The 56972-nt window shown below is 43.1% G+C and overlaps 2 protein-coding genes across 3 annotated transcripts; one reads left to right on the forward strand and one right to left on the reverse strand.

The window, feature by feature from the left end:
• Positions 1-13634: 13634 nt before the first annotated feature.
• On the reverse strand, positions 13635-47741 carry LOC138736058 (derlin-2). 2 transcript variants are annotated; one of them, XM_069884914.1, is made up of 8 exons: positions 47621-47741; positions 42575-42640; positions 40507-40580; positions 40194-40287; positions 36556-36751; positions 29025-29120; positions 27072-27162; positions 13635-16594 (listed from the first exon to the last, which is right to left on the reverse strand). In XM_069884914.1, exons 1-8 carry the CDS (start codon positions 47711-47713, stop codon positions 16501-16503), a joined length of 804 nt encoding a protein of 267 aa, XP_069741015.1. In that variant the 5' UTR covers positions 47714-47741; the 3' UTR covers positions 13635-16500. The 2 variants fall into 2 exon arrangements, with proteins under 2 accessions (XP_069741015.1, XP_069741016.1); XM_069884915.1 differs by lacking the exon at positions 29025-29120.
• Positions 47670-54222, forward strand: mis12 (MIS12 kinetochore complex component). The gene is made up of 2 exons (XM_069884916.1): positions 47670-47866; positions 48957-54222. The coding sequence occupies exons 1-2, from the start codon at positions 47707-47709 to the stop codon at positions 49592-49594; spliced, it is 798 nt and encodes a 265-aa protein (XP_069741017.1). The 5' UTR covers positions 47670-47706; the 3' UTR covers positions 49595-54222.
• Positions 54223-56972: the final 2750 nt, after the last annotated feature.

A 56972-nucleotide genomic window follows, 5' to 3' on the forward strand; every position in this document is an offset into this window, starting at 1 on the left:
TGTGGATCCTTGATGATTGCTGCTGCTCTCCAACGGCAGCGTTCCCTGTAGATGTTCTCGATAGTGGGGAGGGTTTTGCCTGTGATGCCCTGGGCTGTGTCCACTATCTTTTGCAGGGCTTTACATTCAGAGGTATTGGTGGGGGCGTGGCAAGATGGCGTAAGGATCAGACGTGCCTTCCAGTCCTCTCCTGACTCTATCTTATTGTTTTGTCTAGAAATGCCCGTTAAAATTCTTTAAAAGTTTGGATAATTTCAGTGCTGTTAATTTAACTTATGATGGTACAATTGGTGGAAAAGAGCAAAAAAAAACGACAACAGATCATCAAAAAACTACATTTTCCAAAAGTTCAAGTTTTGGAGCCTACCTACAGGAAAGACATCGGGACTCAGCGTGAAATGGATCCCAGGAGAGAGGTACAGTGTTTGGATGTAGAGCTCCATGTTACATCGGTAGAGCCCTCTAAAGAGGGCGCCAAACAGCCTTTAGAACAAAGAGTTACTCTAAGGCATTTGTCAACTGTAGAGGTGGCACTGCAAACTGCATTTCTTGAGATACAAGAACCTATACAACTTGATGTACTGGGAGAATTTAATACATTATGGACTGGGGAAAACCCCGGCCAGCATCCTCCAGTCATTGCTGGAGAGGCTGTGGCTGGGGTTTCCACACGCAGTCATACTACAAGGAAGGCAACCAGAATGAAGGAAGGAATAGAAGATCCTTTGGAGAAGAAGCAGGAATCTGTTGAGCCAAAATCTCTTCCAATTGAAAAGATTCTTGTGAATCTTGAATCTAAATTATCTTATACAATGCAGGGATTATCCAAGATTATGACTGAACTTGGTACTAGGTTTAATACTTTGGTGAAAATACATTCTCAACAGATGGCTGAGTTTGGAGCTTTTAAGCTTGAAGTGAGAGATAAATTTAATTCGTGTGAAGAAGATATAGACGAAATACGGGATCAAGTTTTTGATGTGACCAAAATGGTTGAAGACTTACAAACTCAAAATAAAAAGATTGATTATTTGGAAAACCAATCCAGACAGAACAATATAAAGATTATTAGTTTGCCGGAAGGTATGGAGGGACCAGACCCAAGAAAATTTTTTACTGAATGGATTCCGCAGGTGCTGGGTCAAGAACATTTCCCGGAAGGTATAATACTGGAACGTGCTCACAGAGCCTTGCGTAGAAGACCTATTTCAGGTCAAAGTCCAAGACCTGTTTTGCTTCGTTGCTTGAATTATTACGACAGAGAAATAATTTTACGAATGGCTATTAGAAATGCACAACAGAGAAAATCACCCTTGATGATTCAAAATAATTGAGTTTTCTTCTATGCGGATTTGAGTCAAGAAGTTATGTTCCAACGACGGGAATTCAATCCTGCTAAAGAGTTGTTGTGGAAGAAAGGTTACAAGGCAACCTTTAGATATCCAGCTGTTTTGAAGGTTTTTCAAGATGGTTGCCAACCAAAGTTCTTTGATTCTCCAAAGGAAGCTATAGCATTTGCTCAAGAGCTGCCAATTACTCAGTTTCAACAGAGACATAGTCCGCCGCGATCTCTAAGGAGACAAGAGATGGAAGAAAAGAGCCGTGCTCGCTCCAAGAAGGAATGGTTGTAATGGTGACTCGGCAGTTGGAGCTGATTAAAAGAAGAGTTGTCTTTTTTTTTCTAATGCTTTTTTTTAATAAAAAGGGATATTAAATAATGATGATGTTAGTTTAAGATGAAGTGAGAGTTGGGGGAGAGAACTGGATAGGCACTATTTCCTGAAAGTCATCTGCTACGTGTGAGTTATCTCACACCAATTTTTTTTGGGAGTTACCGCATTGCGCGGTTTAGACGGAAGGGGGTATTTTTAACCTCCTACCCGTTTTTTTCCCCTTTTGTTTTGTATTATTAGATTAAAGAGTGAAGGGGTTTTTTTTAATAAAAAAAAAGCATAAGAAAGTATTTGATTGTTTAAAAAACTAAAAATTGATGTGGTTTTTTTTGTAAAGTTTATTCAGTAGATAAGGAATATCTGAAATTTAAATGTGAATGGGATGGATAAGTTTTTTTTATATTTTTTCTTTAACTTTAAGGTGAAAGGAGTGGTAATTCTGGTGTATATTATTTTGCTATTTTAGTTATAGAACGAAGGGAATAATGGTGAAAGTTATAAATTGAATTGTACAATTTTTTTTTTTTTTTTTTTTTTTTAATTTTTTATTTTTCACACCATAAATCACAATAGCCATGATATACACTTTTTCTTTTCCACACATTTACAGTGACTTTTTCTCCCTCCCCCCTCCCTCCTCCCAAGCCACCCCCCCATCCCTCCCCCCTCTCATCCATTTTAGTTATACAATCTAGGTTGCATTAATTCAGTTAGACAATGTTGTCATTCAACAAAAATACACCAGAAATTCTACTGAGTCCATTTTTTTCTTCTCTTCTCCTTCCATCAACTTAGGTAATGTTTGTTCCCGGTAGGTTTTCGCTATTGTATTTAATGTAAGGCTCCCATACTTGTTCGAATATTTCAATATTATTTCTTAAACTATATGTTATTTTTTCTAATGGAATACATTTATTCATTTCTATATACCATTGTTGTATTTTCAAATTATCTTCCAATTTCCAGGTTGACATAATACATTTTTTTGCTACAGCTAGGGCTATCTTAACAAATCTTTTTTGTGCATCCTCCAAGTCAATTCCAAATTCTTTATTTTTTATGTTACTTAGGAGAAAGATCTCTGGATTCTTTGGTATATTGTTTTCTGTTATTTTATTTAATATCTGATTGAGATCATCCCAAAATTTTTCTACTCTCTCACATGTCCAGATTGCATGAATTGTTGTTCCCCTTTCTTTTTTACATCGAAAACATCTATCAGATACTGTTGGGTCCCATTTATTTAACTTTTGCGGTGTAATGTATAGTCTGTGTAACCAATTATATTGTATCATACGCAGCCTCGTATTTATTGTATTTCTCATCGTTCCAGAGCATAACTTCTCCCATGTTTCCTTTTTTATCTTTATATTTAAATCTTGTTCCCATTTTTGTTTAGTTTTACCATTTGTTTCCTCATTTTCCTTTTCTTGCAGTTTAATATACATATTTTTTATAAATCTTTTGATTAACATTGTATCTGTAATCACATATTCAAGGTTACTTCCCTCTGGTAAACTCAAGTTGCTTCCTAATTTATCTTTCAAGTAGGATCTCAGTTGGTAATATGCCAGCGCTGTATCTCCCGTTATATTGTACTTATCTCTCATTTGTTCAAAGGATAAGAATCTACTTCCTGAAAAACAATTTTCTATTCTTTTAATCCCTTTTTTTTCCCATTTTCTAAAGGCAAGGTTGTCTATTGTAAAAGGGAGTAGCTTATTTTGCGTCAATATTAGTTTTGGTATTTGGTAATTTATTTTATTTCTTTCTACATGTATCTTCTTCCATATATTGAGGAGATGGTGTAATACTGGAGAAGTTCTATGTTGTACCAATTTTTCGTCCCATTTATATAATATGTGTTCAGGTATCTTTTCCCCTATTTTATCTAATTCTAGTCTCGTCCAGTCTGGTTTTTCCCTTGTTTGATAAAAATCTGATAGGTACCTTAATTGTGCGGCTCTATAATAATTTTTGAAGTTTGGCAATTGTAAGCCTCCTTGTTTATACCATTCTGTTAATTTGTCTAGTGCTATCCTCGGTTTCCCCCCTCTCCATAAAAATCTCCTTATTATTTTCTTTAACTCTTTGAAGAATTTTTCTGTCAGTTGTATTGGCAATGCCTGAAATAAGTATAGTATCCTTGGAAAAATGTTCATTTTAATACAGTTTATCCTTCCTATCAGTGTTAGTGGTAGCTCTTTCCAATGCTCTAAATCGTCCTGTAGTTTTTTCATTAGTGGATTGTAATTGAGTTTATATAATTGGCCTAGATTTTTGTTTATTTGCACACCTAGGTATCTTATTGCCTGCGTTTGCCATCTGAATGGGGATTCCTCCTTAAATTTTGAGAAATCCGCGTTATTCATAGGCATTGCTTCACTTTTATTTACGTTTATCTTGTATCCCGACACTTCTCCATATTCCTTCAATTTCTTATATAGTTCTTTTATTGATAGTTCTGGTTCTGTTAAGTACACTATCACATCATCCGCAAACAGACTGATTTTATATTCCCTGTCTTTTATTTTTATTCCTTTTATATTATTATCTCTTCTTATCGATTCTGCTAGTGGTTCTATAGCTAGCGCAAACAATAATGGTGATAGTGGGCATCCCTGCCGCGTTGACCTGCTTAAGTTAAATTGCTTTGATACATGTCCATTTACTGTCACTTTCGCTAACGGTCCCTTATATAATGCTTTAATCCAATTAATATACTTCTCCGGTAAACTGAATTTTTGCAATACTTTGAACAAGTAATTCCATTCTACTCTGTCGAAGGCCTTCTCTGCGTCTAAAGCAACTGCTACTGCCGGTGCTTTATTTCCTTCTACTGCATGAATTAAGTTAATAAATTTACAAATATTGTCTGTTGTGCGTCTTTTTTTGATAAATCCAGTTTGGTCTAAATTTACCATTTTCGGTACCTGTTCTGCTAATCTGTTCGCTAATAGTTTAGCTATTATCTTATAATCTGTGTTTAGCAAAGATATTGGTCTATATGACGCTGGTGAGAGTGGATCTTTCCCTTGTTTTAGTATCACTGTAATTATTGCTGTTTTACATGAATCTGGTAAGTTTTGTGTCTCATCAATCTGGTTGATTACATCCAGGAGGGGCGGTATTATTAGGTCTTTAAATGTTTTGTAGAATTCTATTGGGAGTCCATCCTCTCCTGGTGTCTTATTATTTGGTAAATTTTTTATTATCTCTTGTATTTCTACTGTTCCAAATGGTTCTGTTAATTTATTTTGTTCCTCTATTTGTAGTTTTGGTAGTTCAATTTTAGTCAAAAATTCATCTATTTTCCCTTCTTTCCCTTCGTTTTCGGTTCGGTATAATTGTTCATAGAATTCTCTGAAGTTTTCCTTAATTTCTTTTGGATTATATGTAATTTGTTTGTCTTTTTTCCTTGTTGCCAATACCGTTTTCTTAGTTTGCTCTGTCTTAAGCTGCCATGCTAGGATTTTGTGTGTTTTTTCCCCTAGTTCATAATATTTCTGTTTTGTCTTCATTATATTCTTCTCCACCTTATATGTTTGTAATGTTTCATATTTTATTTTTTTATCCGCCAATTCTCTTCTTTTGGTTGTATCTTCCTTTATTGCTAATTTTTTTTCTATGTTTATTATTTCCCTTTCCAACTGCTCTGTTTCCTGATTATAGTCCTTCTTCATCTTGGTTGCATAACTTATTATTTGCCCTCTAATGAATGCTTTCATTGCGTCCCATAGTATAAACTTATCTTCCACTGATTCCGTATTTACTTCAAAGTACATTTTTAATTGTTTTTCAATAAATTCTCTAAAATCCTGTCTTTTAAGTAGCATGGGGTTTAATCTCCATCTATACATTCTTGGAGGGATGTCTTCTAGCTCTATTGCCAATAACAGGGGTGAGTGGTCCGATAATAGTCTAGCTTTATATTCCGTTTTCCTAACTCTCCCTTGTATGTGGGCTGATAACAGGAATAGGTCTATCCTTGAGTATGTTTTATGTCTAGTCGAGTAGTATGAGTATTCCTTTTCTTTTGGGTTTTGTTTCCTCCATATGTCCACAAGTTTCATTTCTTGCATTGATTTAATTATAAATTTGGTTACTTTGTTCTTCCTGTTAATTTTTTTCCCTGTTTTATCCATATTTGGATCCAAATTCAGATTGAAATCCCCTCCTATTAGTATGTTCCCTTGCGTATTAGCTACCTTCAAAAAGATATCTTGCATAAACTTTTGATCTTCTTCGTTAGGTGAATATATATTAAGTAGATTCCAAAGCTCTGAATATATCTGACATTTTATCATAACATATCTCCCTGCTGGATCTATTATTTCCTCTTCTATTTTAAATGGCACATTTTTGCTAATTAATATAGCCACTCCTCTTGCTTTTGAATTATACGATGCTGCTGTTACATGTCCTACCCAATCTCTCTTTAATTTCTTGTGCTCCAATTCAGTTAAATGTGTTTCTTGGACAAATGCTATATCTATTTTTTCCTTTTTCAGTAAATTTAGTAGTTTCTTCCTTTTAATTTGGTTATGTATTCCATTAATATTTAGAGTCATATAGTTCAGCGTAGCCATTTTATATTTTGTTTATCTTCTCTTTCCGTTTTTCCATCATTACCTTTCCTCCTTTTCCATTTCTGTTTTCTTATTTTCAACTCTTTACCAGACAACATTCCTACAACATCCAACATTTTCCTTATTCTCCTATTTCTATCTTCTTTATCCCCAATCTCCCCTTCCCCTCCTGAGTTGCCCTTTATCCCTTGTCGGACAACCACATCTCCCCTCTCCATTTGGATTTGCGAATCCACTCGCAAGCGTCAACTGATTTTGCAGTGACCGCTCTTTTCCCCCCACCCAGCCCCCCCCAGAAAAGATTTCGTTTTTTATATGTCACAAAGGTCACTCTTTTAGTTCCCTCCTTATTCTCTCTATTCCATTACCTTCCCTTATTAATTCTTGTCTATACTTTCTATGTTTTCCTCTAATTACAGATACTTTCACATATGCCCGTTGTCTCTATTCACTCTTATACCTCTTTACCCGCATACATATCAATCGTGGTCATTTTTACCCTCCTTACCCGTCTTCATCCCTCAGTCTATTTTTGTCTTTACCCACATACATATCAATCGTGATAATTTTTGCTCTCATTACCCGTCTTCATCCCTCAGTCTATTTTTGTAATTGTTCTGCAAATTTTCGTGCTTCTTCTGGATCCGAGAATAGTCTGTTTTGTTGTCCTGGAATAAATATTTTCAATACCGCAGGATGCTTCAGTGTAAATTTATATCCTTTCTTCCATAAAATCGCTTTTGCTGCATTGAACTCTTTTCTCTTCTTTAGGAGTTCAAAGCTTATATCTGGATAAATGAAGATTTTTTGCCCTTTATACTCCAGTGGTTTGTTGCCCTCTCTTACTTTTTCCATTGTCTTCTCCAGCACCTTTTCTCTTGTAGTATATCTTAGGAATTTTACTACAATAGATCTTGGTTTTTGTTGTGGTTGTGGTTTAGGGGCCAATGCTCTATGTGCCCTTTCTATTTCCATTTCTTGCTGTAGTTCTGGACATCCTAGGGCCTTAGGGATCCATTCTTTTATAAACTCCCTCATATTCTTGCCTTCTACATCTTCCTTAAGGCCCACTATCTTTATGTTATTTCTTCTGTTATAATTTTCCATTATATCTATTTTTTGGGCTAGTAATTCTTGTGTCTCTTTAGTTTTTTTATTAGATTCCTCCAATTTCTTTTTTAAGTCTTCTACCTCCATTTCTGCTGCTATTGCCCGTTCTTCCATCTTGTCCATTTTTTTCCCCATTTCTGTTAAGGTCATATCCATTTTATTTATTTTCTTTTCTGTGTTGTTTATTCTTCTTCTTAAATCATTGAATTCCTGTGTTTGCCATTCTTTAAATGACTCCATGTATCCTCTAACAAGAGCAAGTACCTCCTTTACCTTGCCTATCTTTTCTTCTTCTATTTCCCTGTACTCTTCCTCTTCCTCTTCTTCTTCCTCTAGGTTGACCATCTGTTGTTTCTTTGCTGCCCTTTCCTCCTCTTCTTTCTTGTTTCCATTGTCTTCTGTGGTGTCTTCTTGCTGCAGGTGTTCTGCAGCTGTCGTTGCCGGCTGTGGAGATCGACTCCCCAGCTGGTCCCCCCTCCCGTCGGTGTGTTTTTTTGTATGCGCATCGCGCATGCGCGAGGAGTCGCGCATGCGCGGTTGCGCACTTTTACTCGGCTCTGTGAGCCATTGTTGTAGTTCTCTTTCTACCGACCTGAGGTAGTGGGGTCTTCTCTCCACAGCGGGCCTCTTCGGACAGGTAAGGCCTTCACCTTTTTCCTCCGTTGTCTTCTCTTCCTCTCTTCTTTCCGTTGATTTTGATTTTTCTCCTTTTGTCTCCATCTTCTTTCCACCTTTATATTCACTTTTCTTTAACTTGTATTTCTGTGCCTTTGTATTTTCTCTCGTTTTTCCCGACTTTTCTGGAGAGGGCTGGAGTTCACCGTCCGGCCACTACTCCATCACGTGACTCCTCCCCGAATTGTACAATTCTTAATGAGGCTTGAATTTTGTTTGTGGTTTATGCTCCATTTGTTGAAGATATAGATTTCGTTGTAGATGTGTTTTTATTATTTGGATATCTGAATTTTAACGTAATGATTGGGGATATTTAAATGTGGTATTGGAGCTTTTATTGGATAACTATTCAAGAGTAAAAGGGAAAAATGGTGGAAGAGTACTAAAATTGAATTGTACAATGCTTAATGAGGTTTGAATTTTGTTTTATGGTGGTTTATGTGACTAATATGATGATAGATGTGAAGTTAGTTGATATTTGGTGAAGGTTTATCTCTATAGAGAAATTTTTTTTTCATGCTACAATTTTTTTTAAAGAATTGATTATTGTTTAAGAATTTTTGATAGATAATGTTACTAACTTTACTAATTTTTTATATTAAGTTTGAGTTAAATATATGTTTCATCTTAACTCCATTTGTTAAATATATGCATTTAAGTTTGATTTAAATATGTTTTTTAAGTCTGATATCTTAGTATTAATTACTTTTCTTTTTGTTAGTATTTTAATCGGTTATGTTTTTGTTTTTTTTTGTAAGTGGGTTTTTTTTCACATATATTATTAACTTTATTAATTCTTCACTCTTTATTTTGGGGGAAAGGGGGGTTGGACTAATTTGAGTTGGGTTATTAATGTGTAATAATTATTGGGGAGGGTATAGTTTATTTAGATTACTGATATTGTATTGTAATTTTATTATTTTATTCTTAATTTTTTTTAATGTAATCCTATATGTTATTCATGTTATAAAATCTTAAATAAAGTTTAAAAAAAAAGAGGTATTGGTGATGCAGCCAGTCAGCACACTTTTCACTACAAATCTGTCAAATTTTGTCAGCGTTTCCAATGTTATGCCTAACCTCTGCAAACTCCTGCGGAAGTAGAGGTGCTGTCGTGCTTGCTTCACGATGCCATTAGATTAGATATAGAGTAACTGGGAGACTGGAATGAGTCTGTTCAGGAGGCATATTGGAACTCTGCAGCTTATAGTTAGGAATGACAACCAGTTCATGCCTGAAGATGAAAATAAAGGTTAATGAAGGAAAGACTCAGAGATAGGCTGAAGGGAATGATAGAAGTTGCCAGAAAAAAAATTCAGTAAGAAAATTGTATTTCAGGGCAAGAGCAGGAAAATTATCAATATGTTCGACAAGGAGGCATGGAAAAGGACCCTGGTGGAACTGGAACTAATGACTTCCTGTAATCAGAAGAAGTGAGTGTTGAATTTGGCCAGGGGAAGGAGAGTGGTGATGGACAAAGATGGGGGACTTTATAGTCTGGTTCAGTAAACCCACGGCCAATTTTGTACCCCATACATCAACCAGTCTGCATAAAAGTACAGTAGAGCCTCACAGCCCCAGCAACACAGGCTCATCCCAAAAATGTGTGTTTGTATGTTAAATGGCCTCTCCAAATAATCCGAGGAGTGGTGGAACAGTGGGGAGTTGATGGGGAATTTGGGTGAAAATGTGTGCTTGATAGTTACCAGGAACTTGTTGATCCGAGGGGTATAGTTCTAGCCCGAATCTTTTGGTGACTTTTCTTTCTTGCTGTCCAAAGGTTCATGATTCAGTGATATACACAGTGATTGAAGGTGATTACGAAAGGGAATGGTGTCTGCATTTGGCAAGGTTTCATTCCATAGGCTGATCCGCTGGATTAAGGAACAAGGGATTTATCCGACATGTCCTCCTTCTGAAAAAAAAGTGGCATCCACTCTACTGAACTCACCTGTGTATACTCCATTACCCGCACATCTGCCCTGGCCCCCTCTGCCACCAAGTGCAACAAGGACAGGATTCTCCTTGTCTTCATCCACTGCAACACCAGCCCTCGCATCCAACATACCATCCTCTGCCAATTCTGCCATATGATCCCGCCAACAGACACTTCTTCTCTTCTCCGTCTTCTTCAAGGATCGCACCCTCCGTGACTCCCTCATCCATTCCTCCCTTCTCACCCAACTCCCCAATTGGTACCTATTCTTGTAACTGCAGGAGATGCTACACTAGCACCCACACCTCCTCCCTCACCAGCACTCAGGCCCCAAACAACCCTTCCAATTGAAGCACTTATGCATCTGCCAGGGTTCATTTACACCTTATGATGCTCCTGTTGTGGCCTTCTCTACATCAGAGAGACTGGACTAAGACTGGGAGATCGCTTTGTTGAGCACCTTTGTTGTCCTTTGCAATATTGGGGATCTTCCAGCAACCAACAATTTCAATTCCCCACCCTATTCCCAAGACGACATGTCTGTCTGTGGACTCATGCTGAGACCATCTGTCTGGGCACCTCCAACCAGATGGCATTAACATTGACATCTCCAATGTCCTTCAGCATCCCCCCATCTCTCCCTTATCCCTGTTTCCTTTCCTCCCATTGTTGTCCTCTTTCTCTTCCCTCCAGCACTGCATTCACAGAGCGACTCCTCTTCCTTGATCAATTCTCACCTTTCCTCTCCTGTCCTATCCACGACAAATTATGGTTGGCCTGTGCTTCTCCCCCAGCCACTTATTCAGGCACTTGAAGAAGGGTTCGGGTCCGAAACATTGGTATATAGCTTTACCTCCTGTGGACACTGCATGACCTGCTGAGTTCCTCCAGCAGTTTTGTATTTTTACTACAGTGACTGCAGACTTTTGTGTTTCACTTCATGGGGATATAGAGTTTGGCCACCGAATATGAGGGGAGAGATGGGGAGATGCTGCTCTGACTGGAGGTCTGAGATCAGCAGTGTTCCACAGGGTCCTCTGTTGTTTGTGATATTTGTGTGTGTTTGTGCATATACATATAAATATACACATCTATCTAATCTATAAGTATATACTCTCTCACAAACACAAACACACATATATATATATATATGTATATATATAAAACACACACAAGATGCAACCATGGTACCATGGTGGTGTGCTTTGGATCTTAGGCAGTCCCTTTACTTTGCTCTTGCCAGCACTCTGATACAGGTTAATCTTGTTCTCATCTGTCCACAAGACATTTTTCCATAATTCTGCAGGCTCTTTTAAATAGTTCTTGGCAAACTGTAATCTGGCCATCCTTTCTGAGGCTGACTAGTGGTTTGCATCTTGCAGCGTTGCCTCTATTTCTGTGCATGAAGTTTCCTGCGGACAGTTGCATCTGCCCCTGAAGAGCATTTCTGATCTGTCAGACAGGAGTTTGGGGATTTTTCTTCATCATGATGAGAATTTTTCTGTGATCGGCAGTGGACGTCTTCCTTGGAATACCAGTACCTTTGCAATTACTGATCTCACCAGTACGCTCTTTCTTCTTAATGATGTTGATTCTGGTTTGGGCAATGTTTCTTACTGTTTTATTCTTGTTTTTCAGCTTCATAACAGCTTCTGACTTTCATTGGCACAAACTCTGGTCCTCATGTTGAAAAATGGAATCTACAGACTTCAAAGGTGATAAAAAGCTTAGACGCAAGCTTAGCTCTTATACCTGCATCAATGAAGCAATGAAACATACCCGAGTTATCACAAACACCTGTGAAGCCAAATGTCCAAAATATTATGGTGCCCTGAAATGGGGGGGGGGGGAACAATGTAGATAAAATGCTGCAATTTCTACATGGTCCAACCAAAATGTATATAAATAACTTGGAATGTGCACTTTAATCACATGTGAATTATTTGATGACAAATTTAAAACTGTGGAGCACAATGGCAAATAAAGGAAAAAAGTGTCTTTGTCCCAAACATTATGAAGGGCCCTGTATGTATGTGTACAGTAGCTGTGTGTATAGGTACTGTATGTGTGTATCTATATGTGTGTATGTATCGAGTCCACGCTGCTGAAGATCCAGCTGCGCTGGGTGGGTCACGTCTCCAGAATGGAGGACCATCGCCTTCCCAAGATCATGTTATATGGCGAGCTCTCCACTGGCCACCGTGACAGAGGTGCACCAAAGAAAAGGTACAAGGACTGCCTAAAGAAATCTCTTGGTGCCTGCCACATTGACCACCGCCAGTGGGCTGATATCGCCTCAAACCGTGCATCTTGGCGCCTCACAGTTTGGCGGGCAGCAACCTCCTTTGAAGAAGACCGCAGAGCCCACCTCACTGACAAAAGGCAAAGGAGGAAAAACCCAACACCCAACCCCAACCAACCAATTTTCCCCTGCAACCGCTGCAACCGTGTCTGCCTGTCTCGCATCGGACTTGTCAGCCACAAACGAGCCTGCAGCTGACGTGGACATTTACCCCCTCCATAAATCTTCGTCCGCGAAGCCAAGCCAAAGATAAAAAAAATGTATAATATATGCACACACACATATACTTAACATACTCACGTGATCTGGATGGAAATGTAGACAGGCTGATCAGAAAATTTGCAGAGAACACAGAAATTAGTGGAGCTGTGGATAATGAGGAAAGTTGGCAAAGGATTCAGTAGAACATGGACCAGTTTTAACAAGCAGTGTTGGTGTTAAGGAAGGCAAATGCAATGCCAGCATTCAATCCGATTGGGATAGAATCAAAAAGCAGGGATGTGATGTTGAAATTTTATAAAGCATTGGTCAGACCACACTTGGAGTATTGTGAGCAGTTTTAAACTCATCTAAGGATGTGTTGGCATTGGCGAGGTTCCAGAGGAGGTTTACGAGAATGATCCCTGGAAATGAAAGGGATGTTTGATGGCTCTGGGACTGCACTCGCTAGAGTTGAGAAGGAAGAGGAGACCTCAATGAAACTTATCAGATATTGAAAGGCCTGGATAGAGTGGACACGGAGAGGATGTTTCCTTTGGTGGGGGATGTCTAGGACCAGAGAGCACAACCACTTTAGAGACAGGAGGAATTTGTTTGCCCTGAGGGAGGCGAATCTGTGGAATTTGTTTCCACGGACAGCTATGGAGGTCAAGTCATTGTATATCTATAGGTATATTTAAGACAGAGGCAGATAGGTTGTTGATTTGGAAGATCAGGGAGAAAGCAGGAGAATGAAAAGGATAGTAAATCAGCCATAAAGGCAGACCTGATGGGGCAAACAGATTAGTTCCTCTCCTATGCCCATGGTCTTATTTTAACCTGTCAGTTACCATCATCCATTCTCTCTCTCGCTTCTCCCACCTCTCTGCAACCTACTACACATTTGTTTTGCAAATTTTCCCAGTTCTGATCTGCTGAGAATTTCCAGCATTGTCTGGGTTTGTTTAAGACTTACAGTATCTGAAGATTTTGCTTCCCTTTGCCGGGAAGGTTAAGTGTAACCGTACTGATATTTTTCTGTCTTCTTCCTCACCCTATCCGTCATCTTTATTCTCCCCACTACTCAGAGAATCTACTGCCTTGCCAGCCCGAGCTGAGGGAGTAACTGTGTACGCAAGAAATGGAGAAGATTATGAATGAAAATAATTTAATTTCTATCACAAGGTTTTCCATAAATTGATGAATACCAGAATAGAAAGGTGAAATTCTTGTTAAACATCACTAAAAATTTGAACAAGAAAGTAGCTCTCTGTAAGTACTACCAGTCAAAATGTTGTCAAGGGAACCAGAGACATTCCCATCAGTTTTACAATACCCTGCATCTGGGAATCACATTTTATATACCTGCTTGATATAAAGGGTTGAATCTTTTGTGCTGGTCTGTGAGTCACACCCCTTTGGTGCCTAGCTACAGGTATGAAGGATGGCCCCTGATCCATGGGAAGACGGGAGCAGAGCGATGGGAGGGGATGCAGGGAACTGTGCAATATTGCAGGGGACATTAGTTGTGTAGTGACCACCTGTGGTCTCGTTCCATCTGATACACAGTCTAATACCTGGGGTGGGGAGGATCCTAGCTGTGCCAACCTGCCTTGCTGACACCCTGCTCACCAAGACCTAGTGACCATTCCACGATACCAGATAATGGGCAGGGAGGAAGTCTGAAGCCATCAGCCACAACTGAGTTCTGTTTGTGGCCCGCCAGCTGAATCTGCTTAGGAATGCCCAACTCTCCAGGTATCGGACTGAATACTGCCTAAAGCTTGTCAAGGTGGACTAAGAAAGAGTGAGACAATTTTTCATTGGGAATTTAGGAAATTAACCAACACCCAGGACAAAAGAGCACTGGTGACGTGAGAATATCATCTGGTTCAGCCTTCAGAGCTGACTAGACCACTAGTCTGAGTAGCAGCGTCGGACAGATATAGGACTTGTATTGTAAAGTGCCCTTTCAGACCCTGGCAACCTGCTGGCAGCAATGGAGTGGTGGGGTGGGGGGGGTTGGGGGGGAGGGAGAGAGGGGGAAGAGTGGCGGCTAGTACAGACGTGACAGTCTCGAGTGAAATTAATACAAGCTGCTTTCCACCTTTACAATATTGTTCAGGACACTGGGGGAAATTCCACTCATTTCTAAAGCACCAACACAGTACATTTTACATGCAGCTGAGGGCAAACTGTGCCAGGACAAGATGGCTCCCCCAACTGTGCTGCTCCCCGATCTGTAATTGGGCCTTGATTTCAAAGCTCTGCAGCAGGACCTCAGACCTCGGGGGATGAGTGAGCTGTTGGGTCTCTATCTCCTCTTGCAGGCCCCAGCTCGATTCCACCCGATTCCCAGCGCCAGGTACATCCTTCTGGTGGCCACCACCACCAGGTTGCGCCTGCTGGTCACTCTCTTATTAAACATCACTAAAAATTTGAACAAGAAACTAGCTCTCTGTAAGTACTACCAGTCAAAATGTTGACAAGGGAACCAGAGACATTCCCATCAGTTTTACAATACCCTGCATCTGGGAATCACATTTTATATACCTGCTTGATATAAAGGGTTGAATCTTTTGTGCTGGTCTGTGAGTCACACCCCTTTGGTGCCTAGCTACAGGTAGGCACTCTCCCTGCACTTCTGCCAACTGTTACATTCCTCTGCCATCAGCATCCTGCTGCGCTTTCCAGGATTTGGAAACTGATTAACTGGGATCTGTGTGGGAGATTGCAAACACAGTGCTGTGACTACAATAATGTTAACTGAAGCAAGAATCCATATTATCCAGTCTGAGTGAAGTATAGATGTCAGCAGTTTGGGGATGTTCCTTTACACCTGGATACTGCTAAATAACATGGAAGGAATTGATGGAAGTTGCTTAAAGTGACATCACCTTTGCCGTCCTGGTGACACACAGTCCACACTCACCATGGCCATGTGCGGCACTGGTCACATGCAGGGTGGAACTATCCCTTCAAAGTCAACGCAAAACACTGGGGCCCCAACTACAGGGAGTTAACGGAAGTAGTGAACAGGCTACTGTTAGATGGAAAATGGAGCACAACGATCTCCCTCCAGTAGAGAACGATTAGTGACCTGGAAACCCATCGAGAGAAGGCAACTGGGGATAGCATCTTCCAAGGAAAGTAAGTGCCCATGCTTCTGTGAAAGATTGCCCTGCAACCGTACACACCTATTTGAAAGAATAGTTTCACGTCTCATTTCAGCGACAGCACTTTCCACAGTGTTAACCCCCTAGTATTGCTTTGAAACACGAGAGTAGATTTTTTAAAATCCTCAGATCTCTGGAGTGGGGTTTGAACCCAAATAATTCTCTCTCAGACACAAGTGGTGAAATCCAACCTAAAGCTGCTCAAATGGCTGGATAGATATCGTCAGACCAGCAGAGGGCAATGATACAAAATCACGTTGAAGTCATCGGATGCCAACAACAGATCAGCCTGTTTAACAATACTGACCATCTAAGGCCATCCACATACATACAAGCAACGCTATGGTGCAAGGAAGTTGTAGAACGGTGAGGTGGATCTGTACATGGGCTACGCAAAGGCTGATCAAAGGCCTCCATCAGTTGGCTCCTTGTTCAGGAATTTAATGTCAAAAATCAGAGAGTTGATGGTTGACTTCTGATTTCATTGTCAAACAATACTTTGCGTAGCCAGTCAGCTGCAATTCATATAAAAGTTATAAAAATTATGGCCATACACATGACCGTAACCCCAGATATTTGATCTTCTGCAAAACAATTGACATGAACCTCAGATGTCCCGTTGCATGGAGTAGTCCTATTGAAACTCTTCCAGTATGACAGGCACCATTGGCCAATCACAATTTGCCCAGACGCCCGTCACACAGTAGGTTGGTTTGTCCTTGGTAATCCGCAAGGCAGTGTTGTTCCAAATGAACCCAGGTGACGGCAAACTGTGGGGAAGCAAAAGAGAACGAAGGTGTTCTCCGAGGTTCTGGAGAGAGCAGTCATTCAAGCTTCCCAGTCACTGCCCCTCGCCCCAGTTGAATCCCCCAGGTCGGTCCTCAGGCAGTGGGTTATAGTTGGGGTCCTCCTCAGGAATGTCAAAAATAGCCTTCCTACCAACGAGAAACAGAGCCGGGGGTAAGTGATGAACACGGACAACATCAGAAAGATTAAAAACAGGAGAAACTTATCAGGTCACAATTAGCATCATGGTTAGTGTAACACTGTTACCGCACCAGTGACCCAGGTTCAAATCTGGCATTGTCTGTGACCTCCCACCCTTCAAATCATTCGGGGGTTGTAGGTTCATTGGGGTATTTTGGCGGCTTGGGCCTGTTACTGCGCTGCATGTCCAAATTTTAAACAATTAAAATTAAATTAACAGTCACACAGCACCCACAGGAAGTAAAGGGTAACCAATGTTTTGGACCCGGTTCCTTGGTCAGGAATCTGGAAAAACAAGTAGATGATTGAAATACAAAAGGTGGGGGGGGGTGGGGGGAGGAAACAGGTGGGAGGGTAGAAGAGATAAAAGCTGAGAAATGATGGGGAAAGAGGGTAGATCTCTGATGGGAGAGTGAAGGGAAGGGGCTAGAGATGGGAGTAAGGAAAGCGAGAGACCAGGACAGGAGGTCAATAGAAACTGGAGAAGTTGATATTGATGCCGTCTGGTTGGAGACTGTCAAGATGGAATACAAGTTGTTCCTCCATTTTCTGAGAATCCTTGATTTGGCAGCACATGAAGGCATGGACAGACATGTCGACGTGGGAATAATGGGTGAAATTAAAGAGGTTGGCCACCGGGAGGTCAGCAGGCAGAGTGAAGGTGCCCAACAAAACGATCTGGATTCAGTCTCCCCGATGTCGGAAAGACGGCATTGGGAGCACCAAATGCAATAAATGACCCCTGCAGATTCACGAGTGAAGTGTTGGGTCTAATTATTTTTCTCCTGATGAAGGGCTCAGGCCCGAAATGTTGGTTACCTTATACTTGTTGTAGATGCTGCGTGGCCTGCTGGGTTTCTCCAGTCTATTGTGTATTGCACCAGACCCCAACATCTGTAGGATGTTCTTGTTCGCACACGCAGCCAGAGGTTGCAGTCTACATTGGCACCAATGGCAAGGCCCAGCAAAGGGGAGTTGGCGAGTGAGCTGAGAGGCTCAGCTTGTAATCTCAAGATGGCTTGGCAAGAAATAGCAAGATAGCAAGGATAAATGTGTGGCCAAAGAGCTGGTGCAGGAGGGCAGGCTTCAGGTACATGAATCATTGGGGTCTCTTCCAGGGCAGGTGGGACCTGTACTACAGGGAGGAGGACTAATATTCTGGCACTACTTAGATTGGGGTTAAACTGTCTGGCACCGGTGGGGCACACAGCAATAGAGAGGCAGATGGGAAAATGGAGTCTTATATAGATGTTAAAGTGAGTTCAGTGGAGGAGAGACAGAGGCAAATCAGAGGGTGTGGAGGTCTGAAACACTCAATATTACATTTAAAATTTAGACATACAGCCCAATAACAGGGCCTCTGGCCTAAAGGCCCACATTCATCCAAATACATCCAATTAACCTATAGCTCCAGACGCTTTGAAGGATGGGAGGAAACAGAGCACACAGAGGAAACCCACGCAGACATGGGGAGAATGTACAAACACCTTACAGACAGCGCTGGATTCGAAACTGGGTCACTAGCTCTGTAATAATGTTGAGCTAACCACTACATCAATGGTTTATGGAAAGGAGGAGGTTGGAGGGATACAGACCAAGACCAGACAAATATAATTAGCCCAGAATACCATAATGGTTGGTATTGACAAGATGGGCTGAAGGGCATTATGTGCTGTAAAAACACAATGCAGGAAAAACTCAGCAGGTTAAATTGTGTACTTTATGTACAAAGATACATGACCAATGTTTCAGGCTTGAGCCCTTCATCAAGGTATGAGCAAAATGTTTTGCACCAGACCCCAACATGCTGGGGGGAGGGGAGGAGCACAGTCCCACAGGCAGGAGACCATAGGTGGATAAGGGAGGGAGGGCACATTAGCAAAAAGGGGAGGTGAAGGGAGATGGGTCTGTGAATGGAGAGGGAAGGGGGTGAAGAGCAGGAGGAAAGGCAGAGGGATGGGGAAGAGAGGGAGAAAGGAGTGGGCTAGCAGAAACTGGAGAAATTGACATTAATGCCATCTGGTTAGAGTGCCCAGATGGAAAATCAGGTGCTGCTCCTCCAATTTATGGGTGGTCTTGGTTTGACAGTACGAGGCCAAGGACCGGAGTAGGGTGCAGAATTTAAATGGCTACAGCAAGATCCCTGTCGTTGATCCAGACAGAATGAAGTTGTTCAATAAGGCAATCTCTCAGTCTGTGTCCAGTTTCTCTGATGCAGCGAAGGCCACAAAGGGAGCACCAGATGCAGTAGATGACTCCCGCACATCACAAGTGTTGCTTCACTTGGAAGGACTGTTTGGGGCCTCGAATGGCAGTGAGGGAGGAGGCGTGGGCACCCGTGTGGCACTTCCTGCGGTCACGGAGGAAGGTGCCGGGGGGGTGGTAATTGGTGGGGAGGGGTGAATGGACAAGGGAGTCAGATGGACCCTTTGCTCATACCCTGATAAAGGGCTCAAGCCCAAAAAGTTGGTGACATACCTTTATCTTTGCTACATAAAGTACACTGTTTGACCTGATGAGTTTCTACAGCATTGTGTCTTTACTTCAATAATGGTGCCTGCAGACGTTCGTGTTTTTTATGTGCTGTATGATTCCAGCCATGAAAGGAGATGTATTTCATGGACAGAAAGCTGGGATCAAGCAAATATCCTGAGCAATTAAAAAAAATGAAGGAGGACTTCAGAGGGAAATCAGGAGGGCAAAAGGAGGATGTCAGGATGCTCTGGCAAACACAGTAAAGGAAATCCCAGCAGACTGTCGAAGTGCAAAAGGGCAACTCGGGAGAAAGTTGGTCCCTTAATGATCAGCGTGGTCATCTGTGAGTGGAGTCTGCAGGGATGGGTGCAGGCTTGAAAGAATACTTTTTTGCATTTACTTTGGGAAGGTCAAGTAAGGCAGATGTGCAATGATGTCTCAGACAACAAAATAGAAGTTGCTAACTGTCCTAAATCATATTAAGGTAGATTAATCCCAGGGGCTGTCCAGGTGTATCCTCATACATTGTTGGAAACTGGAGAAGAAATTGCTGGGGCCAAGCTATTGGTGTTATTGTTAGGCATCGGTGGGGCACTGGAAGACTGGAGGGGGTGGAGGAGGGTTAATTTTGCACCTTTCTTTAAGAATGGTTGGATTCTGAACTACCGGCCGTGAGCCTGACCACTGTGTTGGGAAACTGACTGAAGGATGATCCTGAGTGACTAATTCGGGGAAAGTTGGCAGGGCTTGGCATGTGGGAAATCACAAATCTGCCGTTATTGTTGAAGTGGTCACTGAGGAGATTGGCAAGGGCAGGGTAGTGGATGTAGTCTAAATGGAGACATACAGGAGACTGCAGATGGTGGAATCTGAAGCTAAACAGCCTGCTGGAGGAACCTGGGTGTTGAGCAGCATTTCTGGGAGAAAAAGAATGGTCAATGTTTCGAGACGAGACCCTTTATCAAGATCGGGGATGTGGAGAAGAGCAACGTTCAGAGGGCAGAGATTGGGAAATGGGGGTGAGGCAAAGAATTGTACAGCACAGACCAGGCCCTTTGGCCCAACTCATCCATGCCAAACCATTTGGCATCCAGGCTAATCCCATTTGCTGCATTTGGTCCATACCCCCCCTCCCCCAAGCCCTTTCTATCATGGTAAAACAAGATGGACAGGGGCAGAGGAGGAGCAGGTGCCAGGCAAAGGGAGAGAGAGGAGTCACATGGTGGAAGATGAGCCACTCAGCAGGGGAGTGGGGGGGATTGGAGACAAAGGCTGCCGATGCTGGGATCTGACCAATAAAGAAGGTGGGGTAAAGAGAGACCAGGTGGGACCAAGGGGGGGAGGGGAAAGAACCAAAGGGAAGAGTGGATGAGTTCAGCACACAAAATGCTGGAGAAACTCAGCAGGTCACGCAGTGTCCATAGGAAGTAATGGGCAGCTGATGTTTCAGGCCTGAGCCCTTCATAAGGAGTGTTGAAAATCAGGCTGTTTGGGACCTTGGTGAGTAATGAGGGAGGAGGTGTAACAGGAAGGGTTACACGTCTGTATTTGGAGGGGAAGTACTAGGGGTCACAGAAAGTACCAGGGATCACTGGGAGGGATGAGTGGACAAGGGAGTCACGGAGGAACTGATCCCATTAGAGGGTGGAAAGGGTAGATGTGCCTGGTGGTGGGGTCGAATTCCAGTTGCGGAAGTGACGGAGGATGATGTGTTGGACGTGGAGGCTGGTGGGGTGAAAGATAAGGACAAGAAGAACCCGGTCTCTGTTCTCGGCAGGTCAAACAGTATCCTTAAAAAGCAAATGTAAAAATATATAACCAACGTTTCGGGCCTGAGCCCTTCATCAAGGTTTGGGAAAATGTCGGCAGGCGTCCAAACAAAAGAGTAGGGGTGGGGAGAAGATGTGGTCGCAAAGTCAGGAGGTGATAGGTGGAGAAGGGAAGGAGGGGACAGCAGAGATCAAAGGGAGGAGGGATGGCTGAGTGAAGGGAGGGAGGAGAACTGGAAAGGGGATGGGAAGGAGTAAGGGGAAAGAGCAGGTTAGCAGAAATTGGAAAAGTTCTTGTAATGCCATCTGGCTGGAGAGTGCCCAGATTGAAAATCAGGTGTTGATTCTCCAATCTGCAGGTGGTCTTGGTGGGACAGTTTATGAGGCCATGGGCAGACATGTGAATGTGGGAGTGTGACACAAAACTGAAATGGGTGGCTACTGGGAGGTCTCTGTTACTGTAACGGATGGAGTGAAGATGCCATCTACCAATTTTTGCCAAGTTTCCCTGATGTAGTGAAGGCCACAAAGGCAGCACTGGATGCAGTAAGTCAATCCTGTGGATACACAGGTGAAGTGATGCTTCACTTGAAAGGCCTGTTTGGAGCCTTGGACCGAGGCGAGGGAGGAGGTGGGGGGCATATGTTCCTCCTCCTGTGGCCACAGGGAAAGGAATAGGGGAGGCGATCGGTGGGGAGGGATGAATGCATGAGGGAGTCATGGAGGGAGCAGTCCCTAAGGAAGGCAGAGAGGAGAGGGGAAGATGTGTCTGGTAGTGGGATCCTGTTGTAAGGGCCGGAAATTCCGGAGGATGAATTGAATGCAGAGGCTGATGGGGTGGTAGGTGAGGATTGGGGGGTGGGGGGGGGGGGAGGGTTCTATGTTTGTTATGTCTGGGGACAGAGGGGGCCAGGGTAGATGAGCAAAAAATGGAGGAGATGCGGGTGAGGGCCGAGTTGATGGTGGTGGAGGGGAAGCCACGTTTGTGGAAGAAAGCGAACATTTTTGAAGATCTGGAGTGTAATCATTCCTCCCCACCAATCCCCCTCCAGCACCTTTCCCTGTGGCCACAGGAGGTGCAATACTTGCACGATATGAAGATTTTGTCCAAAATATTGGCCCATAGATAGGAGAATATTTTACCATTAATTATTTCTGAAGATCCAACTGGTTTTATTCAGTATCATTATTCTTAATTCAATATACATTGTTAGTGAATATTTTATATTTTCCTTCAACTCCTGCCCCTGAATGTGTTCTTGCATTAGATGCGAGAAGGCTTTTGATTGGGTGGAATGGGGTTACTTATTCACCACTTTGGAAAAATTTAATTTTGGGCAATGTTAAATTATTATATTTATGAACTACTGCCTCAATTCTTACTAATTCACAGCAATCAAAACCTTTTAATTTTCACCAGGGTTCTTGTTAAGGTTTAAGTCCTTTGCCTTTTGACCTGGTACTAGAACCTCTAGCAATTGTTCTTTGTGAAAGTGGAAATTTCATAGGGATTCATAGGAATGGCATTGAGAACAAAGTTTCCTTATATGCAGATTATATTTTGCTTTTTATATCCAATCCACACATTTATTTATCAAGCATATTAACTTTATTTTCTCATATTAGTCAGTTCTCTGGGTATAAATGGAATCTGCATAAAAGTGAACTATTACTTTTATATGGTTCTATATCAAGATATTCTAATTTACATTTTAAGATAGTGAAGGATCAATTTACCTATCTTCATATTACAATTACTAGGAGTTATAAACACGTTTTTAAGGAAATTTTTCAGTATTATTTAATCAAGTTAAATTATTGCTATCGAGATGGTCACCTTTATCCATTTCCATGATTGGAAGTATTAATTCTATTAAAATGAACTTTTAACCTAAATTTTTGTATCTCTTCAATCAATACCAATTTTCATTCCCAAATCATTTTCTGATTTACGTGATTCGTTTATATCTTCCTACATATGGCAAGGAAAACACCCTCGCTTAAATAAAGCTCATCTTCAAAAAAATAAAAGGAATGGTGGACTGGCATTTCCTAATTTTAGATTTTATTATTGGGTGGTCAATATATGGAATTTGCTTCTTTTGTTACATTTCGATAAATTAGTTGACTGCCCTTCATGGGTGGTAATGAAATGAATTTTACCAAAAACACCCCTATGTTGGCAATTCTAGGGTCTTTTTTAACCTCTTTCTTTATATAAACTGACTGATAACCCGATAATGAAACATAGTTGGAGAATATGGGCACAATTTAGAAAGTTGTTTTGGATTTCAGAGTTTTTCTCTTGCCAGCTCTATTACATCTAACCATTTTTTTCAACCTTCTTTCTTCAATACTGATTTTAAGGACTGGCATAGATTAGGTATTAAATGCTTTCTTTGAACAACTGGCGGAATTTACAAGTTAGACATTTTATTCATCTCAGATCCCTGGCTTTAAAGATTCAAATATTAACTTCTAAAGACCTGGGGCCCATTTATAGACTATTATCATTACCTATAGAATTTGGGTGTTTAGATGCTCTGATGCTATGCTCTCTAGTTCTGGTTTCATGTCACCTGATTCCCTTGTAAAACCTTGCTTAGTGGTCAGGGTTTCGATATATAAGGTTTTTTATGTTTGGGATTTTCTTTCTTTCTTTTGATTTTGATAATATAAATAACTTTTGTTCAACTGTGAATAATGTAAACACAAAATTATTAGAGATGGAGAAGGAAAGAGAATTGTAAACCTTTTTTATAAAAATAAATGTTATAATTTTCTTGAAAAGAATTTATAATTTCATTTTTTTTCCTTTTTTTCTCCTTTGGGTTGGGATTTTTTTGATGTTACGCTTTTATACCAAAGTGCTCTGGGTTTTTGAATTGTGCTCATATTTGGACATTTTTTCCTTTTTATTTTAATTATGTTGTACATTGAATAATTGTGTTGTTCAATTATTTAATATTTTTTTAAAAACACCTCGGTGCCTGCAGATTTTCGTGCTTTACCCCTCCCTGTCTCTGTTCTGTCTGGAGTGGGGGCGGTGGGGAAGGGAGGAACACTGGAGACAGAGGAAATGTGGCATATGTCCACAGCAGAGGGGAAGCTATGTTGTGTGTAAAAGGAGGTAATTTCAGACATGCTGGAATGAAGGCCTCATCCTGAGAGCAGATGCTATGAAGGTGGAGAAACTGAGTGAAAAATACAGGATACCAGGTGGGAGAAGTATAATCAAGGTACCTGTGGGAGTTGGGAGTTTATACTGTGTATATACAGTACATAATGTCAACTCATCATGGGAAGGATGTGGAGACTATGGAGAAGGTGCAGAGAAGATTTACCAGGATGTTGCCTGGATTGGAAAATAAGTCTTATGGGACTTTTCTCTTTGAAGAGAAGAAGGATAAGAGGAGACTTAATAGAGGTCTACAAGATTGAGTAGACAGGGTGGACAGTCACCACCTGTTTCCCAGGGCAGGATTAGCAAACACCAGAGGGCATGTGTACAAAGTGAAGGGAGGAAAGTTTAGGGGAGACATCAGGAGTAAGTTTTTTAATATACACAGAGGGTTGTGGGTGCCTGAAATGCTTTGCCGGGGTGGTGGTGGAGGCTGAAACATTGGGAGCATTTAAAAGACTCTTAGGCACAGGGACGGAAGAAAATTAAAATTAGAGGGTTACAGGCTAGGGAAGGTTTACTATTTTATTTTTAGGTTTTTTTAAGGAATATATGGGTCGGCACAACTGTGCTGCAGTGTTCTATGTCCTCTAGCTTATCTCCTAGAAAGGAAAGAAGTGCGAGAAATGGTCCCAGAGGATTTCAGAACAGGGTGGAGCTTACCAGCAAAGTTGATAAAAGTTGCCGAGTTCTGCATTGTGCAAGGAGCCACCCCATCCTCTACACCAGATTCTTCTCCCTACATCCCATCCCGATGATGAGCTCGGATGAAACCTTCACTGGTCCTCTCTCACTGCTGCGACTCAACCCACCAACTTCCTCCAGCAGACTGTGTTCATGGACTTTAGCAAAACCTTCGACAAGGTCCCTCCTGGTAGGCTGATCTGATTGAACATTGGCTTAGTGGGAGGAGTCAGAGGCTTGGTTTTTTAACTGGAGGCGTGTGAACAGGGGTGTGCTGCAGGGGAGAGTATTGGGTCCATAGTTTGCCATATATATTAATGATTCAGATAACTATGTAGTTCGTACATTTTCAAATGACACCAAAATAGATAGTATAGTGGATGGTGAAGAACTAATATCCAAGGTCCAGATCAACTGGGAAGTGGGCCAAGGAATGGGAGATAGAATTTAACATAAGTATGAGACAATACATGTTGACAAGTCAAACAAAAAGTTGTCAAATTTTGGACCCTGGAGAATGTTATGCACCAGAGAGATCCCGGGGTATAAGTACATAGTTGTCTGAACAAGGAAGAACAAAGTGGTGAAGGAGGTGTTTTGCTCACTTGCCTTTGGCAGTCACTGCACGGAGTCCAGGAGCTGAGACGCCATGTTACATGTGTACAAGATATCAGTGAGACCACATTTGGAGCATTGTGTGAAGTTCTGGTTGCACAATTACAGGAAGGGTGCCACTTAACTGGAAAGGGTACAGAAAAGATTCACAAGGGTGCGCCTTGGACTGGAGGGCTTGGGTATAAAAGAAAGCTGGATCAGCTGGGACCTTTGTCCCTGGAGTGAGTAGACTCAGGGGTGTATACAATGAGGGATGAAGATACGTGAAGTCTGTTTCGCAGGGTCGGGGAGTCTAAAACTACAGGGAAAGATTTAAGAGGGCCATATTTTCATGCAGGTTGGGTGTGTGGAATGAGCTGTCAGAGGAAGTGGTAGATGAGGGGACAATACAATGTGCAGAGACATTCAGACTGGTGTTTGGATAGGAAAGATTTAGAGGGAGATGATGAAACAAACACAAGCATTCGAACCATTTCAGCAGAAATCTTGCTTGGCTTGGACCAATTAGGCTGATTGGCTGGTTACCATACTGTGAACCCCCCCCCCACCCCCGACAATTCCAGGAATTGGAAGTGGGAGCAGGTAACCTGTCATCGAGTCTGTTCCATGGTTTAACACAATCAGGAATGATTTGTTACATCACCTCTATACTTTTATTAATGTGCCTTCAACTGTCACCCTCTTGCTGACTGAGATCTACCTTAGCGTCAGACTCCTTCTGCAGTCCAGGGGTGGATTTGGAAGGAGCAGGAAGAAGAACTGCAGAGAATACCAACGAGTAGAACAAGAAAACACATGGCAACTATAGAGCAGGAGGATGGAAGGAGTTCCCACAAGACTGGGACAGAGTGACTGACAAGGCACAAAGCTCAGTTTCTCACTGGGACAGTGACCGATTGGACAAGTGGATCAGTCTCTGGGACACAGTGATCCACTGGACACATGGATCAGTCTCTCTCTGGAACACAGAGATCAGCCTCTGGGGCAGAGTGACCAACTGGACACGTGGATCAATCTCTCTCTGGGACACAATGACCAACTGGACACATGGATCAATCCCCGGGACAGAGTGACCAACTGGACATGAGGATCAGTCTCTGTGATGAGTGACCAACTAGACACGTGGATCAGTCTCTGGGATGGAGTGTCCGATGAGACACAGCTCAGTCGCTCACTGGGACAGTGACTGACTGGATGTTTGGATCACTCTGGGACACAATGATGGGTCAGCCTCTCTGAGACAGAGTAATCTACTGTATGTGTCCCACAGCCCTACATTTCAGAAATGTTTATAATCCCCTGTTGATATTCCCACTCTCTCACTGCCCATCAAGTGGGCAACTTATCCCCATAACAACCCTGGCCTCACATCATCAAAAATCTTCCCTTTGTCCTATGCACATTCGCTGTGACTTAAAACTAACTTTTTCTCTCTTTTCCTTTTATGACGGGTCTCCTCATCAAATCGATTTGTGTCTCTCTTCCCACAGACGGTAACCCACTTTGACTGGGTGCATAAACGCAATGTCTTCAGTGAATTTTATCATCACATATATCAAGAGAGAAAGGCAGATTGGATTGAATGGTTCAGTAGCAATTGCCACCAAATGCCACAGCTGGGATGTGACTGTGCACTCAGAGGGATTCTGTGCAATTGCCCTGATACCTGTTTTGAAACTTTCAATAATTGATAAAACTTACAAAATACTTGGAGTCCTGAGCAGCCGTCTCCCTCCAGGTTGGTTTGGAAATACATCTTCCAGAAAATAATATATGTGGCCCACAGCAATTCCTGAAGTGAAACATAACCAGGCAAATTCAGCAGAGCAGAAGGCAGCAGTACCATGTTTCCAAACAACACTTTCTTAGCATTATCTTCATCTCTCAGGCCTCCTAGAACCACACACCACAGGAGCCATTGAGCCCATTACTGCTTACTAGCTCGTTGAAAGCACAATTGGTCTCAGTCATTGAGATACTCTTTTCCTAATAACCCTGCAGGTTTTGCCTGTTCAACTTTTATCCAATAACAAACACGTTTGAATGTTACTGATGAATGTGTTTTTAATCATTCTGACTGTACAATCCAAACTAGGATACCTTCACGGAAAAGGAGATCTTACTTTTGTTTTGGAAATACACATTGACCAAATCTGCTTCTTTTGCTATCCGATTCCCCTGAGATTGAAAGCAGTATTTTTACTGATCTGCACCATCAAGATCCTCACAGTAATTGGCTTCGTTCCAGCTTGTTTTGCCATCAGATCCGGGAGGCAATGCTGTCAGAGAGCTGGAAAGGAAATCTGAGATTCAGCAGTATGGGTGGGCGTGCTTGCAGTATGGGAGCCTTGAGGGATAGGGAATTGGCAGCTCACTACAAGGCTGTTCAATGATCCAAGACCATTAGATGTTGGATTATTACAAGGTCCTGGGAAGCAGCTTAGATCAGGAAAACAGTCCAAATGGTTAATAAAATCCAGGAGGTGCAGCTGCTTCCAGGATCAGGAGCTGTTGCAGTTTCCAGGGACAAGTGATTAGACGGACTATTGAGCTGGGAAGGCTGGGTGGAAATGTGGGGCATGGAGAGAGGTGCAGGGGCCAGAAGACAGGGAGAGTGGCCTAACCCATCCCACCAGGTTTTCATCATTTTTAATGCACAATGGTAGTGACTACAAACTAAGACTGATTTACAATAAGCAATAATCTATTGAAGACAGTGCTACACACAGAGCAATGCAAAACTAAGTTACATTAATGCAGGTGATTGTTGTGTCCTTGGGATGCACGAAAATACTTCACAACTAAAGAATGACTCTGGTTAAGTTGCTGTTGCAACGCAGGAAAATGCAGCAGTGAAACAGTTAATTTACAAAAACAAGGGTAAATATTGTACTTTTAAAGAGCTGGCTCCACTGCATGGACGCAGGCCCTTCAGCTGACCAAGTTGCCCATTTCAGCTGGTCCCAAGTCCCTCTAACCATTCCTATCCACATACCAGTCTTATTGGCTTTCAAATCGATGCAATAGAGCACTATGGTAAACATGGCAATTGTGCCTGTCTCACCACCCTCTGTACGAAGATGATGCTCCTCAGCATTGTTCTAGCAAGTTGACAGAATTGCATCACATTTCTGAATACCAACCCACACAAGTTGCAGGCAGTTCGAGACTTATGGTCACTTACAGGGTGCAGGCTGCTGGAGACTGGAACAGGTATCGGAACCGGGATTTGAGAGGGTGCTGAGGGCAAGAAGGGATCCCAAAGGACCTCGGGCGCTGAAGTCTCCCTGATCAGATCGAAGATTTGGATTGGGAGTCTGGGTTGCCAATGGTTTGAGTGGATGTCTGTGCATTTGCAGAGGCTGCCAGAGTGCTGAAGGCAAATCCACAGACACCCAGCGGCTCTGTAGGGACTCTTTTGCTTCTTTTTCTCATGGTGACTCTTTGATGGCCTTGCGGCAGACAAAGGGTGAAGCACATCATGTGCAGTGTATCACATTTTTAGTATATTATTACGTGACAATAAAAGGAACTTTTGAACATCCAAGTATTTTGGGGTTTGTGGTTACTATGGCTAGTTCAGTAAAGCTTTTATCAAAGGTGATGAGATGTTCATGTTAGACCTGGTCATTGTCTGGCACAACTGTGACTTACCATGTGTTGACCCTGCCACCATCTTGTCAAAGTTCTGCTTCACCAGCCAGAGCTGTGACTGAAAACAAACACTGCGGTGCTCTCCCCCAGTCTGACCTTGTGGACAAAGGAACATTCCTCACTTCAATTCAAAACACACTCAAGTCAAACGTCACTTCGAGGGCATGGATGGTCACTCTGGAATTCATTGTCATTTTTGGGCAAAGCCTGTCATGAGTTTTGGGAGTGAGTGCTCCTGGTGGGACTAAACTGACCAGTGTTAGGGTGGAGACGGGGTGCTGGTGAACACCAACTGACCAGTGGTAGTCACTGGGGTGCTGGTGAACCCCAACTGACCAGTGGTAGTGTGGTCATTGGGGTGCTGGTGAACCCCAACTGACCAGTGGTAGGGTAGTCACTGGGGTGCTGGTGAACCCCAACTGACCAGTGGTAGGGTAATCATTGGGGTGCTGGTGAATCCAAACTGACCAGTGGTAGGGTAATCATTGGGGTGCTGGTGAATCCAAACTGAGCACTGGTAGAAGACTCGATAAAGGACTTTAAATGAAATGCAGACCAGTCTTTCTCTTCCACCAATTGCCCCTTTTGTATATAACCTGTGACCGCAGGAAGTGCTGCAGTTGTCCCCACACCTCCTCACTCACCACCATTCAGGGCCCCAAACAGTCCTTCCAAATGAAGCAACACTTCATTTGTGAATCTTCAAGGGGTCATCTATTGCATCCATTGTGGCCTTCTCTACATCAGAGAGACTGGATGCGGACTGGGGTTTCATTGCTTTCACCTTTGTTCTGTCTGCAGCATTGGCGGGGTCTACATTGGCCAACCATTTCAATTTCGCACCCCACTCCTGCACCAACATGACTGTCCATGTCCTCATGCACTGCCAAGCTGAGGCCACCTGTAAATTGGAGGAGCAACACCTAATATTTCGATTGGGTAATCTCCAAACGAATGGCATTAATATCGACCTCTCTGGTGTCTGCGAGGGTCTCCCTCTCTTCCTCATCCCTCAGACTCCTTTCCTTCAGCTCTCCATCCCCTTCCTTCTCCATTTAGAGAGCTATTCCCTCCATCTAATCCTTCCCAGCTTTTTTCTCTTCTGCCCTCCCACCCATATTCACCTATGACCTCTTGCCTATGGGCCTGTGCCCCTTCCCCCCACCCCCCATTTAATTCAGGAACTTGCCCATTTTTTGCTCATACCTTGATAAAGGGCTCAAGCCCAAAACATTGGTTTTGCATCTTTATCTTTGCTACATAAAGAATTCTGCATGACTTGCTGAGTTTTAGCAAGGCACTTGACAAGGATTCACATGAGAGACTCAATTTAGGAAGTCATGAAGCATGGGATCCCTGGCTGTGTGGATACAGCATTGGCTTGCCTGTAGAAAGCAGAGCAGTAGTAGATGGAATGTACTCTGCCTGGAGGTCAGTGACTAGTGGAGTTCCACAGGGATCTGTTTTGGGACCCTTGCTCTTTGAGATTTTTTAAATAAACGACCTTGTCAAAGAAGTAGAGGGATGGGTCAATAGGTTTGTGGGTGATACTAAGGTTGAGGTGTTGCGAATAGTGTTGAAGGCTGATGTAGGTTACAACAGGATATAGACAGGTTGCAGAGTTGAATAGAAAGGTAGCAGATGGAGTTCAACGAGGTAAGTGGGAGGTGATGCATTTGGGAAGATTAAACCCGAAGGGTGAGTACAGGGTTGATGGTCAGATACTTAACAGTGTGGATTTCTCAAGGTTGCTGTGCAGATTGATAGAACAGTTAGGAAAGCCTATAGGATGCTGGGCTTCATTAGTTGAGGTCATGTGGCAACTCTACAAATCTCTGGCGAGACCACACTTGGAATATGGTGTTCAGTTCTGGTCACCTCATTATAGGAAGCTATGGAGAGGGTGCAGAGGAGATTTACCAGGATGTTGTCTGGATTGGGAAATAAGTCTTATGAGGCAAGGTTAGCAGAGCTGGGGCTTTTTCTTTGGAGGAAAGAAGGATGAGAGGTGACTATAGAGGTCCACAAGATTATGAGAAGCATAGGTAAGATAGACAGCCACAGGGAGTAGGAAACACCAGAGGACGGCTATACAAAGTGAAGTTTACGGGAGACAAGGTTTTTTTTAATACAGAGTAGTGTGTGCCTGGAATGTCTTGCCAGGTGTGGTGGTAGAGGCTGGAACAATAAGGGCATTTAAGAGAATCCTGGATAGGCACATGGATGAAAGAAAAATAGAATGTTATGAGGCAGGGAGGGTTTAGTTTTTTTGGTAGATATATATGGATCAGCACAATATCATGGGCTGAAGGGCCTGTACTGTGCTGTAATGTTCTATGAATAGATCAGAGTCTTTAGCCCAGAGCATGGGATTCAGTAACCAAAGGACATAGGTTTAAGGTGACGTGGCAGAGACTTACAAGAACCTGAGGTGTAACTTTTTTTTTCCCCCAGAGGATGCTGGGTGCATTTAATGTGCTGCTGGAGGTGGCCGAGGCAGATATTATTGCAATGTTTTTAAAAAAATGGACGAATACATGGATCGGATGGGTTTAGAGGAATATGGGCATGTGGGACTCGTGTGCATGGGACATTCTGGTTGGCGTGGGCAGATTAGGCCAAAGAGCCTGTTTTCATTCTCTGTGAGTTAGTGACTATGTCTGGAAGGGGCAACTGATGGAAATGTAAACAGCCCCATCATTAGGTGCAAAATGAAACCATAAAGGAGGGGTATCAGCCAAAACTGAAAAGTTAAAAGGAACAAATCGTAATTCCAATGAAGGAAAAATGGGGACAAATAAGTAGGAGACACTTGTTTAAGGACTGAGCTTAAGGTTAGGCTAGACATATCTAGCGAAGCAAACAAACAGAAATGGGAGAGGCATTTGTGATGGATTCGGTTATACTTTATATTGTATATAGATATGTTTTAAAGGAGATAAATTTTAGTTTTTTTGTGTAGGTCACAAACAAACACCAAAATAGATCTCATTTAAAATGCTGGAACTCTGCTCAAGCCAGACAGTCCAGGCTCCGAGTGTCTTTGCAAAAACTTGGAAAAATGCCTATAGAGACTTCATAAGTAGGTGTTAATTGGTCATGCTGTGGAGTAATAGATTATTGTTTTGGAAAGCAACAGATGAACAGACTCGGAAGATTGGGTCTGTCTGAAAGTAGTTTGCTGTTCTAAGAGGGTCATGTGGTTTACTCAGAGAGAGACAGAGAGAGAGACAGTTCAGCAGCAGCACCTGGTACTGGAACATGACAAGCTTGTTTGAAATCCCATTTTGAAGACTTGAAGACAGATTGTGAGTTCTTAGCTCAGCCAGTTCAAAGCCCTTGTGGTCCATACAAGAGGAGATGGCTGGCTGTATAATGTTTCACCTGAGATAAGGGAAATAGAAAATGAACTCTGTGGTGACCTGAAAGAAAGGTTATCATCTGGAAAACCCTGATGGGGCAAGTTTCTTCGGCAAGACACTGAAGTGGCTGATCAGAAGGAATCAGTTTGTGTCCAACAAGCAACAAATCTCTCTCTGAAAAATGACAAGAACTTTTTTTAACTTATACACACATTACATACAAATGCACTTAGAATTAAAAGGGAGTTAAGTTAGGTTAAGTTAAGTTAATAGTGTTATGAGCCCAGAGGACCCCAAAACCCTGCAGCAATAGATATTCACCAAGACAAATGGTTATTTAAACAAAAGTTGCTTTTAATCATCTTTAAACATGAAAACAGAATCAAACTTTATCTTAACTAACCTAATTTAACCCCCTTATAATTCTAAGCACATATGTATGTAATATGTGTGTAAGTTCAGAAAAGTTCTTTGATTCACAGTCCAATCTCACTTCTCATTCCTCCAAGTTCACTGGTTGCAGGCAATTCTTATACTGTGCACAGAATTTTACATTTATAAAATTCACCAGGGTTTGGTGGTAAATAATTACCACTCAGGAAGGATCTTGTTGGTTTTCAGAGAGATTTGTTCTACAAAGGACGCCCAGCCACTTCAGTGTCTTGCTGACGAAACTTTCCCCCTTCAGGGTTCTCCAGATGATAACCTCTTTCTTTCAGGTCACCACAGAGGTCCTTTTTGTTTCCCTTATTCCAAGTGAAACATTAGACAGCCAGTCCTCTCCTCTTGCATGAACCACAAGGGCTTTGACCAGGCTGAATCAAGCATTTACAACCCGTCTTCCACATGGGGTTTTTCACAAGCTTGCCAGCTTGTCCTGTTCCAGTCCCAGTTGCTGTTGCTGGCTGTAACAATGTAGAAGTGATCTCTGTCTTGTTCTCGCTCTCTCTCTCTCTGCTTGCAAAACCACACGACCCTCTTAAATCAGCTCCAGATAATCTTCAGCTCCAACAAGATCTTTCACCTGTTGCCTTTTTGTGAACAACAATCCATTAGTGAAGTCTCTTGGGCACTCTCCAAAGCTTTTGCAAAGACTGTTGGCCCCAACATGTCTAGCATGGGGGAGAGCTCTAGTATTTTAAATAAGATCTGTTTTAAAGTGCTTGTATGTGACCTACTCTAACAAACCTTTCCCAATTTATCTCCCAAAAACATATCTATCTACTCTGTCACAATAGTAATGTTTCACCTGAGATAAGTGTGAGATGATCCTGTTCACCTGAGATGATCCTGTTTTTATGTTAAAAGAAAATTAAAAGTAACTTTTGTTTAAGTAACTATTTGTCTTGAGGAATTTCTATTGCTGCTGGGTTTTGGGGTCCTCTGGACCCATTACACATTTTACATGCAGGCTCTATCAGATTCTGAAATTTTTCATGTTGCTCAACTAAAGTATATTCCAGTTAAAAGCAAGGACAGTAAGAGGAGTAGGGACAGCCAGCCATGGATAACTAAGGAAATAAAGGAAGGCATCAAACTAAAAGCTCATGCGTACAAAGTAGCCAAGAGCAGTGGGAAAGTAGAAGATTGGGAAAACTTTAAAAAGCAACAAAGAACCACAAAGCAAACAATAAAGAGAGGGAAGGTGGACTATGAGAAAAGGAAAGAACAAAATATAAAAACGGACAATGCAAATTTTTATAATTCTATAAAGCAGAAAAGGGTGGCTAAAATGAAGGTTGGTCCCTCAGAAGATGAGAAGGGGGAATTGATATTGGGTATTAAGAAAATGACTGAGGCCTCGAATGGCTATTTTGTGTCAGTATTCACATTGGAGACACGTCGAACATGCCAAAGATAGATGTTATGGATGCAATGGGAGGTGAGGACCTGGATGTAATAGCTATCACTAAAGAGGTCGTACTCAGAAAATTTGAGGATCTAAAGATAGATAAGTTCCCTGCTCCTTTTTTTTTTGATAACGAAGAACATTTATTATACAACAATGCAAAGTTGGGTGCTTCCCCTTACCCTGGGAATACACCTAAGTTCCCTGCTCCTGATGGAATGCATCCCAAGGTACTGAATGAAATGGCAGAGGTTATAGTAGAGGCTTTGGTGATAATTTACCAAAATTCTCTGGATAGGTCCAGGTGGACTGGAAAATGACTAATGTTACGCCGCTATTCAAAAAAAGATGGAGGCAAAAGGCAGGGAACTATAATCTGTAGTTGGGAAAATGCTTCAAGCTATCATTAAAGAAGAAATAGCGAGACATCTGGAGTGAAATGGATCCATCAGACAGACGCAGCATGGATTCAGCAAAGGCAGGTCTTGATTGACAAATTCACTGGAGCTCTTTAAGGATATAACGAGTGCAGTAGATAGAGGGGAGCAGGTAGACATTTACTTGGATTTCCAAAAGACGTTCTATAAGGTGCCAAGTAAAAGACTTATACAGAAAGTAAGGATGCTTAGAGTTGGGGGTGATGTATTAGCTTGGCTAGAGGATTGGTTAACCAATAGAAAGCAAAGAATTGGGATACAAGGGGGTTTTTATGGTTGGCAATCAGTGGTGAGTGGGGTGTTGCAGGGGTCGGTGCTAGGCTTGCAGCTGTTCATGATATACATTAATGATCTGAAAGAGCGGACAGAATGCAGTGTATCTAAGTTTCCTGTTAACACTAAATCGAGTGGAAAAGCAAATTGTGCAAAGGATATGGAGAGTCTGCAGAGAGATATAGATAGGTTAAGTGAGTGGGCAAGGGTCTGGCAGATGGGAGTACAAAGTTGGCAAATGGGAGATTATCCACTTTGGAAGGAAACATGGAAGATCAGAATATTATTTAAATGGCAAGTGACTGCAGCGTGCTGCTGTGCTGAAGGACTTGGGAGTACTTGTGCATGAATCACAAATGAATGGTTTTTAGGCAGATGGAATGTTGGTCTTCATTGCTAGAGGCACTGAATTTAAGAATTGGGAGGTTATGCTGCAACTGTACAAGGTACTGGTGAGGCTGCATCTGAAGAACTTTATGTAGTTCTGGTCTCCTTATTTGTGGAAGGATTGGAGGAGGTTCACCAGGTTGATTCCAGAGATGAGGAGGTTAGCTTATGATGAGAGATCATCGTCTAGGACTGTACTCGCTGGAATTTAGAATGAAAGGGGATCTTATAGAAGCATATAAAATTATGAGAGGCACAGATAGTGGTAGGCAAGTTGTTTCCATTGGTAGGGGAGTCTAGAACTAGGGGACAGCAGATTCAGGGTAGTAGATTTAGGATGGAGATGAGGAGGGGCTGCTTTTCCCAGAGGGTGGTGAATCTGTGGAATTTGCTGCCCATTGAAACAGTGGAGGCAACCTCAGTACATATATTTAAGACAGAGTTAAATAGATTTTTACATAGTAGGGGAATTAAAGGATAGGGGAAAAGGCAGGTAAGGTGGAGATAAGCCTGCAATCAGATCAGCCATGATCTCACTGAATGGAGGAGCAAGCTTGACAGGTTAGATGGCCTACTCCTGGTCCTATTTCGTATGTTATGTTCTAGCACATTTAGTGGATGGTGAACAAGCTCTCTCCCTGTTTGCGCAACTCCCCACTTAACTGAATCTGCAGGGAAACACCAGCCCCAAGCTACAGCTCATGAGAGTCTGGGAAACCTGGATGGGTCACCATATGCACAAGGGCCCCCCTCACCTTCAACCCATGTCCTCTGGTTACCAATTCATCCGTTCCAGGCAAAAGGCTGATCTATTCCTCTCATGATTTTGTATTCCTTTATGAGTTCACCCCTCATTCTCCTGCACTGCAAGGAATAAAGCCCAATCCTGTACGGGTCAGGCTCCTGACACCTGGAAACATCCTTGTACCCTCTCCAGCTTGAGGACATCTTTCCTTTTGCATGGCGACCAAAACAGCAGCTGCACTGAGTTCAAGTACCTAGTAACATCTTCCAAAACATGATGTCAGGCCCAGATAACTCATCAGCTAGTAAAATTACACAGAACCCACATACCACATATTTAGATCGATAAAAGCACCTGGTCTAAATATTCCTTTCAATATTATTCCAATGGATAAATTTAAACTATTAGATAGACATGGGCAGACACAGAAATTCAAAGCTAAAATGTTAGCACGAGTGGTGTTGAACTGTTTCCTTACCTAGTAAATCCACTATGATTGAATTGCCAAGTAGCAATGAGAATCCCATGAGCACCCATGGCAGGAAAGGCGCCTGGAAATTAAGGAGTCCAAAAAAGTTCATCCTAACGTAAGGATTTCTTCTGCTCCAAATGTACACCAACATAATAGTGAAGGCCTGGCCCAGGAACACCAGACTGACAAACAAGGCAAAGACCTGGCACAAAATTAAGGAGAAGTAATTTTTCTCAGAGCATCAGAATCAAGCAGCAGGAAACAGTGGAACCAGATGGGGATGTGGGAAGAGAAGAAAGGGATAACAATTGGCATCACATTTGACCATGTCAAATCTTTGCTTTTTAAATCAGAATGCTGATGCAACTCTTGTATTATTAAGAGGCACGAGACTGGAGATGCTGGAATCTGGAGCAAAAACAAACTGATGGAGAAACCCACTCCTACACCCCATTTCTCATACATCTGCCCTCACCCAACCTCTCCTTCCCCCCCCCTCCCCCCACCCAGGTAGAACAAGGACAGAGAAAGACCCTCTGGTTCTCACTTTCCACCACTCCAGCTTTCACATTCGACATCTCCACCAACTTCAGCACAACCCCACTTGCCACACCCTCACCTCTCCACCCCCTATCCACTTTTCACAGAGATGTCACTCTCTGACTCCCTGGTCCGTTCTTCCCTTCTCATCCATCCCTCCACCCCTAAGGTCCTTCCCGCTGTAACTGCAGAAAGTGAAATATTGTCCCTACACTTCCTTCCTCACCTCCATCCAGGGCCACCAATACACCTTCCAGTTGAGGCAGAGCTTTATCTGCACATTACCTGCATCCAGGGTACCCGGTGTGGCCTCCTCCACGTCAGTGAGAATAGACATGGATTGGGTGACCACTTGGCCAATCACCCACACTCTGTTTGTGGGTCTCAACCTGAGCTTCCTGTCGCCAACCATTTCAATTCTCCCACCCATTCCTACGGTGGCACATCTGTTCTCAGTCTCATCAACTGCTAATGTAAACTTGGAAGAACAATGTTCCTCATGGACAGACTTAAACCCAAGGGCATGAACAGTTTTCTAATTTTTAGGTAACCTCCAACCCATCTGGTTCCACTGCTTCCATCTCTTTCCTGCACTCTAACATACAAAAGAACTGAAGAAGCTCAGCAGCTCACATTGTGTCCATAGAAAGCAGTAGATGACCCTTGCAGCTTCACAAGTGCTGCACTCGAAAGGACTGTTTGGGATCCAAATGATGGTGAGGGGGGAGGTGAGGGCACAAGTGTAGCATTTCCTGCAGTAACAGGGTGAGGCACTAATGGATTAATGGAATGGATGAGCGGACAAGAAGGAGTGGTCCCTGCAGAAAGAGGAGCGGGGACGACGTGTCTGATGCCAGGATCACCTCCTCCCTCCCCACCATTCTGGGTTCTGAATCTTCAGGCGTCATCTCCTGCATCCGATGGTCCGATAGAGACTGGACACAGACTGGGAGATTATTTTGTTGAGCACCTTTGCTCTGTCCACTGCAATAATGGGGAGGCCTCCCAAAGGCCAACTATTTTAATTCCACATCGACATGTCGGTCCATGGCCCTTAGGCACAGCCAGGCCATGGCCACCTGCTAATTGGAGCAACAGCACCCAATATTCTGTTTGGAAACTCTCCAACTGGATGACATTAACATCGACTTTTCCAGCGTTCGTTCGGCCCTTCCCCTGTCTCTCTTTTCCAATGCCTCTGACTCTTTTCCTCTCACTCCCCAACCCCTTCCCTCTTCTCCATCACCTCAGCTTTTTTTCTCTCCGGCTCCCCCCACCCACTGGTCTATTGGCCTGTGCTCTTCCCCTTGCCCCTTCTTCACTCCGCCTCCCACCTTTTTATTCAGGCTTTTTTTTGCTCATACCTTGATGAAGGGCTCAGTGCCAAACCGTTGGTTATATATCTTTCCTTCCTATGGACGTTGCGCAACCTACTGAGTTTCTCCAGCACTCTTCTGTATTAAACTAGTCACAGTGACTGCAGACTTTCCCGTTTAACTACTTCCCTCCTTTCTAACTTTTCTTCACCTCTCTCTTCCTAGTAGTCTCTCCCACAGTCTCTGCACCTCATACCTTCTGTTCAGTACCCTAATCATCTCTCCCCCCACCTCCAGCTTCTTTCCCCTTTATCATATGGAACGCTGTCCCTTCCCCCTAGTCCTGATGTAGTATCTCAACCAGAAACTGACCGACAGATGCTTGCCCACCCACTGAGTGGCTCCACGGTTCTTTTGCCGAAGATTCCAACATCTGCAACCCTGTGCTCTTCTGGTGGATGGGTCAGGCAGCACAAGGAGATGGCCATCATTGTGAGTCAGCAGCTGCACTGAGTGCAAGTGGAGATGACCAATGTAAAGAGGTGTGGGAGAGGGGGCTGGTAGGGCACAGGTGGAAAGGAGAGGGAGAGGGAAGACAGGCAAGGGGCTAGTTTAGAAACTGCAATCTCTAAACTCCTTAAGCCCATCATTCCAACCCCCTTCCCCCACTTAACCCATTGCTTCCCAGCCCTTCTCATCCTTCCCTCTCATCTCTTTACACTGGCGGACTTTCCCCTACACCTTTGGAGCTGATACAGAGTACTGGCATGGTGTGTTGTATTGTTAATAAATAATACAACAGTAAATTCAGAGCAAGATGTAATATTACAGATACTCTCCGACATGCATCTGAGTTCCATTCTGAATGAAGGGTTGTATCTCAAAATGTACGTGATCCCTTTGACCCCCGCTCTCCCAACAGCTGGCTATGTCCCCACACTGATCCAACTGCCCCGTGCTCTCCCAACAGCTGGTTGTCTCCCCCAATGCCACTGCCCCACGGTCTCCCAACAGCCTGCTATTAGACCCTACGCTGATCCCACTGCCCCACGCTCTCCCGACTGTCCACTATCTGTCCTCACACTGATCCCACTGCCCCACGCTCTCCCGACTGTCCACTATCTGTCCTCACACTGATCCCACTGCCCCACGCTCTCCCGACTGTCCACTATCTGTCCTCACACTGATCCCACTGCCCCACGCTCTCCCGACTGTCCACTATCTGTCCTCACACTGATCCCACTGCCCCACGCTCTCCCGACTGTCCACTATCTGTCCTCACACTGATCCCACTGCCCCGCGCTCTCCCATTAGACCACTATCAGTCCCCACACTGATCCCACTACTCCGCGCTCTCCCATTAGCCCACTATCAGTCCCCACACTGATCCCACTGCCCCGCACTCTCCCATTAGCCCATTATCGGTCCCCACACTGATCCCACTGCCCCGCGCTCCACCATTAGCCCTCTATCAGTAGTCCCCACACTGATCCCACTCCCCTGTGCTCTTCTGACAGTCTGCTGTATTTGTACAGCTTTCTTTATATCCTGAGAACTGGGAGAGATGCTGTGATCTACATAATTCCAGCATATCATCCGACAGCCACTATCAGATGCACGCAGCCGTTAGCACTGGTTGACGTATGACCAAGTGCAATTTTTATATTTACATAGATACATTTTAAAAAATTTATACAGTATTTTTTTTGGGCGTATAGGTCACATAGGTTGTAAGTCAGGGAATATCTGTATTGGCATATGGGCCATTAAACAAAGCCTGAAGGATACAGTCATCAAAAATCCACCAAAAAGGAATAAGAAGACAAAATCTGCAGCGCGACCTCTGAACGACCCTTCTTCCAGCATCCGACAATACCTGTATCTGCAGTTGCACCGTTAAGGCAAAGTGTGGAAAAATAAAGCATGCCAAGCAATACATTTTTGAGGGATGAGTGTGGCCTAAACCAATTCTTTTTTGGCTGTGGCAGTTGCAAACACAGACACCATGTTGAGTCAGTGCTTAAAGAAAAGAGTGCAAGTCTGTGGCACAAAGCAGCCTTTCTCAAATTTCTGTCTATCCCAACAACTGTTTAAAGGATACAGAAAGATCATATTAAACAAAAAGTTAAATCCCACCGTACCAAAAAACAGGAAACTTGTAACTAATCGCCAAACCTAGAAAGAAAAAAAACACAAGTTAGCATTATGGAAAATTATAAACAGATTTTATACAAGGCAAAGTTACAAATTTGTTACTTCAAGCTTGTAATGAACAGGGTAGATAATGGGTAATCAGCAGATGTGTACTTAGATTTCCAGAAAGCTTTCAATAAATTGTCACATTAAAAGCTTCACACAAATGTGCATGGGGTTGGGGAATAATCTATTAGCAGAGAGAGATTAGCTAACAGAATACAGAAAGTTGGGACATTGAATATTTTCAGTAGCAACCAGTAACTAGCGAGGTGCACATGGATTTCTGGTGGGAGCTAATTATCTTTGATCAACACTAATGTCCTGGATCAAGGGGATGAGAGGATTGCAGCCACATTTTCTGATGGCAGTTGGATTAGCAAGTTGTGAGGAAACTCTAAAAAGTCTGCAAAAGATCAAAGGTACGTTCCATAAACAGGCAAGAGATCAGCAAATGGGGTAAAAGACAGATTATTTTTGAAATAGAATGAGACTACAGATGTTGCGGTACCTGAATCTGGGCTTTCTAGCCCATCGTAGGGCAAGCGCGGTTGGCGTCACAGTTAACGCAATGCCTTTACAGCGCTAGTGATCAGGTTTCAAATTCCTTGCTGTCTTCAAGGAGTTTGTACATTCTTTGTGTGTCTGCCTGGGTTTTCCCGGGGGCTCCGGTTTCCTCCCACCATTTGAAATGTATCAGGGGTGTAGGTTAATCGGCTGTAAACTGGGCGCCACTGACTCATGGGCCGAAATGTTATTGTGATGTACGTCAATATTTGAAATGTAGATTCCACAAACAAATCATGTGGCTATAACAAGTATTTTGGATGGTGATTGGAACAGCTGGCTTTATAGTAAGGGGTGAGGAGTACACAAGTAGGGAAACTTGAAAACAACTCCACAAGAGTAGTGTGCTGTTTTGGTGCCCATAGTTAAGGAAGGATATACTTGCACTGGGGACACAGCAGAGAAAGGTGATTCTGGGATGAGAGTTGAGCAGGTTGTGCCTACACTCATTAGGAGGAGATGACAACGGCTTGCCTTGGATGACAGAGATGCAGCTGACAGAGCCACCGACTCATAAATTCAGTGACTCAGGTCTGATCCTGACTGCTGCCATTGTCTGCATATTTTCCCTGGGCACTCTGGCTTTCTCCCACATGCAGGGTGATGGGTTAATGAGCTCTGGAAACAGCTACCATTGCAGGTGGCTGCGGAGATGATGGGGAATGCGATTGGCACTGATTTTCTTTGTGACCCACCTCTGACTCAGGGAGTCGGAAGACTGCCTTTTATATTATAAGTGAATACAATATATGGTGGTGAATCTAGAACTAGAGGACATTATTATAGTATGAGGAGCTGCCCATCTCAGGAACAAACGAGGGAGATTACTTCTTCCAAAGTAAGTCTCTAATCAAGATAGTAGCACAGTCAGTCATTCCAATGATTCAAGACAGAATCCCAATTGACATTTAAGCTACAAGGCAGCATGAGATTGGTTCAGCCCTGATTGTATTGAACAGTAGAAAAGCCAGCTTACTCCTGTAACTTATGTGCAGACTAGAAAAACATGCAACAAATGTAAAGATAAATGCATCTCTTCTATAGTAACCAGTCAGAGACATTTACAGGGTGGGACAGGAAGTGATACACATGCAGAGCTATGGCAATGGTTTGGTACAGGGATTTTGTGTGTGTGTGTGTGTGTGTGTGTGTGTGTGTGTGTGTGTGTGGGCAGGGAGTGAATACATTAAAGATGCCACAGAAATTGATAAAAATTAGATTCAATGTAGTAATTTTAAAGTTATTCCATAAGAAAGTTTATCAAAGAGGGCCCAGAAATTTCTTAAGTTTCTGAGACTATGAGAAGTAAAGCAGCCATGTTTGTCTGGTGGGTGCACAATGGGAACATTGCTCCTGGAATGGAGTAGACACAGGGTGTCAGAGTACATGAGATGGAAACACACACTTACTTGATAATGTTTAAATACTAGCTCCGGATTGAAGTACAACTGGAGTGGTGTGATTATTTCTAATTGCTGAAAGAAATTAAATATAGTTTTCATCAACAAAAATATTGGTGGACATGTAAAGCACTTTCTACATGACGATTAAACGATCCGAAAGCACCTCAGAAAGTAGGTCCTTTCAAACTGCCATGTAAAATGGGGTTTGCACCCTAGTTACGCAGCAGTTAGAAAAGGTCTGGCCCAGTCAACCCCATCCTGGGTCCCTGACCTACCTCAGAGGTAGTCAGGGAACCCAGTTAAACTTACCTAGGTTGCATCCACAGGTGATTTGAAAATGAAATGGCCAGTGCACTTAATTTGGTGACGTTAGTGCTTGAGTGTGTCACCAGGTAGCCAGCATCCGAACATCCGGTGAGTGTGTGACAAGCCACTGCGGGGGTGGAATCCCCCTTAAATCGCTGGATTGGCGATTCAATGGGTAGATCCCCCTGCAATTTGAAAGGTGCTTCTAGCACCTTTGCCCCAGTAATTGCACCTGGGTCCCAGGAGGGCGACCCAGGTGCTACAATTTAAAAGGGGCTAATGAGTCACTTTTGAACTGCACCCATTGTTCCAATATATGGACCCTTGGCAAAGGATTTATTCCTAAGCTTCTACAACCATAAATAGGCCAAATGAGACAAAGTCTGAGATTGCAGTACAGAAGTGTGGGAAAATAGGAAAGGGAGAGCAAGGTGCTGTCTTGCAAGTGCCTGCATCAACTGCTACCTCCCAGGATATGACCAGATGGTGCAGATTTTTTTAGGGGAACAGGATAAAATCCACAGGTTAAAATACTACAGTCAGCTTCTGATAATGGGAATTCATTGAAAGTGAATTTACAGAAAGGCTGGATGGGCAGAAGAAGGAGAGACGTTACATTTGGTTGGAAAAGTATGGGAGGAGATTCAAATAGCAGATAAAATCTGGTACAGACTGGTTGGGATGAATGACCACTTCCCACACCCTATATTCTATGTACGTTTGGAGAATTGCATCTCACAAACATGGTGTAGAATGAATGAGATCTAACTCAAAACAAAAATGGGAATTAAATATCCATAGTGGGAAAACGTGCTTGATTAGCACCCTTGGAATATTGCCCTTCCCATCCCTCTACACCACTGAAATATTGCTCCCCCACTAAACTCCTGGAATATAGCACTCCCCCACCCCCCCCCCCCCCACACTACATTCCTGGAATATCACTCTCCCCACCTCTACACCCCTGGAATATCACTCTCCCCACCTCTACACCCCTGGAATATCAGTCTAACCCCCCATTTCACCCCTGGAATATCAGTCTAACCCCTTTACACCCCTGGAATATCATTATAACCCCCCTCTTCACCCCTGGAATATCGTTGTAATCCCCTCTACACCCCTGGAATATTAGTCTAACCCTCTACACCCTTGGAATATCGCTCTCCACCCTCCCGTTCACTGGAATATCTTTCTCCTACTCTGTCCCTGGAGCGCCAGGGAGGTGTCGAGTGGCAGAGAGCGTCTGGAAGGACAGTTTCACCCACAGGCGTGGTATAGGACTACTTGCCCATGAACATGAAAGACTGATTTGGTATAACACAAAACTTTAAAAAGGAGCTATCAGTGCAACATCAAGCATATTTAAAAAATGTGAAACAAAGTCTGCAAAAACTGTGATTGTAGTTAATACACAAAAGTGTTGGAGAAACTCAACACATCCCACAGTGTCCATAGGAGACAAATATATAATCAATGCTCTGGCCTGAAACATTGGTGATTTACCTTTGGCTTCTATGGATGCTGAAGGACCTGCTGAGTTTCTTCAATACTTTCTTGTTATAAAAAGTGCCAGCTTTTGGATGACAATAACTGTGACCCCAACGCTCCCATCAGATGATGGCAATAAATTCCATGGCACTTTCCAAAGCAAGGTAGTTAACCCTATCTCAGGGTAGTCCATCTTCCCCACTGATCTAGAATCTGTTGTAAATTTATACATCCTTCCTCACTGTCCAGTACACCACCAATTTTGCTGTCATCTGCATATTTACTTATCAAATTAATTACATTGCTATTCAACAGCAGTGAACCAAGTATCAAACCCTACAGGATATCACTAGACACAGAACTCCAAGCATAAAGCAACACTCCACCACTACCCTCTGACTCCTTCCACTGAGCAATTTGATTTAACCTTCCAGACTAACCTGCCTTTGGGGCTTTGTCAAAGGCCTTGCTACAGTCCATATATAGTCAGTGCTCTGCCCTCATCAACCCTCTTGGTCATCTTTTCAAAAACTTCTATCAGATTTGTGAGACATGATCTCGCATGCATGAATCCATGCTGACTACCTCCAATCAGTCCCTGACTATCCAAATGCCTGTAGATGCTGACATTCAGAATCCCCTCCAACAATTTTTTTTAAATTGTAGAAGCTGAGCACCAGATGCAATAAATGACTCCTGCAAATTCCCAAGTGAGATTTTGAGACCCCTGCCGCCCAATTAAACTAAAACAGAGGGTGGGAGGAAACTGGAGCACCCATGGAAAACCCACGCAGATCATGGGAAGAACACACAACTCTTTACTGACAGTGCTATATTTGAATCGGTCTCACTGGTGTTGTAATAGTGTTGCACTAATTGCTACGCTAATTGTCCTATCCGTTATTGACGTCAGGCTCATCGGCCTATAGATGGCTGGCTTGTCCTTGTTACCCTTTTTAAATAATGACACATTAGCCACCTCCAATTCTCCCGCATCCAAAACCTTGACACTGATCAAAGCAAAGAATTTATAGTCCATATTGATAAGCAGCATTGGTAGCATTCAGGATACTCAGGAAAGGTGCAAAACAGATTTACTGGAATGGTAAGAGGGATGAGAGATCAGAGATATAAAGACGTGAGATTGTCTGCTTAGAACAGAGAAAAGAAATGGAATTGCCTCAATGCAATTGAGGGGCGGGCAACCTTTTACCATGCGTGGGCCGGATGGTGCCAGTGGTTGAATGGCAGGCTGCACTGATGCTAACATAAATAAACAAACAAACAAATAAATAAATGGAATTCATTTCAGGTCAGGGAAGGCATCTTCAAATCTGGAAATGCCAAAAATCACGAGTTAGTCATTAAAATGACACAATATTAAAAAATCATAAAAGTCATAAAGAGGAATAATTAGTCACAATGAAAACCAAATATCTAACCCCAAAACAGACAGCAGCGAGAGGGGGAATGTCACATAAAAAGGTGAGCCTCACACAAAGAGAGGGCGCTCTCATGCAGAGAGAGGATGAGTCACACATAGGGAGAGGAAGTGACAGAGAAAGAGGGATTTACCCACAGATAGGAGGAGCCACAAAGAGAGGGAATCCAACCCAGGGAAGAGGAAGTGCAACACTCTGAGTGAGTCCAACACAGGGAGGCAGATGATTGCAGAGATGATGAGTCAGACAGAGATGGTGTCATATACACACGCAGGAAAAAGTCCCACATACAGAAACAGGAAGTGTGTGAGAGAGAGAGGGGAGTACCACACACTGATAAGTTGAAAGAGTGTTTTCTCTCACAGAAGAGTTGGGTCTCACGCAGAGAATGCTCTCATGCAGCGAGACAATGTTACCATGAGAAGGAAGGAGAATGACACCGAGAGAGGAGGGAGAACATCAACGGGGGTGGGGGGAGGTCTCGCTCAGAGGGCACGGGATTGGGGGGGGGGGGAGTCTCATGTAGAAGGTAGAAGGTCTCCAGTGCAGAGAGTGGAGTCCAACACACAGAGCAGGGGAGCCATGCATTGAGGTGGAATTCACCCCAAGTCTTGGGGGTGGGAAGAGCCATGCACCAAAAATGGAACTGCGCACGGTGGGGGGTAGTCTCACACCGAGGAAGGCAGCTGCACATCGGACCAGATAAATTTGGATCTGGCCCATGGCGGGAAGATTGCCTACCCCTGCCCAATGCATAGATATTTAAGGAATAATGAGAAAGCTTCAGACAGCAGATAGATCAGTAACTTGAAAATAAAAGAGATGCTAAGGGGTGTTTCATTGTGACCAAGAACAAACTGTAAAATTGTTTGTAGCAGAAGCATTAGAAAAAGGCAGAATGGCAAAAGGCACATCTGTGGAATAAATATATGCTCTGTCAGCCAGGCTGACAGTGTAATGGGGCATGTAGTCGCTCCATAGAGCCAGCCCTGGCTTAATGTGCTGAACAGACACCTCCAATGTGGCAAGTACAGAATAAAACAATGGTAACCACTCCACTTGAGTCATCCAAGAACAATTACACCCTCATTCAAAGCTGTCTTTTTTTCCCCCCAACTATAGAAATAAAGTTGTCTTTTGAAAGCTATGAATGAATCTTCCTTGCCAATCCGGTTTGACGTTTTATTATCACTTTTATGATGGAACATCCAATGACGCACCACTCTCAGCACTAGACAAGTTAACTTTTCTTTTCGAACAATGGTTAAACCCACGATTCCATAACAAATCAATGTCATTGATGACACAATGATATTTTTTTTAAAATGCAGAATTCAATCATCAGCTCAGATTTCAAACTTTGCCATTTCTCCCCATGGATCTATCTGACCCGCCGAGTCCTTCATGGTTTGTTCAAGTTTCTAGAATCAGAACAAAACCTGCATAGTGGAAACCTGAGAAGGGACAGAAAATACGGCCCCGCAGCATCCATGGAAAGAGAAGTGGTTGACGTGGACAACGGAGGGACATCGGCTGCTGCAGTTCAACTCGCAAACTTGCGGCACCCTGGACGTGCGGCCCAACCGACTCCTCCCCGGGCACGCTCCCCAGCTCCCCGGGACCCGCTCCCTCATGCCCGCGGGCACGGCTTCTTTCTCCTCCTTTCCCGGCACTGACAGGTGGACACCACCTTCCCCACCCCACCCCCTCCTCCCGCTGGGGCAGGCCGCCAGCTCATCCCTGGGATCCCTCTCCGTGGGCGGCCTCTCCCCCCCAGGGGTGACCGAGGGTGGCCCCGCGCCTCTGAAGACCGTACCACGGCGGCGGTGGTGAGGACGCAGGCGGTGGTGTAAGCCCGGGTGACCAGCGGGATCTGCAGGTACTCTTGCTGCAGGCTCTGGTATGCCATCTTGCTGCTTCCGGCCACTACCGCTGGCGTCATGGGGACGGCCCGCTCCACTTCCGGCCGCCGGGGATCCCTGGCGCAGCGCGCATGCGCGTTCGCTGCTCATTTCGGCGGGAGAGAGAAAAATCCATGGTTTAATCTGTGGAAGTAGAGGAGGTAAGGAGATGGAGAGGGGCGAGGGAGGGAGGGAGAGGGGCGAGGGAGGGAGGGAGAGGGGCGAGGGAGGGAGGGAGAGGGGCGAGGGAGGGAGGGAGAGGGGCGAGGGAGGGAGGGAGAGGGGCGAGGGAGGGAGGGAGAGGGGCGAGGGAGGGAGGGAGAGGGGCGAGGGAGGGAGGGAGAGGGGCGAGGGAGGGAGGGAGAGGGGCGAGGGAGGGAGGGAGAGGGGCGAGGGAGGGAGGGAGAGGGGCGAGGGAGGGAGGGAGAGGGGCGAGGGAGGGAGGGAGAGGGGCGAGGGAGGGAGGGAGAGGGGCGAGGGAGGGAGGGAGAGGGGCGAGGGAGGGAGGGAGAGGGGCGAGGGAGGGAGGGAGAGGGGCGAGGGAGGGAGGGAGAGGGGCGAGGGAGGGAGGGAGAGGGGCGAGGGAGGGAGGGAGAGGGGCGAGGGAGGGAGGGAGAGGGGCGAGGGAGGGAGAGGGGCGAGGGAGGGAGGGGGGCGAGGGAGGGAGGGGGGCGAGGGAGGGAGGGGGGCGAGGGAGGGAGGGGGGCGAGGGAGGGAGGGGGGAGAGGGAGGGAGGGGAGGGAGAGGGGCGAGGGAGGGAGGGGAGGGAGAGGGGCGAGGGAGGGAGGGGAGGGAGAGGGGCGAGGGAGGGAGGGGAGGGAGAGGGGCGAGGGAGGGAGGGGAGGGAGAGGGGCGAGGGAGGGAGGGGAGGGAGAGGGGCGAGGGAGGGAGGGGAGGGAGAGGGGCGAGGGAGGGAGGGGATGGAGAGGGGCGAGGGAGGGAGGAGATGGAGAGGGGCGAGGGAGGGAGGAGATGGAGAGGGGCAAGGGAGGGAGGGGAGGAGATGGAGAGGGGCAAGGGAGGGAGGAGATGGAGAGGGGCAAGGGAGAGAGGGGAGGAGATGAGATGGAGAGGGGCAAGGGAGGGAGGGGAGTAGATGGAGAGGGGCCAGGGAGGAGAGGATGAGGTGAGGAAAAGGGCGAGGCAAAGAGGGGTGAAATGAGGAGGCATCATAGACTGTGTTTATGTGTGGCAGCTCCTTTGCTTCTCTGTGATTTGGTGTTGATTTATTTCTCTCAACTTATTTCCTAGATTTTGAAATGGCAGACAGGCTGATGACATACCAAACCCAGTTCTTTGGGTTTACTCCTCAGACTTGCACCCTTCGAATTTACAGTGGAATCCAGGATTGTCTCCTTGATGTGATGTTTGTTGTTGAACGAGTGGTCCTCAAGAAACTGAAAGAGCTGCCAGACAACAACGTTACTCCATCTCAGCTCCGTGCCTGCACAGAGGGCTTTCTTGGGTTGATGAAAGAGCTTTTGGACAAAATCTTTGAAAGGGTTAATCAAGGAATCTTGCAGTATATATTTTATATTCCTGAAAATATTCTCCTTCCTGAGGACAATGTTCAGGAGCAGCATTTGTACACAGAGGAACAGTACCAGGAGCTACAGATGGAAGTCGCGCAGCTTCAACATCGTTACAAATGTGAGATTCTCGCCAAGCATGCCCTTCTGAGTGAGCTGGAAGAGCAGAAGATTGTGGTGTTGAAATTAGAGCAGAGGGTGCACTGGTTGAACTTTTTAGACAGCACATGGAAGAATGCTGTTAGCGTACCTGAGAGCCTGGCCTTTGTTACTCAGCTGGCCCAAGAAATCCCAGCTGTGCTTGCAAATGTTGAAGAGAAGTCCCAGAAGGAATTAATGGATAGAAAATCTGAGAATTGATCGGGGGAGAGAGTTGGGAAGAAATGAGATGGGGGTGGGGGGGAGAATTGGGACTCTGCCAATGAAGCCAGATTCTCACATTAGTCAAAAATGGAATAGCACTGCCAGCTTAATGTTCTCGCTTCTAAAAAATTTTACAGCTGTGGGAAGGGTTATCAAATGAAGCTTTACGAGTGGAACCAAGGAATAAAAAAATGGGGCAGAGGCACTGTTGTACGATTTACCTTCAAACTCTGAATACAAAAACTTGCAGAAAGAGTACAAAAGCATGTGCAATGTTAAGTATAAGTGATTAAAACTAAATCCAGAAATAGGATAAAGTAATTAGCAGTTAAGATAGAAGTGGTCATGTGGTTGAAAGAGGAGTGGATCAGTTCAGATAGAATTGGGGGTCACGTGTTTGAAAGAGGAGTGGATCAGTTCAGATAGAATTGGGGGTCACGTGGTTGAAAGGAGTGGATCATTTCAGATAGAATTGGTCATGTGGTTGAAAGAGGAGTGGATCAGTTCAGATAGAATTGGGGGTCACGTGGTTGAAAGAGGAGTGGATCAGTTCAGATAGAATTGGAGGTCACGTGTTTGAAAGAGGAGTGGATCAGTTCAGATAGAATTGGGGGTCATGTTGAAAGAGGAGTGGATCAGTTCAGATAAAATTGGGGGTCACGTGGTTGAAAGAGGAGTGGATCAGTTCAGATAAAATTGGGGGTTATGTGGTTGAAAGAGGAGTGGATGAAGCTGCCGAAAGTTATGCTTGGTTTGGATGTTTTGCAGGAAAAATGATAAATGGAATCTAATCAAGAGATTGACCCACTGATGTAGATTGTCATCTACTGACCTACAGTATGGAAACAGCCCCAGCTTGTCTGTGCTGAACAATGGTTTGGTCCCACCTGCCCCATTAGGCCCAGACCTCTCCAGTCTTGCCCATCCATGTAGTTATCTAAGTGTTTCCTAAAGGAAGCTGATACACCTACCATCACCACTTTGGCAGCTCATTCCATGTGCCCACCACCCTCAGACTGAAGAACTATCCCCTCATCTTATTGTCCCACTCTAGGAAACAAACTATCATTGTTCACCTTATCCATGCCCCCTCACAATTTTATAGACCTCAATAAGTTCCCCTCTCAACGTGTGCTCTTTAAGAAAAACAGCCCTAGTAACTCCAGTCTCGATAATGCAACTGCCCTCATACCAGCAACTACTCCGTAATCATTTCTGTACCCTTTCCAACATTATATCCTTCCCGTAGCTCAGCGTCCAAAACTGCACTCGAAGAACATTTCAAATGTGGTCTCGCCAGCATATTGTATATTGTAACTTCAACATGACGCCCCGATACTTGTATTTATTTGGTGCCCTGACTGATTAAAGGCAAGTGCTTATCTGTGCTATCATCTTTAAAGAGATCCCTCTGCTCTATAACACTCTTTAGGACAGCACCTCACACTTCTGAGTTGAACTGTATCTGCCATGCCCCAGTCCCATTCTGATCAAGATCTCATTGCAAACCTAGGTAACCTCTGTTCACTAGCACATTCAAGTCAGCAAACTTGACCTGCCACAAACAGGGAGGACAAAGTTAACAGAATATGCAGTAAAACAGGAGATGGAATGAAAGGCCAGGAGAAACTTAAAGAGTATGTATCCACTGACTCCATAACAGATACAAAAGTCAAATGGATGGGTTTTTTTAAATCGTCAAGGCAATGAGGAGGCTTAGTGCTGCCTCATTAGCTCCAACAACCTTGTTTGATCCTGACCTTGGGGAGGGTCTGTGGAGTTTGCATATCCACTTTCTGTTCAAGTCTTAAAAAAATATTTTTATTGAGTTTAACATATAAAGTTACATACAAAATAACATCTCATATACCTACAAGTACAAAAGACAGGACGGAACTTTGTTAGACAGTTCTTGAATCCACACAAGAAACAAGTTATTGAATTAAGTCTATGATAACCATGTTAAACCAATACTTGCCAAGTTAATTCAAATAAAAATTGATCAAAAAGAAAACTTTAAAAACTAAATCAAATCAACCCCCTCCCTGAATGAAGGTTACCTTTGTAAAAAAAAAAGGAAATTATGAAATGGATATTGACCTCCAGACTTTGGACAGAGAATCTCCAGAACAGTCAAAATTCTTAATTCTTTCAGTCATGATCGTATTCTATGAATGGGCCCCACATCTTTACAAATTGAAACTATCTATATTTAATGTTGCATCTAATTTTCTCTAAGCTTAAATAGGTCATTATGTCAATGTATCCATCTTGTATGGGAAGGTGAAGAGTCATCTTTCCATTTCATTAAAATTGCTCGACTGGCTATCAACGTGGTAAAGGCTAAAACTTTGAGTTTCAGACAGAGGTATATCTGGCTCACGTGAAAAAACAAAGCAATTAATGGACCTGGTTCTATTTTAATAAAAATCGTTGATAAAGTTTGGAAAATGTCTTTCCAAAATCTCTAAATGTGAGCACTCCCAAAACATATTGGATCAGTGAAGCTTCAAAAATTTCACACTTCTCACATAGTGGATCAAGTACTGTTCAAGTCTTTAATGGTGCTCCATTTTCCTGATCTCCAAAAATGTGCTGGAAGGTTTCTGTAAAATTTCCCCCAATGTAGCTACATCGTATTATCAATGAGTGTTGAGGGCACAAGAGAATAGGATGTGTAAGGAGGGACAGAGCAACAGAACTGCTGGGTGTCGTGAAGTGGCAGAGATTTGATGGCCCATATCACCCCTTGTTCTGTAAGGTGGGTGGGGCATGGGGATGAGTGACATAGGCAGAAATCTTCATCACATTTAAAAATACAGAGATGTACATCGCCACAGTGGCTGCACTGAATATGATGCTCAAATAAAACTAAAACTTATCTGCACGTGATACATGTTCCTCTAATCGCTCTAATCACACGTCCATCTAAAGCTCTCTTAAATGCTACTGCTGTATCTACTACCACCACTACTACTGGCAGCTCATTTCAGGTACCCACCACACTCCGTGTAAAAAAAACTTGTCACACATCTTTGAAGTTTCTAGTTCAAAGATCAAAGTTCAAATTGATTGTCATTGTACATACATGACACGACATACAACCCTGGCATTCCTTTTCCTGCTGGCCAGGCAAAATTTCTAAATAATGAGCAAGGTAAGAGTTCTTAAATGAGCCTCCAATTGAGCCTGTTTTTCAGGCATCTGAATGTGGAGGGGTAGCAGCTATTCCTGAACCTGGACAAGTCTTGTGGCACCTTTACCTCTTTCCAAATTGCAGCAGTAAAAAAAGAACATGTCCTTTGAGTGGTGTGGATCTTTGATGATTGTTGCTGCTCTCTGATGGCAGTTAGTGTTGCACACAGATGTTCTCGGTGGTGAGATTTTTGCCTATGATGTATTGGGCCGTGTCCTCTACCTTTTGCAGGCCTTTCTGCTCAGAGATATTGGTGCCCCCATACCCAGACAGATATCCACTACACATCTGTATAAGTTTACCAAAGTTTCTGATGACATAGCGAACTTCCGCAAACTGAAAATATCCACAAACTGAGAAAATAGAGGAACTGATATACTTTCTTTGCGATGGCATTAATAAGATAGATCCACCTTAACCACACACTAATATGGGACAACAAGTGAAGGTTTTTAAGGCATTAAAAGAATGTTTAATTCTCACCAAAAAAATGGTGGCCATAATGCCACCGCCAATCACCAAGACCTCCCAACCACCGTTGCTCATCCCCGACATGTCCCTACTGCTGTCACTGATCCCTGGGGAGGCCTCCCGAGCCGGTGGAACATACATTGGCATGTCAGCAGACTCCTGTCTCCCCAGCCATTGGAGGTCCCGACACCCATGTCCCGTCTCCGAATCCTCCCCTAGGCTTAGGGGAGTCCAGTGTGTGTGTGTGTGTGTGCGTTAGTAGACCAAGGGGAGGGTTCAGAGTCAGCGTCGGGAGCTCTGGTGTACCAGGAAGGGAGGGAACCCCACTAACCCCAACATCCCGCTCCTATCCGGGAGACCACACTTTACATTCTAAATGTAGCATTACATGTCCATAATGGAATCTCTTTTTTAAAAATTTTTTATTTTTCACACTATGAACCATATTGACCAAAATACACAAACATTTCTCTCTTGGCAGATACACAGTGTCATTTTCTCCCCTTTTTCTGCCCTCTCTCCTTCCCACCCACTAAATGTTCAACATATACATCAAACCCATTAAACAATGTCATCACACAATGAAAATAAACAAGAAAATTGAGTCATCTACTTTTACACACTGGGTCAGTTCATTTCATCTTCTCATTTTGTCATTTTAGGTGGTGGAGGTCCGTGGTAGGACTTCTCTGTTGTGTTCCATGTATGGTTCCAAAATTTGTTCGAATACTGTGATGTTATTTCTTAAATTATATGTTATTTTTTCCAATGGAATACATTTATTCATTTTTATCTATCATTGCTGTACTCTCAGGCTATCTTCTGATTTGCAGGTTGACATTATACATTTTTTTTCTACAGATAAGGCTATCATAATGAATCTTTTTTGTACCTCATCCAAATTGAGGCCAAGTTCTTTACTTCTTATATTACTTAGAATAAAGATGTCTGGATTTTTTGGTATGTTATTTTTTGCGATTTTATTTAATACCTGATTTAGATCTTCCCAAAACTTTTCCACTTTCTCACTTGCCCATGTTTCATTCTTTATCTTTATGTTTCGATCTTGTTCGCACTTTTGTTTGGGTTTACAGCTTAATTCCTCGTTCTCTTGCAGTTTGATGTACATGTTTGTTATAAATCTTTTAATTATCATTGTGTCTGTAATCACATATTCAAAACTGCTTCCTTCTGGTAACCTCAGCCTGCTTCCCAATTTGTCCTTCAAGTAGGTTTTCAGTTGGTGGTATGCAAACATTGTACCATGAGTTATACCATTTTTGCACTTCATTTGTTCAAAAGATCATTTATTTCCCGAAAAACAATTTTCTATTCTTTTGATCCCTTTTCTCTCCCATTCTCTAAAGGAAAGGTTATCTATTGTGATTTTGCATCAATATTAATTTTGGTAGTTGATAATTTGTTTTTTTCCTTTCTACATGAATCTTCTGTCAAATGTTGAGCAGATGGTGCAGTACTGGTGAAATCCTATGTTGCACCAGATTTTCATCCCACTTATATAGTATATGTTCAGGTACCTTCTCCCCTATTTTATCTATCTCTAATCTGGTCCAATCTGTTTTTTCCCTTGATTGATAAAAATTTGATAGGTATCTTAATTGTGCTGCTCTATAATAATTCTTAAAGTTTGGTAGCTGTAAGCCCCCTTGTTTGTACCATTCTGTTAATTTATCAAGCGCTATCCTCGGTTTCCCCCCCTTTCCATAAGAATTTCCTTATTATTTCCTTTAGCTCCTTGAAGAATTTCTCTGTTAGGTGAATGGTAACGATTGAAATAAGTATTGTTTCCTTGGGAAGACATTCAATTTAATGCAATTTACCCTTCCTATCAGTGTTAGTGGTAAATCTTTCCAATGTTCTAAGTCATCTTGTAATTTCTTCATTAATGACTGATAATTTAATTTGTATCGGATTGCTTGTGTTTGCCATTTAAATAGTGATTCTTTCTTAAACTTTGTGAAATCTGCATTATTCATTGGCATCGCTTCACTTTTATTTGCATTGATCTTGTACCCCGATACTTTTCCATATTCCTTCAATTTCTTATGTAATTCTTTTATTGATAATTCTGGTTCTGTTAAGTATACTATGATGTCATCTGCAAATAGACTGATTTTATATTCCTTCTCTTTTATTTTTATCCCTCTTATTTTATTTTCTGTTCTTATCAGTTCTGCCAAGGGTTCTATAGCTAACACGAACAGTGAGGGAGATAGTGGACATCCCTGCCTAGTTGACCTGCTTAAATTGCTTTGATATATATCCATTTACTGTCACCTTCGCCAATGGTCCCTTATATAATGCTTTAATCCAATTAATATACTTCTCTGGTAAGTTTAACTTCTGTAGTACTTTGAATAAATAATTCCATTCTACTCTGTCAAAGGCTTTCTCTGCGTCTAAGGCAACTGCCACTGTTGGTGTCTTGTTTCCTTGTACTGAATGGATTAAGATATTGTCCGTTGTTCATCTTTTCTTAATAAATCCAGTTTGATCTAGTTTTACTATTTTTGGTACACAGTTGGCCAATCTGTTTGCTAATAGTTTAGCTATTATCTTATATTCTGAGTTGAGTAGAAATATTGGTCTATACGATGCTGGTGTTAGTGGATCTTTTCCTGTCTTTGGTATTACTGTAATTATTGCTGTTTTGCATGAATCTGGCAAGTTTTGTGTTTCTTCGATCTGGTTCATTACTTTCAGGAGAGGAGGAATTAATAAGTGTTTAAATGTTTTATAGAATTCTATTGCAAGTTCGTCCTCTCCAGGCGTTTTATTGTTCGGTAGTTTTTTTAATATATCCTGTATTTCCTCTATTTCAAATTATTTTATTAATTTGTTTTGCTCCTCTTCTTGCAATTTTGGTAGTTCAATTTTAGTTAGAAACTGATCTATTTTGTCTTCTTTCCCTTTGTTCTCAGATCGATAATAATTGCTCGTAGAATTCCTTGAAGTTTTCATTGATCTCCGTTGGTTTATATGTAATTTGTTTGTCCTTTTTCCTTGATGCCAATACCGTTCTTTTAGTTTGTTCCGTTTTAAGCTGCCAAGCTAGTATTTTGTGCATTTTTCTCTTAGCTCATAATACTTCTGCTTTGTCTTCATTATGTTCTTCTCCACCTTATATGTTTGTAGTGTTTCATATTTTATTTTTTTATCTGCCAGTTCTCTTCTTTTTGTTGTATCTTCCCTTGTTGCTAATTCTTTTTCTGTACTTGCTATTTCCCTTTCCAGCTGTTCTATTTCCCGATTGTAGTCCTTCTTCATCTTAGTTACATAACTTATTATCTGCCCTCTGATGAAAGCTTTCATTGCATCCCATAGTATAAATTTATCTTTCACTGATTCCGTATTTATTTCAAAGTACATTTTAATTTGGCGGTCAATGAATTCTCTAAAATCCTGTCTTTTAAGTAGCATGGAGTTTAATCTCTATCTATACGTTCTCTGAACGTATACGTTCTCAGTGGGATGTCCTCCAGCTCTATTGCTAGTAACAGGGTTGAGTGATCTGATAACAATCTAGCTTTATATTCCATTTTTCTAATTCTTCCTTGGATGTGGGCTGACAACACAGGAACAGGTCAATCCTTGAGTATATTTTATGTCTACTCGAATAATACGAGTATTCCTTCTCCTTTGGGTGTTGTCTCCTCCATATATCCAAAAGTTGCATTTCCTGCATTG

The sequence above is a fragment of the Narcine bancroftii genome, chromosome 6 (genome assembly GCF_036971445.1).
Source record: "Narcine bancroftii isolate sNarBan1 chromosome 6, sNarBan1.hap1, whole genome shotgun sequence".
In the NCBI taxonomy this organism is placed as follows: domain Eukaryota; kingdom Metazoa; phylum Chordata; class Chondrichthyes; order Torpediniformes; family Narcinidae; genus Narcine; species Narcine bancroftii.

Excerpts from the sequence above, each read along its gene's own strand:
- LOC138736058 (XM_069884914.1), bottom strand. The coding sequence starts at position 47,713 with ATGGCATACCAGAGCCTGCAGCAAGAGTACCTGCAGATCCCGCTGGTC. Across the intron at positions 42,641-47,620 it reads TCCTCACCACCGCCGCCGTG|CAATTAGAAATAATCACACC; the intron begins GTACGGTCTTCA and ends AATTTCTTTCAG. Across the intron at positions 16,595-27,071 it reads CTCAGGACTCCAAGTATTTT|GAAGGCTATTTTTGACATTC; the intron begins GTAAGTTTTATC and ends TCTCGTTGGTAG.
- mis12 (XM_069884916.1), top strand. The coding sequence starts at position 47,707 with ATGCCATCTTGCTGCTTCCGGCCACTACCGCTGGCGTCATGGGGACGG. Across the intron at positions 47,867-48,956 it reads AATCTGTGGAAGTAGAGGAG|ATTTTGAAATGGCAGACAGG; the intron begins GTAAGGAGATGG and ends CTTATTTCCTAG.